The sequence below is a fragment of the Ranitomeya variabilis genome, unplaced genomic scaffold, assembly GCF_051348905.1.
Source record: "Ranitomeya variabilis isolate aRanVar5 unplaced genomic scaffold, aRanVar5.hap1 Scaffold_42, whole genome shotgun sequence".
Taxonomy (NCBI): domain Eukaryota; kingdom Metazoa; phylum Chordata; class Amphibia; order Anura; family Dendrobatidae; genus Ranitomeya; species Ranitomeya variabilis.
In genome coordinates, this window is record NW_027508140.1 from 241,821 (window position 1) to 302,768 (window position 60,948).

A 60,948-nucleotide genomic window follows, 5' to 3' on the forward strand; every position below is an offset into this window, starting at 1 on the left:
ATCTTTGTAACTCCGAACGTCTTAAATTTTTTTTTAAATTCCTGCTATTCTATTTGATTGGGCTAAACCTCTGTGCCTTTAATGTCTCCGCCACCTCCCCCAATACATCCTACATTATTCTTAGCTGTTTTCCTTCATGTAGAATGAACCTACAAGGAAAGAAAGGGTTTATTTTAATTCCGATATTTTGGTCCCATTGACTTGCATTGGTATCGGGTATCGGTATCGGCGATATCCGATATTTTTTGATTATCGGCCGATCCAATCCGATACTGATACTTTCCGATATCGGAAGGTATCGCTCAACACTAATTGCGACGTATTGCCACACGTCGCAACCGTCGTGCGACGGTTGCGTCGTGTTTTGGGGACCGCCGCAACAAAAAAATGTTACATGTAACATTTTTTTGTGCATCTAGTCCGCCATTTCCAACCGCGCATGCGCGGCCGAAACGCCGTGCCCTCCTCCCCGGACCTTGCAATGGGGCAGCGGAAGCGTCGTAAGACTGCTTCCGCTGCCACGTCGGGCATTTTTTTCACAGTATGCGTCGGTACGTCGGGCCGACGCAGTGCGACGACCCTGTACCGACGCTAGTGTGAAAGCAGCCTAATGCAACTGTTGCTGTATTGCAGGGTAGTCTGTAACCATGGAAATGAGAAGTGTATACTGCAATAGAAAGATGAGTCAACCCAACAAAGGAGGCAATGTGGACAATTACAAAATACTAGTAAGTGCCATAGATTTACTTTCTGTACACAGTCAATATCATTTATTAATGTGAAGCAGCCCGTTTAAGAAGCAAAAAAGGGACAAAGGAAGTTTGAGAAAAAAAGGGGAAAATAACAAAAGTTTATATTTTTGGTTTATCGCTTTCCACTCCCGCCATTCTCGCAGCCATAGCTTTATATATTCATATAGTTTTATGACCAGCTTATCTTTTTGCAGGACAATTTGTAAGTTCTAATGGCTGCACTTAATATTAGGTTCAAGTGGAAAGCAGAAAAAAAAGCAAAATGGGGTGCAATTTGAAAAGAAAATTCAATTTTGTCACAGTTTTATGGCTTTTATTTTAATGCCGTTCCCCACGTGCTCTGAGGAACCTGTCAGCAGGATTGTGTTCAGCAAACTACACACAGTGTCAGGTCGGCGCCGTTATACTGATTACAGTGAGACCTGGTGCTGAAATCCGTCTTGTGGTTGTTGTTTAATCTTTATTTTCAGTATTGAGTTAATGATATGCTTGTGCTTCGGGGCGGCCTGTGGGGGTCTTCATGTGATGCTCTGATTAGCTATTCATAATGCAAAATGCTGACAGGTCACTGATCCCTCACTGACCCGCCCCCTAGTTTCCATAATGAATACAATCACATAGTGAATAAAAAAAAGAAACGCTTTTGCAGGCAGATGCCAGCCTTGGCCCCTGCACTGCAGCATAATCGCATGGTTACTGTGCACTTAATCCCTTTTGCAGATTTCCTTGAGCAAAAATAAAATATCAATTTTGTCAGTGGCACTTGGGGCACCTGTGCAATAGCAGCTATCGGTTTGTATAGAGATCCGATAGCTGCAACTGCGCATGCGCCAGCGTCACCATCTTACTAGAGAAGATTTTAAAAATCCTCATCAAATATGGCGCCGCTTGCGCAGTAGCAGCTGTCGGAGATCGCCAAGGGATCAGTGACCTGTCAGCAGTCTGCATTATGAATACCTAATCAGAGCACCACATACATGAACCCCGTGTTAGGGCTGTCCCACACGTCCAGATAATTCCGGTACCGGACAAATCGGTACCGGAGTTATCCGTGTCCGTGTGCCTGGGAACTCACGGAGGCCATACCTGCGGCACACGTGTGCCGCCCGTATGGCGAGTGGGTACCACACGGAGCGTGTGGTACCCACTCTGCATGGTGCTGAAGCTGCGATTCATATCCTCTCTGCAGTAACGTTTGCTGCAGAGAAAATATGAAGAATAGTGTTTAAAATAAAGATTTAGGTGTCCGCCGCCCCCCCACCCCCTGTGCGCCCCCCCCCGCTGGTCAGAAAATACTCACCCGGATCCCCCGTCGGCAGTCGCTCCTTCCTGGTCTGGCCGCGGCTTACTGTATGCGGTCACGTGGGGCCGCTCATTTACACTCATGAATAGGCGGCTCCGCCCCTATTGGAGGTTGAGCCACATATTCATGAGTGTAATCGGCCGCATACAGTAGAGAAGCCGCGGCCAGACCAGGAAGGAGCGACTGCCGACGGGGGATCCGGGTGAGTATTTTCTGACCAGCGGGGGGGGCGCACAGGGGGTGGGGGGGCGGCGGACACATGGATCTTTATTTTAAACACTATCATTCATATTTTCTCTGTAGCAAACGCTGCTACAGGGAACATATGAATGGCGGCTTCAGCACCATGTGGGGGGGACAGCGCTTACTGTAGCGCTGTCTCCGGCACGCCACACGGACCCCAGACGGAGAATGTCCGTGTGAGGTCCGTGTTTTACACGGACCCATTGACTCTATTGGGTCCGTGTAATCCGTGCGCTCCCACGAACACTGACATGTCTCCGTGTTTGGCACACGGAGACACGGTCCGCACACGGTCCGCACAAAATCAATGACATCTGAACAGATGCATTGATTTTTATGGGTCTACGTGTGTCAGTGTCTCCGGTACGGGAGGAAACTGTCACCTCACGTACCGGAGCCACTGACGTGTGAAACCGGCCTTAGGACTCGAGCATATCAGCACCACAAAACTGAGAATAAAGATTAAGAAACAACAAGATAGATTTCATCACCAGGTATCATTGTAATCAGTATGACGCCGCCGACCTGACACTGTGTGTCGGTTACTGTGCACAATCCTGCCGACAGGTTCCCTTTGACGTCCTTCTCCAGGTCAGTATGACTACAGCAGCACAACAATAAGTAGAGCTTTACTTGTGTTTACTAGAAAAAAACTAAACGTGGGAACATTTTTATTCTGCTTGTTTCATTGCCATATTCTAATATATTTTTTTTATATTTCCGGATCTGTGTGAGAGCTCATTTTTTGGTGTCACAGCCTTTACTTTTTAATTATATGATTATATAGTGTGTATCACTTTTTGAATAATTTTGATTCGATATTTTCACAGATGTGACGTCACTAACCAAAAGGAGAATCAGCCATTTAGATTTCTTTTCTATTATGCTGTTTGCCGTATGGAATCCAAAAATATATTGTAATAGTGCAGGCAACTTCAGATGGTAGAACACTTGGTCCTTGAGCATAAGAGCAAAAAGAAAATCTTTTCTTGCAGCTGTGAGGTGACCCTTCGCATTCGTCTATTGGGCTCTAAACACCCCGGTCTGACACTGGGGAGACATGCTGCTGCATCATTGGGAGAGAATGGAAAACCCCTTGTAGCATTAGTGAGATAGAAGTCATGGGACAAGCCAAGTTAGAACAGAAATCAAGAGAAGCACTAACCTGTTCTTGAAAAGAAGTAAAATGATTGTGTTTTCATCAGTACTTCAGAGAAGATGCCGATCATCGCAACTGCTTATGAAATAACAGAAAGGTAGATAGTGAATTCACTTAGCTTGACTACACAATTTTGGAAAAGTGCTTGAGAAATCATGGATGGAGATATAACGGTACTGCAAAAACACTTGGCCAAGTTGAATCAAGGAATAACTTACAGAGAGAAATGATGCTCCGCAGATCTGTGAGATGGCACTGAAGACATGCACATCCCCGGCGAAAAAAAACGGATCCGGCGGAAAAAAACGGATCCGGCGGGAAAAAAACGGATCCAGCACAAAAAAAAACAGTTCAGCAGGAAAAAACGGATCCGTCGGAAAAAACACGGATCTGGCTTGTCAAAAAAACAGATCCGGCGCAAAAAAAACCCCGATTGGCGGGAACAAAACGGATTCAACAAAAAGAAAAAACGGATCGGCGGAAAAAAACGGATCTGGCGGAAAAAAACGGATCTGGCGTAAAAAAAAACGGATTAGGTGGAAAAAACGGATCGGCGAAAAAAAACGGATTAGGTAAAAAAAAACGGATCGGCGAAAAAAAAACGGATCTGGCTTGTAAAAAAACGGATCTGGCGCAAAAAAACCCCGATCGGCGGGAACAAAACGGATTCGGCAAAAAAAAAAACGAATCGGCGTAAAAAAAACCCGGATCCGGCACAAAAAAAACGGATTGGCGGGATAAAAACAAAGTCGGCAAAAAAAACGGATCAGAAAAATAAAATGGATCCGGCGGAAAAAAAACGGATCTGGCTTGTAATAAAATGGATCCGGGGCAAAAAAAACCCGATCGGCGGAAAAACACGGATCCGGCGAAAAAAAAACGGATCTGTGGTAAAAAAAAACGGATCCGGCGCAAAAACAAACCGATTGGCGGAAAAAAACCGGATTCGGCAAAAAAACACAGATCGGCGGAAAAGAACGGGTCCGGCGGAAAAACAAACAGATTGGCGGAAAAAAACGGATTCGGCAAAAAAAAACGGATCTGCGGAAAAAAAACAAATCCGGTGGAAAAAAAACCCGGATCCGGCGGAAAAACGGATCGGCGGAAAAATACGGATCCGGCGAAAAAAAAACGGATCTGGTGTAAAAAAACGGATCCGGCGCAAAAACAAACCGATTGGCGGAAAAAAAACAGATTCGGCAAAAAAACACGGATCGGCGGGAAAAAAACGGATCCAGCGGAAAAACAAACAGATTGGCTGGAAAAAAAATGGATTCGGCAAAAAAAAACCGGATCTGCAGAAAAAAACGAATCCGGCGGAAAAAAAAACGGATCCGGCGGAAAAACAGATTGGCGGAAAAATACGGATCCGGCGGAAAAACGGATCGGCGGAAAAATACAGATCCGGCAAAAAAAAACGGATCTGGCGTAAAAAAACCCGGATCCGGCGCAAAAACAAACCGACTGGCGAAAACGATGGATTCGGCAAAAAAAAAAAACGGATCGGCGGAAAAAAACGGACCCGGTGGAAAAAACGGATCCGGCAGAAAGATAAAACCAATCCGGTGGAAAAAAAAAAGGATCCGGCCGACAAAAAATGGATCCTGCGTCTAGAGACTACAGCCGTCGGCCTTACCATTGCACCACAAGGTCAAGTGATCCCAGGTACTAATTTTTGCTAATTTTACTAATTTTACTAATTTCCTGTATCAGAGTCAAGTATCAGACTCCGGTATCAGAGTATTTCTGAGGTTTGACTTTCATTTGTGACTTTGATATGTGAAAGTCAGGTATCAGAATCAAGTATCAGACTCCGGTGTCAGAGTATTTCTGAGGTTATTTCTGATGTTACTGTGATTTGTGACCATGTTGCAGCGGTATACTGACTTATGTTACTGACTTTATGGCAGGTTCATCCTGCAGACACTAGATGGCGCTGTGGCTCCCGATGACGTCACGGCTCCTTGCAGCCTCTAGTCAGTAATAGCAGCACTAGACAATCGCCGGGCGCGGTGGCGTGCGCCTGTAATCCTAGTTACCAGGGAGGCTGAGTGCTGGAGCGCTTGAGTCCAGGTGTTCTGGGCTGCCCTGTGCTATGCCGATTGGGGTGTCAACATCAGGTCGGTATTTGTGACCCTGGGGGACCTCAGAACTAACCAGTGGTCCTGAAGTGGGAGGAGGCCGGACGCGGCCTAAGAGACCCCATGCCGATCAGCGGTGCGGATCGCCCCGTCCATAGCCCTCGTTGTAGAGTCTACAATGGAGAGCAGGCTGGACAACACAGCGTGACAACCACTTTTTATACACACAGAAAATATTCATTTTAGATCGGGAAATCATTATTAATGTAGAAAAAGATCCAATTTCTTAAAATTGTGATGTTTATTAGAAAATTCAATGCAAACATTCAAGACTGTCTATGTAAATACTATGCATTGAACTTTGTACTTAGTTCTCTAATAAACATCGACATTTTAAGACGCTGAATTGTTTCTACATTTGATCCCTTGGCTTCCGTGCTACAATGCCCCTAGAGTCGGAGCTGTTTTTTCTTTTTTCACCAGATCATTATTAACCCTCAGTCACATCTGCAATAATTATTATTCGGTTGCTGCTTTGAAGGTAAAAATAATGAACTATGCAAAATATGAAAATGTAAATATATATATATATATTCCTCCTGTACTTTCTCACTATCTCCCCAGATTCTGATATTACGTCTCCTTATCTCTCTGTGATGCCGTTACACTGAGCGCTACTGACACCTACTGGCGAAACCAATAAAATGCTTCCATCTGTTGTGCAGTACTAGGTGTTACCAGCAGAGGCCACTCCAGCTCTAAACCTTCAGGACGAAACATGAATCACCTGCAAATATCACATTATAATGAGGTTACGCTGAAGGCCTCATGAGAAAATGACCTATTGTTTATATCAGGTTTTTTTTCTTCAATGTATTTTTTTCCATATAACAATCTGTATTAAAAATATAGTAGTAATATAATATATCAAAAATTATTAACACAAATAAATATATTTAAAAAATTACCAATAATAAGTATAAAATAAACAGACCACAAATCAACCCCCTAAAAACACAAGAAGATCCTAAGGGTGCGTGTCCACGTTCAGGATGGCCGGCGCTTTGGACGGAGCGGAAAACTCGCTCTGCCCTAAGCCCCGCCCCCTTCTGGAGACACGATGATGCCGGATGTGTTCATTGCACACATCCGGCATCATCGCACCCCACACATAGGGCCCTGTGATTTACATTGCAGCGGCGCAGCAAGGTAAACGGACATGCTGCGATCTAAAAAGACGCGGCGCATGTCCGGAATCGCAGGGCCGCCGGGTGCGTATTAGCACGCATAGTGGAGACGGGATTTCATAAAATCCCCTCCACTATGCTGTAACATCTGGACGCGGCAGATTGAATGCTGCGGCTCTGCTCAGCATTCAATCCGCTGCTATTCCGGATGTAAAACGGCCCGTGGACACATACCCTAAGACAAACACACTGACGAGCAAAAGAGTAACAATGTTTTGACCTTTTGACTTTCAGGCTCCATATCTCACCATCCACTACTGCTTCCAACGTGAGACTCCCATCATTTTATAGACAATCATCTTGGCTGTCTTATACACAAATGTATTGTTTATTGTTGATGCGTTTCAGATTCCACCGACTCCTTCCTCAGGATAACCATACAAAAATCAATCAATTGTCCTGCAGACGTTACACAAGTCTGGAAGCTGCAAATAAGGTGAGAGACTTCAACTTCACTATTGTGATGAGAAGCGTTGGCTTGAGTTTGCAAAAACGTATGACAAATGGACAGTATAAGATTGAAGATGGGTGATTTGGAGCGATGAGATGAAAGGCAACAGACTAGTCTCTGATGGGTGCAAATGGGTCTGGAAGAAACAAGGGAAAACGGGGCCAATGGCTGCAATCATTGAAGGAACTGTCAAGTTTTGGTAGAGGAAACCTGATCATATGGGGTTGTTTCAGGGTATGTACACACTTTCCGGATTTTTTGCGTTTTTTCGCTATAAAAACGCATACATATGCATCCCATCATTTAGAATGCATTCCGCAATTTTTGTGCATATGTCACTTTTTTTTCCCGCGAAAAAAATGCATCGCGGTAAAAAACGCAGCATGTTCATTAATTTTGCTGATTTTTTGCGGATTTCCCACCATATTATTGCATTTGGAACCCCCGGAAAAATCTGCAAAAAAATCCACACAAAAAATGCGAGAAAAACATGAAAAAACGCACAGGATTTCTTGCAGAAAATGTCCGGTTTTGGTCAGGAAATTTCTGCAAGAAATCCTGACGTGTGCACATAGCCTCACAGCCAAAGATGTTGGATACTTGACCAGGATCGATGGTGGTCTCACGGCTGAGCTATATGTGTATTTTGATCTGACGTTTAGATCGGACTCGGACATCACTAAGATGACAGTTCTGTTCGATTTTTACACAGACCCATAGACTTGCATTGACAATTTTGTTCTGACGTTTGGATCAGTATGGAACATATCTCCATGATTTTGTATGGACTACAAACAATCCCGGACATGTGAACTGCCCCATTCACTATTTTAGGCACAAGTGTTATCTGTGAAAAGCACGGATAGCACATCCCACCCTATTTCCTTATAGATTGTAGCTTGCGAGCAGGACCCTCACTCCTCCTGTACCTGCGGATCTGTGTCACTTTGTGATATATTTATTGTCTGTTCATGTCCCTGCTTAATTGTAAAGTGGTCAGAAAATGTTGGCGCTATAGAAATAAAAATATCATCATCACTAGTATAAGAAAATATAACGTGTGAATGAGCCGTTGATAATTATCAATTGTAATAATTAATTTAGTTCCAAGTTTATTAAGCTAATTTATAGATGAATGGGAAAGTGTCTAATATTTCTAGGGAAGACCACAAATGTATTACATAGGGCAAAAATGTGACGGGTTTGGCAGAGGTTTTAGGACAGTTAGGCCGGCGTCACACTAGCGAGTTTTACGGACGTATGAGCGCAAGAAAATACGTCCGTAAAATACGCATTACACACGGCCCAATGATTCTCTATGGCCCAGCTCCTATCAGCCGTATTTTACGGATCTGTATTATACGGCCGTAGAAAATCGCAGCATGCTGCGTTTGTCACCGTATTGCGCAAAAAAATCGCCAATGAAAGTCTATGGGGGCGAGAAAAATATGGATTACTCACGAACCAGCAGTGTGACTTGCAAGAAATACGCAGCGGTGTTATAGAGAAAAGCCGGCAATTCAATTGCCGGCTTTTGCTATCTCCTTCCCAAACCCGACAGGATATGAGACATGGTTTACATACAGTAAACCATCTCATATCCCTTTTTTTTTTTGCATATTCCACACTAATAATGTTAGTAGTGTGTATGTGCAAAATTTGGGCCCTCTAGCTATTAAATTAAAGGGTTAAATCACGGAAAAAATTGGCGTGGGCTCCCGCACAATTTTCTCCACCAGAGTGGTAAAGCCAGTGACTGAGGGCAGATATTAATAGCCTGGAGAGGGTCCATGGTTATTGGCCCCGCCCCCGGCTAAAAACATCTGCCCCCAGCCACCCCAGAAAAGGCACATCTGGAAGATGCGCCTATTCTGGCACTTGGCCACTCTCTTCCCACTCCCGTGTAGCGGTGGGATATGGGGTAATGAAGGGTTAATGTCACCTTGCTATTGTAAGGTGACATTAAGCCAGATTAATAACGGAGAGGCGTCAATTATGACACCTATCCATTATTAATCCAATAGTATGAAATGGTTAAGAAAACACACATTATTACAAAGTATTTTAATGAAATAAAGACAGATGTTGTTGTAATATTTTATTAGACTCTTAATCCACCTGAAGACCCTTGTCACCTGAAACAAAGTAAAAAAAAAACAAACAACAATATTCCATACCTTCTGTCGTTCTGTCCCACGTTGCAAATCCATCTGAAAGGGTTAACTAATTTTACAAGCAGAAGCCTGTTAATGCAGCCGCACCTGCCTGTAAAAACCAGGGGAATGAATGGAAAGCAGGGTGACCTGTAGTTACCTTGAGTTGCGGTGATGCGCCCTCTGCTGGATGTCCTCATGAACTGGAGCCTGTGAAAAGTTCCCACGCTCGAGTTCATATGAGGACATCCAGCAGAGGGCTAGGTAGTAGGTAGGGATGTGAACGCTGTGTTCTGGGATGGGTGGGCGCAGAGGAGTCTGCGGGATGTGCCGTGGTGCTGTGCCTGGATTTGCCATTGTGCCGCGTCTGGATGTGCCGTGATGCTTGGATGTGCCGTGATGCTTGGATGTGCTGTGGTGCCGGCATGTGCCGGTGCCTGCGCCGGGATGTGTCGGCGCCGAGATGTGCCGTGGTGCCGGCATCTGCCGGTGCCTGCGCCGGCATGTGTCGGCGCCGGGATGTGCTGTGGGGCTACGCCGGGTGGTGCGGTGGGTCCGCTGGCCGTGCTGGGGTCTGCTGCAGGCGTCATTGCTGTGTGTGTCTCTGTGTGCAGGCGTCGTCCGATGGGACTACAAGTCCTATCGGACGATGCCTGCTACAGTGACAGTGAGTGACACATTAGCCAATGATGGGACAGTAGTAGTCCCATCATCCAGCTAATGTGTTGAATGTAAAAAAAAACAACACACACACACACACACACGTACATACATACAGACATACAGTACATACAACATGCAGACACAGTACATACAGACATACAACATACACCATGTGACATGCAACATGTGGCGACATGAGAGGGAATGCGACATATGACATGCAAAATGTTACATGCAACATGCGACGACATGCAACATGCCACATGCAACATGCAACAACATGTGACGGCATGTGACATGCAACGACATGTGACATGCGTCAACATGCAACATGTGACAACATGCGACATGCGACATGTGACATGAGATGACATGCGAAATGCAACATGTGGCAGCATGCGACATATGACAACATGTGACATGCAACATGCGACGACATGCAGCATTCGACGACATGCAGCATTCGACGACATGCAACATGCGACGACATGCGACGACATGCGACATGCGGCGACATGCAACATTCGACAACATACGACGACATGCAATGACATGCAACATGTGACATGCGACGACATGCAACGACATGCAACATGCGACAACATGCAACATGCGACGGCATGCAACAACATGCAACATGTGACATGCGACGAAATGCGACATACAACATGCGAGGGCATGCGACATGTGACAACATGTGACATGCGACAACATGCAACATGAGACATGTGATATGCGACATGCACCATGCGACAACATGCAACATGCGAGAACATGCAACATGTGACGACATGCAACATGTGACATGAAACATGCAACATGCGACGACATGCAACATACGACATTCAACATGCCACATACAGTACATACATACAGTACATACATACAACATACATACAGACGTACAGTACATAAAACATAGAGTACATACTCACTATCACTTGTCACTTTGTTCCTCGAAGCCAGTGTTACCTGTAAAAAATATTAAAATAATAAACAAACACTATACTCCCTGATCTGCAGAAATCCAATTAAAACGAGTGTCCCTCGCCGATCTCCCGTGGAGAGCAGGAGCATCAGCTGATGCGACCGCTCTCCAGGGGCTCCAGGAATACAATGATGGAAGGTATCCTTCCACAATGTTTTCCCCACAATGTATTCCTACGCCCCTGTGAGAAAATAGTCCCTAGTCTCACTTTTGGCATTGCTGTGTGAGAAAGTTCCCACGCAGCTTTTTGCCATAAAGTGATACCAGTGAACTATAGTAACCTCTCAGTGATGCACTGCAGGAGCCATTGTCTCCTGTCAGTGTGTCACATAGGGTCCTATAGAGCAGTGACATCACCCGATGTCACTGTTCTATAGGGGAGATCGTCATGGGACACTCGTTATTAATTGGACTACGGTGGACAGGTAGTATACGGTTTATTATTTTACATTTTTTGCAGGCGCCGAAGTATGGTAAGTATGCTTAAATGAAGAATATTAACCCCTTTCTGCCAGCTGACGGAATAGTACGTTAGCTGGCAGATCCCCTGCTTTAAGGTGGGCTCCGGCGGTGAGCCCACCTTAAAGCCGCAATATGTCAGCTGTTTTGTACAGCTGACATGTGTGCGCAATGAGCGCGAGCGGAATCGCGATCCGCCCGCCCCCATTAACTAGTTAAATGCCGCCGTCAAGCGCTGACAGCGGCATTTAACTAGCGCTCCCGGCTGCACGGCCGGAAGTGCTCACACCGCTGACCCCCGTCATATGATCAAGGGTCAGCGGTGCATTGCCATAACAACCAGAGGTCTCCTTGAGACCTCTATGGTTGTTGATGGCCGATTGCTTTGAGCGCCACCCTGTGGTCGGCGCTCAAAGTACACCACCATTTCTACTACATAGAGGTGATCTGTACTTCACCTCTATGTAGCAGAGCCGATCGTGTAGTGCATGCTTTTAGCCTCCTATGGAGGCTATTGAAGCATGCCAAAATAAAAAAAAAAAAGTGTTTAAAAATATAAAAAATATATAAAAGTTTAAATCACCCCCCTTTCGCCCCAATCAAAATAAAACAATTAAAAAAAAATCAAACCTACACATATTTGGTATCACCGCGTTCAGAATCGCCCGATCTATCAATAAAAACAAAGGATTAACCTGACCACTAAATGGCGTAGCGAGAAAAAAAATCAAAACGCCAAAATTACGGTTTTTTGGTCGCCGCGACATTGCATTAAAGTGCAATAACGGGCGATCAAAGAACGTATCTACACCAAAATGGTATCATTAAAAATGACAGCTTGGCATGCAAAAAAGAAGCGCTCACCTGACCCCAGATCACGAAAATTGGAGACGCTACGGGTATTGGAAAATCGCACACTTTTTTTTTTTTTTTGCAAACTTTGGAATTTTTATCCACCACTTAGATAAAACATAAACTAGACATGTTAGGTGTCTATGAACTCGTAATGACCTGGAGAATCATAATGGCAGGTTAGTTTTAGCATTTAGTGAACCTAGCAAAAAAGCCAAACGAAAAACAAGTCTGAGATTGCACTTTTTTTTGCAATTTCATCACACTTGGAATTTTTTTCCCATTTTCTGTTACATGGCATGGTAAAACCAATGGTATCGTTCAAAAGTACATCTCGTCCCGCAAAAAATAAGCCCTCATATGGCCATATTGACTGAAAAATAAAAAAGTTATGGTTCTGGGAAGTAGGGGAGCGAAAAACAAAAACGAAAAAACGGAAAAAGCTCTGGGGGTGAAGGGGTTAAAATACTTTTTCCCTAATGTGTGTGTGTTTTATTAATCCTTTAATACTATTGGATTAATAACGGATAGGCGTCTTATTGACGCCTCTCCGTTATTAACCCGGCTTAATGTCACCTTACAATAGCAAGGTGACATTAACCCCTTATTACCCCATATCCCACCGCTACACCGGAGTGGGAAGATAGGGGCTAAGTGCCGGAATTGGTGCATCTTACAGATGCGCCATTTCTGGGGCGGCTGCGGACTGGTATTTGTAGCTGGGGGGAGGGCCAATATCCATGGCCCCTCTCTAGGCTATGAATATCAGCCCGCAGCTGTCTGCGTAGCCTTTCTGGCTATGAAATATAGGGGGACCCCACGTCATTTTTTTGGGGGGTCCCCCTATTTTAATAGCCAGTAAAGGCTACGCAGACAGCTGCGGGCTGATATTCATAGCAGGCTACAAATATTGGCCCTCGGCTGTCGGCTTTCCCCCTCTGGCGCAGAAAATTTCGCGGGAGCCCACGCCATATTTTTTTTTCTTCGTTTTTTTTTAACTGAAACATATTGTTCATTAACCCCTTTCTGCCAGCTGACGGAATAGTACATCAGCTGGCATTATCCCCACGCTTTGAGGTGGGCTTCGGCGGTGAGCAACATGTCAGTTGTTTTCATTACAACAAAAAAAATTGTTTTTTTGGTCGCCGCGACATTGCATCAAAATGCAATAATGGGCAATCAAAAGAACGTATCTGCACAAAAGTGGTATCATTAAAAACGTCAGCTCGGCGAGCAAAAAATTAGCCCTCACCCGACCCAATATCTCAGAAAATATAGACGCTACGGGTATCGTAAAACGGCGCAATTATTTTATTTCTTTTTAGCAAAGTTTTGAATTTTTTTTTACCACTTAGATAAAAAATAATCTACACGTGTTTGGTGTCTATGAACTCGTAATGACCTGGAAAATCATAATGGCAGGTCAATTTTATGCTGTGTGCACACGTTGCAGATTTGGGTGCAGAATTTTCTGCACAAAATCTGCATCTCCTTGCTGAAAACGCAGCTGCGTTTTTTATGCATTTTTTTCACGTTTTTTTCATATTTTTTGCGTGGTTTTCATGCGGGTTTTTTGTGTGGTTTTGATGCAGTTCTTGGTGCGGTTTTTGCGTGGTTTTGATTCAGTTTTTGCTGCAGTATTTGGTGCGGTTTTTTGCGTGGTTTTGATTCAGGTTTTTGATGCTTTTTTATGCAGTTTTTGGTGAAGTTTTGATGCAGTTTTTGATTCAGTTTTGATGCAGTTTTTGGTGCGGTTATGATGCAGTTTTTGGTGCGGTTTTGATGCAGTTTTTGGTGCGGTTTTGATGCTGTTTTTGGTGCGGTTTTGATTCAGTTTTTGGTGCAGTTTTGATGCAGTATTTGGTGTGGTTTTGATGCAGTATTTGGTGCTGTTTTGATGCAGTTTTTGGTGCGGTTATGATGCAGTATTTGGTGCGGTTTTGATGCTGTTGTTGGTGCGGTTTTGATGCTGTTTTTGGTGCCGTTTTGCTGCAGTTTTTGATACAGTTCTTGGTGAGGGTTTGATGCATTTTTGATGCAATATTTGGAGCAGTTTTGATGCAGTTTTTGGTGCGGTTTTTGCGCGGTTTTGATTCAGTTTTTGCTGCAGTATTTGGTGCTTTTTTGCGTGGTTTTGATTCAGGTTTTTGATGCTTTTTTATGCAGTTTTTGGCGAACTTTTGATGCAGTATTTGGTGCGGTTTTGATGCAGTATTTGGTGTGGTTTTGATGCAGTTTTTGGTGCGGTTTTGAAGCAGTTTTTTGTGCGTTTAGGCCATGTGCCCACGCTGCGGATTCCGCTGCGGAATTTTCTGCAGCGGATTTGATAAATCCGCAGTGCAAAACCGCTGTGGTTATTACTGCGGATTTATCGCGGTTTCTATAGCGGTTTCCGCTGCGGATTTACACCTGCAGTTTTCTATTGGAGCAGGTTTAAACCCGCAGCGCAATCCGCACAAAGAAATGACATGCTGCGGAATATAAACCGATGCGTTTCCGCTCGTTTTTTCCGCAGCATGTACACTGCGGAATTCATTTCCCATAGGTTTATATTGTACTGTAAACTCATGGGAAACCGCTGCGGACCCGCAGCTGCGGAAACGCTGCGGTTCCGCAGCAAAATCCGCAGCGTGTGCACATACCCTTATGATGCCATTTTTGGTGCGGTTTTGATGCAGTTTTTGGTGCGGTTTTGATGCGGTTTTGATGCAGTTTTTGGTGCGGTTTTGATGCTGTTGTTGGTGGGGTTTTGATACAGTTTTTGGTGCAGTTTTGATGCTGTTGTTGGTGCGGTTTTGATGCAGTTTTTGCTGCAGTTTTGATGCAGTTTTTTGTGGAGTTTTTTCGCGCTTTTGATGCATTTTTTAATTTTTTTTGGTGCGGTTTTTGCGTGTTTTTTGTGCGTTTTTGTATGCATTTTTGAAAGCTAAATAAAGATGTATTATTGAACAAAAAAAAGATTTGTGATGTCATTATTGTCCAACCTCCTCTTTTACATTTGTCCAACCCACACTCAATTACACACAGATAGATAGACATATAGATGATAGATGAAATGGATAGACAGAGCTACATATAGATAGATCTATAGATGCATACATCTATCTATTCCTATATCTATCTATAGATATATCTGGATAGATATATCTATTGATAGATGTATGGATAGTGTAGGGTGCGTGTCCACTGTCCAGATTACATCCAAATTAGCTGCAAATTGGATGCTGCGTACTTGTAGTCCCATCAGATGATGCCTGCACACACCCCAAAAGACCCCCCGCACAGCCTCGCACACACCCGAACAGTCCCGCACACACCCGAACAGTCCCGCAGACCCCGTCCGCACACACATACACGCACACCATCACCGCCCACACACTTCCCTCCTCCCGAACTGCAGCGTTTCTCGGACCCACATCCGCATCTAAACTGCAGCTCTTTTTTACATCTGCGGTTTTGCTGCAGATGTGCCCGACTCAATGAAAGTCTATGGGTACAGAAACGCTGCAGTTTGGCAAAAAAAGAAGTGATATGCTGCTGAAAAAAAAAAGCTGCGTTTCGGTGTGTCTTTTTCCGCAGCATGTGCACAACAAGTCTGCTGCTCCCATAGACTTACATTGGTTGAGCACTACACTGCGGATTTGATGCAACTCTGGGCAGCAAAAAACCCTGCGGATCTGCAATCAAATCCGCAACGTGTGCACAGCCTTAGCATTTAGTGAACCTAGCAAAAAAGCCAAGCAAAAAACAAGTGTGGGATTGCACTTTTTTTGCAATTTCATCGCACTTTGACTTTTTTTTCACATTTTCTGTTACACGACATGGTAAAACCAATGGTGTCGTTCAAAAGTAGAACTTGTCCCGCAAAAGATAAGCCCTCACATGGCCATATTGATGGAAACATTATGGCTCTGGAAAGAAGGGGAGAGATAAACGAAAAAAGCTCCAGGGGTGAAGGGGGTTTAGAAACATGGATATGGACATATCTATGGAAATAGACATAGATATATAGATATATCTGTATGTATCTATCTATCCATCCTATATCTCTGTATCTATCTATCTATCTATCTATCTATCTATCTATAATAATAATTTTTATTTATATAGCGCCAACATATTCCGCAGCGCTTTACAACTTATAGAGGGGACTTGTACAGACAATAGACATTACAGCATAACAGAAATCACAGTTCAAAACAGATACCAGAAGGAATGAGGGCCCTGCTCGCAAGCTTACAAACTATGAGGAAAAGGGGAGACACGAGAGGTGGATGGTAACAATTGCTTTAGTTGTTCGGACCAGCCATAGTGTAAGGCTCGGGTGTTCATGTAAAGCTGCATGAACCAGTTAACTGCCTAAGTATGTAGCAGTACAGACACAGAGGGCTATTAACTGCATAAAGTGTATGAGAACATGATGAGAGGAACCTGATAATGTTTATTTTTATTTATTTTTTTATTTTTTTATTTTTTTTAGGCCACACAGGGATAGTTAGGTTAATGCGTTGAGGCGGTAGGCCAGTCTGAACAAATGCGTTTTTAGGGCACGCTTAAAACTGTGGGGATTGGGGATTAATCGTATTAACCTGGGTAGTGCATTCCAAAGAATTGGCGCAGCACGTGTAAAGTCTTGGAGACGGGAATGGGAGGTTCTGATTATTGAGGATGCTAACCTGAGGTCATTAGCGGAGCGGAGGGCACGGGTAGGGTGGTAGACTGAGACCAGAGAGGAGATGTAGGGTGGTGCTGAGCCATGGAGTGCTTTGTGGATGAGGGTAGTAGTTTTGTACTGGATTCTGGAGTGGATGGGTAGCCAGTGTAATGACTGGCACAAGGTAGAGGCATCGGTGTAATGGTTGGTGAGGCATATGATCCTGGCAGCAGCATTCAGGACAGATTGGAGCGGGGAGAGTTTGGTAAGAGGGAGGCCGATTAGTAGAGATTTACAATAGTCCAGACGAGAATGAATAAGTGAGACAGTAAGAGTTTTTGCAGAGTCGAAAGTAAAAAAAGGGCGAATTCTAGAAATGTTTTTGAGATGCAGATAGGAAGAGCGAGCCAGTGATCGGATGTGGGGGATGAATGAAAGCTCGGAATCAAGGATGACCCCAAGGCAGCGGGCATGTTGCTTTGGAGTAATGGTGGAACCGCACACGGAGATGGCAATGTCAGGCAAAGGTAGGTTAGTAGAGGGAGAGAACACGAGGAGTTCAGTTTTTGACAGGTTCAGTTTCAGATAGAGGGAGGACATGATGTTAGAGAGAGACATCTGTGTGTAATGGAGTGTGCGTTGGACAAATGTAAAAGAGGAGGTTGGACAGAAATGACATCACAAATCTTTTTGAAGCTAGAGGAGGTTCCTGCTTAGTGGCAGTGCAATGCATCATGGAACTTGTAGTATTAGAGCACAATAACTCAGGAGAAAGGAAGTTGTCGATTAACCCCATGAGAGCTAGATCCAGCACTGAAGATGTGCTGCTACAGCATGATAAAAGGTAATATTGCTAAAATAAAGACAGTGGATGTTTTCAGTAGCACATAATTGCAAGATTTATGAAAAAAAAAAAATTATTGTAGTGGACAACTTATTTAAGTCTGAAGTTCCAGCCTGGACTCACCGGACTCAAGTTAGTCTGCAGTTAGCTATTAGTTATTAGCTATTCGATTTTCATGTATGGCAGTTAGCTATTAGTTATTAGTTAGCTATTCGATTTTCATGTATGGTTAATTATACATAGAGTGGATATTGTTTGGGTAAAATTTTGATCAGGACTTTGAGATGTTTATTTTGACTACTTGTGGTCCTGGGTTATTCACGTAAATCGCTTATGCCGCACATAATCAAACGCACTCAATCGTACGTAAATTCAATTTGAAAACAGGTACCCTTGACCACTAGTATTAAAAATGAACATATCAATGTCCTGAATAATATTTACCAAAAAAATTATCAACTCTGTGTAGTTCAGAAGTTATTCACGTAAATCGCTTATGTCGCGCATAATCAAACACACTCAATCATACGTAAGTTCAATTTGAAAACAGGTACTCTAGACCACTAGTACTCAAAATGACCAGCTCAATGTCCTGAACAATATTTGTCAAAAAAATTATCAACTCTATGTGTAGTTCAGAAGTTATTCACGTAAATCGCTTATTTTTGTATGTTAACAGAACCTTGGAAGAGTTTCACCAGTAACTTGCTAGAACTATCATCAAAATGTACTTCATGGCCAGAATGTTGTCAACTACATCCAGTAAGACATTAATTATTCACAGAATCAGCTTACCTTGAACCACAAGTAGTCAAATGAATCAAGTTCAAGTTCTGCACATAATCTGAAATAAAATATCAGAACTCTGTATAGTTCAGAAGCGAAAAGGAAAAATCACTTATTTCCATGTGGGAAAATAAACATGGTAAAATGTCGTTAATAATGTATTAGGTGTGTTTTCAAAATGTTTTATACCTTGTCAGTAAACAATGCAGTCAGTTTGGGAGTTAGGCCGGAGTCACACACAACATATAAAAATACAGTCCGTTTTTGATGGCCGAGATAAGCAGAAAATTTCCTGAACAGTGATCCGTATTCAATGCGAGGATGCAATTTTTTCTCCTACAATTATCCGTGTGCCATCCGTGTGGCATCCGTATGGCGAAATTTTCTCGACGGCTTGCAAAATGGACATAGAATGGTTCCATGGCCTCAAATATTCCTTATAACATATATACAGTCTATATATACACTGTGTTCCAAATTATTATGCAAATAATATTTCCTCATATTTTCTCTAAATTACCTATCTGAATTGCAGTCATTGTTATTTTCCAGTCATCTACTATTCTAGTATAATTGCAATGTTTTGGAAAAAACTGCCTATGAAAACAGTATCTTTTTAAAAAAAAATAAACACTCAAAATGCATGTTCCAAATTATTATGCACAGCAGAGTTTTCAACCTCTTTTTTTTATTTTGAACAAAAAAAGGTCAATTGTGAAGTTATAAGCATTATCAGCTTATTACAAAATGAAATCAAACAGTTTTCAAGTGAAAACTTTATTCTAGGTGATGTTACATTTGCACATAGGACTCCTTGTTCGAAAAAAGCTTCTGAACTCTCTCGTCCATTGAATTTGTCAGTTTTTGGATGGTTTCTGCTTCATTTGTTTTGCATGTGGACAGAATACCCTCCCAGAGCTGTTGCTTAGATGTGAACTGCCTCCCGCCATCATAGACACTCCTTTTGATGATGCTCCAGAGGTTCTCAATGGGGTTGAGGTCAGGGGAAGATGGTGGCCACACCATAAGTTTGTCCTCTTTTATGCCCATAGCAGCCAGAGATGCAGATGTGTTTTTTGCAGCATGAGATGGTGCATTATCATGCATGAAAATGATCTTGCTGCGGTTCTTCCTCTTGAACCATGGCAGGAAGTGTTGTTTTAGAAAGTCCACATAGATTATGGAGTTCATCTTTACCCCTTCAGGGATCATAAAGGGGCCGACAATCTCTCTCCCCATGATTCCAGCCCAAAACATTACTCCACCTCCTTGTTGGCGCCTTAGCCGTGTTTTCATGGGGTGTCCATCAACCAGCCATCCTCCACTCCATCCATCTGGACCATCGAGCGTTGCGCGGCACTCATCGGTGAACAAAACAGTTTGGAAGTCAGTCTTCGTTTGTTTTAAGTTTCTTTTTATTAGTTTTACACAAATAACAGATAGGTAAATGGTAACATGTGGATTTGAGATACATCAGTATGACATATAACCCAATCTCGGGAAGGCTAGTTCAATAATAACATGTAACATTAGTGATGAACATGTAGATAAACATGTGGATAAACATAAGATTACAGTAAGATGCAATCATTAAGAAAGTTCAGATTTGAAGTCTTGTGACTTCCCGAAGGCTAGATCAGAAACCAAAAACAACTCCACATTAATGCGACATTTAACCAATACACACATACTGTAAATAGAAAGAAAGAAAGAAGAGGAGAAAGGGGGTAGGTGATAGATTCACTAGAAGGGGAGGGTTCGGCTTATCGTAAAATAGGTGCAAGGGATTTAGAGGGGGGACATCGACACGTTCATTTCTGGATTAGGAAGAGATCCAAACCTCTAAAGAGATTTCTAATTGTTAATGAGAGCCAAATACTCATCACTAGATCTGAAAGATTTCCAGGGGACCTATGTTGTGTGGAATTTCTCTTGTGAGAAAAAAGTGAAAGCAGAAATTTCTTCTATATAGTATAACTGGTCCACTTTGTTGACCCAATCCGAAATGCTCGGGCAGTTTTTAGTCAACCAGTGGACTGGGATAAGAAGCTTAGCTGCTGATAGAAGGAAAGCCAACAGGGATTTATTTTTATATTTTGAGTTGTCCCCCTTCCAGTTTAAAAAAATGAGTGTCAGGGAGGGTGGATGTAGTAATTTGCATATTTTAGTTATATGTTTTAATACTTCTTTCCAAAAAGTTTGTAGTATTTCACAAGACCACCACATATGCAGAAAAGTACCAACGTCTTTAGTACATCTCCAACAGGTTGGTGAAGAATTAGGATACCAAAGATGAGATAGAGTTGGGGTAGTGTACCATCTAGTGACTATTTTATACGAATTTTCCTGTACTCTTATACAACTAGATGGGCCATGCGAATTTTTGTAAATTTGATCTACCTCCCAGTCCTGAAATTCAGTATCAAGGTCTTTTTCCCAGTTATGTATGTAAGCTCTGTGATATATGTTATGCAGTAACCCCTGTAACAGGTAGGGGGCGCTGCATGGTCTCCCCGGAATCTGCACGGAGTTGTATTGAGGCCGTGAGAATTGACCTGCAGTGATGTCAGGATCACGTGACCAGTCCATGTGATCCATTACTGTGGGTGTGGTTACAGGTACATAACGTGACCAGAGTGTGGGTCACATGTTCCTGTGTGGTTCCAGTGTTTGGACCTGAAGGGTCCAAGTGCAAAATCCCTGAGGGAGTTCCTGAGGGCTCGGTGTGTTCCTGTGTTGGAAGCCTGGGAGGAGGCTTCCTGGAAAGCACCTGCTGGCGTGGGAGGTCCTAGTAGGAGGACCGGATCCCGGAGCCGTGCACAGTGGAACTGGGGAAGCTGGAGTCCTTCGGTGAGGTCTGGACTGACTAGTGTGTGCCGGCCAGGCAAGTTGGTGATCCCTGTAAGGCAGCTTACCCGGAGGTGTGGACTGGCGAGGAGTCAGCAGGTGGAGCCGGAGCTCCCGTCAGGTATCGTACAGGCCGTAGTGCTTGTGAAGTCTATGAACTATGTGGTCTCCCTTGGGAACTGGTTAAGGGAGGACCAGCGTGTTAGTGTCCGTGAGGCAAAGCCGTACACTGAAGTGTTAGAAGCTGCAAGTAAATATTACCAGTTGGTGCCTGTTGTGTTTCATGTTATGAACTGTGCGTAACCCGGTTTATGAGGCTTAATAAACCGCATGGACTGCTTTGTTTTATAAACCCGTGCCCGTGTGCTTGAATATCGCGGCCAAGTGAGTGTCCCCCAACACTCTCAGTGAGAGAAACCTTACAATTGGTGGATAATTTTGGCAACAATCCCGCTAGCACACGTGGAGTTAATTGCTGTGGCAGAGCCACGAAGGTGACAAGCGTCTAGCGGTAACTCGGCGGGGTTACGAAATTGACAAGCGTCTGCTGTGACTCGGCGGGGTCACAAAGGTGACAAGCGGCAGCGGTGGAGCCGTGCAGAGCCGTGTGGAGAGTAGCCGTGGTTGCAGCGAGAGGTGTTATGACCCCAATGGCGAGGGTCTCAGAGATATCAGCAAGTCTGCGAAGTACAAAAATCCAGCTCATAGGGCAGTGGTAACTGGGTTGACCATATAACTTATATGGTCAACAAAAACCCTATCAAAAATCCACGCTGGAGATTCAAGAACCCCCGAACCGTCTAACGGCCCGGGGGGAGAACACCAGCCACCCTAGAGCTTCCAGCAAGATCAGGATACAGATTATATACAAGCTGGACAAAATGCAAACAAAAACAAATAGCAAAAAGCAAAAAAGCAGACTTAGCTTAATCTTGCAGGAACCAGGATCAGAAGACAAGAGCACTACAGATTAGCTCTGATATCAACGTTGCCAGGCATTGAACTGAAGGTCCAGGGAGCTTATATAGCAACACCCCTACCTAACGACCCAGGTGAGCATACAAGGGATGAATGACATACCCAGAGTCAAATCACTAGTAGCCACTAGAGGGAGCCAAAAGGTAAATTCACAACAGAGAGGTTCCACAGCAGGCGGAGCTGTAGTGGCTTGTGGTTGGCAGCACCTGGAGGTGCCGGTTGTGTGTGACTGCAGCGGGAGCTGTGGCGGTACCAGCAGGAGCTGGTGAAAGTGACATAGAGAAAAAAAAAAAAATTCTTTTTGTGCAGACTCTTAAAAGGCCAGTACAAGCCCAGAGACATTGGGGTGTACTGTGTGAACTGGGGCCTGAGTGCCGTGGGGGAGTCCACGGGGTGTATCCCAGGGAGGGGAGTATCCCTAATAGTGAGCGGTGGCCCAAACGGGGATGGTTGCCCAAAAGGGGGCGGAGACCCAAAAAGGGGCGGTAACCCGAATAGGGGTAATGGCCCAAAAAGGGGTGGAATCCCGAAGGGGGGCTGAATCTCGAACCGGGGTGGTATCAAAAAGCGGAGCACTTGCCCAGAAAGGGGGCGGAGCCAAAAAGGGGCGGCAATCAGTGAGGTGTCACGACTGTGTCCTTTTTGGCTGGATGGAAAGTGTGTGCAAGGGTTGATAGACCCGGGGAGAGAAGCGTCTGTGCTGGGAACCCGTCCAGGAGATTCTGTGTCACCTGGCGACACTGAATATCTCCAGGTAGCCACTATCTACATTGTCGCAGCGGAGGTTGCCACATACCATGAGGTGGTTGTAGACCCGATCTTGCCGTATCCTATGGTAATAGGACAAGATTTGGTAGCACTGTGGGAAAAGGCTGAAGTGTTTGTGGATATAATGTGGATGTCAGTTAGTAATGTTGAGAAGGCAGGCCTGACCAGAGGGAAAGGTGCGACTGTCCAACTAACTGACCTGACGTCACCTGAAGTGTGCCACAATACGACTGATAGTGGTCTGCTGGATAAAACACGTGGAGCTGACACCCAGACAGAGAGTGACTTGCAGGGTCATCAGACTGTGGGGTGTGACACAGATTCTGGGGGTGACTGTGACAAATCATGGCCAGTAACAAGCGCATATGCCCTGGTGACAGGTGGAGGACGGGGACCAGGACCTGTGGTAACGGGTGGAGGACGGGGTCCAGGACCTGTGGTAACAATAATTAATAACAATAATAATAATAATAATAATAATAATAATTAGTAACAATAACAATTCAATACAATTAAATGTCATAAGGACTTCAAAAATGGCGTTATTAGACGTAGGCGCCGCGAGCTAAATTTCCAGCGCTTTGCCTTTTGCTGATTCGTCAGACCGCTCGCGGTCGGTGGCCAGTAGGAATCGCTGGGAGAATTTAGTTGTGATTTTTAAGAGTTTTAGACGTGTGTGAAAGAAATACTGCAAAGTTAGAATGCTTTAATAAATAGAAGTGTTGATACTTTATTATTATAAATGAACAAAATGCAAAGAGAATGAAAAAGAAGGAAATCAAATCAGGATTCGGCATCCTTCGAAATCGCATCAAAGAACGTATTCTTCTGTGTACACTCGCACAAAGTCATGGATGATGTAGGATTATAGCCGGGTGTATAAACCATTATACAAAACGGGGGGGAATGATCATCATTTACATAGGAAGGTTAAAATACAGTCGTTGACTGAAACAGAAACAGCTGTGTAGGAGGCTTAATACTGGGCGAAGAACAGCCGAACTCTATACAAAGGTGAGGTTGTGGAAGACAGTTTCATGTTATAGATCTTTCACCATTAAAGTAGAGAGGAGTGCAGTGGATCCCGGGCGCTGCTGCTACTAAGGTTAATCCTCAGGTATGCTTAAGGGAGGAGTAGGTTCTACGCAAACATTTTTATTTATCCTCTGTTCCGGGATCCACCTCACTGATCTTTCCTTTCCTTGTTGTGTCCTCTTTCCATTTGGTCTGCATACGGCGGATATTGGATAATATCTAACTCTTTACATAGTTGTGCCGCACACAACCTGTTCAGATGAGCGACCAACCCTCTGACTTGCCCTGACTAGTGATGAGCGAATATACTGGTTACTCGAGATTTCTCGAGCACGCTCAGGGGTCCTCTGAGTATTTTTTAGTGCTCGGAGATTTAGTTTTTCGTGCCGCAGCTGAATGATTTACATCTCTTAACCAGCTTGATTACATGTGGGGATTCCCTAGCAACCAGGCAACCCCCACATGTACTTATGCTGGCTAACAGATGTAAATCATTCAGCTGAGGTGAGGAAAACTAAATCTCCGAGCACTAAAAAATACTCGGAGGACCCCCGAGCATGCTCGGGAAATCTCGAGTAACGAGTATATTCGCTCATCACTAGCCCTGACCTGTTGCCCACAGTGTTACACAGGGAGCACCTCTTGTATTTTCTCTCTTCAGGTCTTTCACCATAGGCAGACCGAGCCATGGTCTTCAGCTGAGGACCATAGTTGGATGTGAGACTAGTCTGACTCTTCTTGGTATTTTGCAGCACTGCATCAGGTGATTCGCAGTCGTGGGACCCGTCAATCACCTGCTGTGGCACTTGGACTTTCTGGACTTGGTTTCTCTATTGCTATGGTCCACGGCCGGATCTTTAAAGTATATTATCTCTGAAAAAAATATCACTGGCTGTAATCAGGCAGCCAGGCTCTGATTAATGCTGCCTATTGTTTGGGCAGCATAAATCAAGCGACAGGTTTCTTTTAATGGTAACCCGAAGAAAGCCAGCAAGGATTACTATAAATAAAATGGCTCAGTGCTTTCCTAGCATTCTGTAGGGGTCCCAGTGACTTCACCTCCAGGCAATCGGCATAGGTGACATATCCTAGTTATATACCACCACTGTATAAGGCGGGCTGATTATGATACTAAAGATCACTCTCCTTCTTACTGGGCAGAAGTGTAAGTTTAAGGCTTTAAACATTCCAAAGATATTGCATTATTCCTTCCCATAGCATGCTGGTCTTTGGGGTTCTAGGATCCCTGGCGATCCTGAGGATGGGGCTCTTGATAAAGGGAACGAGGCTTGGCATAGTCCAATCTCGAAATGAGCGGTAGGTGCACATGCTCAACCTCCGCACCATTCATTGTGTATGGGACTGCTGGAAATAGCTGAGTGCTAAGCTTGGTTTATAAGCTCCAGTGTTCTTTTTTGGAGATTTTTTTGGGGTATGAGAAGTTGGGACTCCAGCAGCCAGTAAGTCAACCCTTATCTTTAGAAGAGGGGACGATTTACTAAACTAGAAATCACCCTTTAAACTCACCATGTAATTACATGGATGAAATGGGTCTGACACGTTCTCCACCCGATCATTCAAAGGGAGGGTAGGGTGCGATCTTCTTTGATGTCCTTATGCCTCAATAGGTTTGTTTTTATCACCAGATGCTAAAAAATGCTCTGGACAAATAACTTTAAGCTTCATATTCTAATATACAGGGGTGCATATGCTGGCATAAATGTCTATTCATATTATTATTTTTATACTATGTGGATAGGTAGATGCTGTCCTGCCGGTTGCATGGCCAGAAGGGTCACCAGACCTTACCCAGATTGACTTGATTTTTATTTGGGAAGTTATAAAAAATGAGGTTTGTTTAAGAAAATCATGCACAATTGATAACATTCAACTATTATTTAAACTGTACACCGACTTCTGCACCCCCTGTATACCAATACCATATAATAAGTATGTTAAAATGCTGATTGTATAATCTGTATGTGGAAAGAACACAGCCTTACATATAAGTTGTGGGTCCACTATTATTATTATTCCTTTTTTATCTCTTCCTTTACAGATGGCTTTAATCAAAGTGTCTTATCATATCTTGAAGTAACAAGATCTTCTCCGGAGAGAGGAATATCCACTTTCTAAGAAGATGTTGGAAGAAAAGACATAGAATATTTTTATTTCTCTAAGGTCCTAAGCCTTTCGTACAGTCCAGACATGTTCTGCTGGAGGAGGGCTTTGCCTCTTTCTCTGCGCTTCTTTCAGATGCGTAGTATCAGTTCGGATCCGCTCCTGGATCAGTTGATGACTAGCACAAACCAATTCCAGATTTTTCAACTCGTTGGCATCCATAAGTCTAAGCTTACAGTACATCATGTGGGTTGCGCCATCAATACATTATGGGAGCTTCAGAAGGGGAAGCCGAGTGCAAACGCAAATCATGAAACCGTCCGAAATCACCCGGAATTTATTGCTCTTCGGATCCTGGCAGAAAATAAAATTGACTTTATGAGCGACACCACCCTGGTGAATACGCTGTATGCCGTTATAAGGTACGAGCCACTTGCTCCATTGCTCGGTCCTTATGTTGCATCTCGTTTACCATTGTTGTATTCTGTATTTCAAGGTTTAATGTGGAAGCGCACGACTCTTTGGTGCAGCAGCTGCTAATGGAAGGCTGGAGAAGACTGGAAAAGTAAGGCTGGTGGAATGTTTGATTACCAATCCCAGCAGCCATTTTGCCATTTAGTTGCCCAGCATTAGCTCTTTGGCTCTTGAGGTTCGTCATGCTGTGTGTTGCCCAAAGGTTTTCCGCATTGTATCCCTCTTCTCCCACTAGTATACACGTCATAGCATTTCATTGTAGCATCGTAAACATGAGACAAGATGCACAGCCAGGACAGTGGAGTCCTGCACTTTTGCAACTGCGGACTGGAAAAACGAAACCTAAAAAGTTAGATCAATAAATTACTTTTTTATAAAGAAATCTTTTGGATTTTATCCTATATAACTGTATGGCGCATTGTTTGTTATTTTGTATTTATATGATTGATTGTATGTTTTTACCTGTTTCAGGTTTGAACCGGAGACGTTGTCGAAATTCTCAGTTTGTTTGGAAAAACTAGATCTGGGCAGCAGTCCGTTAATGGGAAAGGTAGCCAATGCCCTGAACACGGGCCTGGAGAACATACAAAATATTAGGTAAGCGGTCACCAGTATCTAAGACTACTGGAAGTGATTTAAAGGGATCCTGTCAGGTCACAGTGGCTCTCTCAGAGCTGAAATAATTGTCTTCACAGTCCTTATGTTTCCAAAGGTAATTTATTCCTATTTACTTATATCTACTACTTCCCTATTGTAGTATAACCTGATATGTTTGGTGATGGGTCGACTCCAAAGGGGAAAACTCCTCCTCAGGATGTGAGTTATCTCTGACCAGAGGTGTTGTTTTCATAGAACTATCCGGATAGTGAATGAGGGCAATACAAATGTGGAGGATATGCATAACTTTATGCTACAGGAAGGGCATGATTTTATTGCTGGATTATGGCAAGTAAATCATCATGTCAGCAGTTTGCGAGTCCTGAGTGACCTGACAGGTTTCCTTTAAGAAGCTAACGAGGAGTGGTCCCCATTGACCCCTTAAAGTGGACGCATCACTGTCAAACATATCAAGTTATTTTACAGCGGAGAGATAGCACATATAACTAAATATACAATAAATTACCTTTGGAAGCAATAGGACTGTTAAACAGTCATTTTAGTTCCGCCAAAGTCGTGGTAAATACAGCTCATGGGAGCAGCCATCTTGGCTCCGTCAGCTCTGCCTCTGGTGTTCTAATAGGACACGCCCCCAAATTCCAGCCTTGTTGTTATTTTTCTACTGAATCTTGCATATGTATATTTGTTTTAATTTCTTTTTCACCCATGGATTTCTATAGGCAGAGACTGGTGCAACTATCCTTCAATGTCATCACCCCACACACTAATAAAAAAAAAAAAATAACAAAAATAAAACATCATTTTTTAAATGTAAGGGTATGTATCCACGTTCAGGAAACGCTGCGTTTTTGACGCAGCGCTGAGCCGCAGCATCAAAAACGCAGCGTCCAGATGTTACAGCATAGTGGAGGGGATTTAATGAAATCCCGTCTCCACTGTGCATTAAAAAACGCATGCGTTTTTCCTGCGAAAACGCACATGCGGAGCGTTTTTTCAGAACGCAGCATGTTGCTACTATGAGCAAAACACGCAGGAACACCGCAGGTGACCTGCCAGTGACCTCAGGTGCATTTTTGGTCAGGATTTTACCTGCATAAAATCCTGACCAAAGCCTGAAGCAAACCTGACCGTGGACACATACCCTAAGACTTCCATTTACTGTCTGATGTTAAAAATATTACTAATAAATGCGTAAGGCAAAATAGTACTTGTCTACAAAAATAAGACCATATTGACCTGTGGTGACACGCGAATGAAAACAATGAAAAAAAAATTCTAGAATGCTGAAAAGGGAAAAAAATTAATGTGCTTAACTGTTTTTTGTTTTTTTTTAAAAAAGCCAAATCTGGAAATGCTGTAAAATAACAAAATAAGTATAACTTCCCTGCTGAAGCCAATGCCGATCCCGCGTTACCTCTCTGCTGATACTTAGAGCAGGGAGATTAGTTTGATTAACTTGCTATTTGGGCTCGTGCATAAGACGAATTTTCTCAGATGAGTGCTATGTGTAGTTTTCACTTGTAGCGCTCGTAACTATGATATTCAATAGGGCTGTGCACATGTCCAAAATTTATTTAATCTTTTTATCGGACTCTGCGGGAAAAAATGTGGGTTATGTCTGATTTTGACCCATCTGAGTGCAGTATGATGGAGGGGCAGAGACTCTGATTCCAGCGATGTGTCACTTACTGGGCTGCTTGCTGTAGTTTTGATAAAGTTCCTGTTTTCTCTGCTGCAGATCTTGCAGTGCTCTAAATACTGAGCTCTGTATAACCCGGCCCACACCTCTGATTGGCTGCTTTCTGCGTAGGGTGTCAGGATAAGCTCACTGATGGACTCTCAGTTAACTCATTTTGCAAGCCACTCTCTATATCACACACTTCATATGTGCTATAGATCACATTCATGATCCTTTTTAATCCTTTTCCAGATACCTGTCCAGTCTTATGATGAAGACATTCCCGGTCACCTCTAAGCGGTTGCAGCACCGACTGATCAGCAAGGCAGAATCCTTAATGGAGGGGGATAACTACATAGATGTGCACAGCGTGCGCCGGGTCGTCCAGTTTCTGTGCCTTATGAAGTATGACTACCAGCCCCTCTTGGATAAATGCAATCAGATTTTTGTGCGGGACAAGAATAAAATGAGCACGGACACCATGTGCATCGTCAGCGGCCTCTACCGGCAAATGGCTTTCAAGCAGTACGAGTTTCAGGTGATGGCAAAATTGTCTCTGCTCGAAATATCAAACCTATGGAATAATGCGGATCATTTCGGAAAAATATTTTGTGCCTTATTTCCGATGGCTTCTCAAGAGATAAGAAATAGGTGAGTGGGCCCCTTAAAGGGATGTGATGTATCGGCCCCTTAAAGGGATACTACGTATCAGCCCTGAACCAACAGAAAAAATCCCATAATGCAATGATAATACTCAAATAGAACTCGTATTCCCTAATTAGAGGAAGCTCCTGATTATTTTGTAGTCTAATCTAGGAATTCAGTACTGGAAACAATTGCCAAATGTTGGATTTGTAAAGGTTTGAGCTCCTTTGTTCCCTCCAGGCTTGAAGACGACCTTGTCATACTGGCAGGTAAGATCCATCACATCAGTCTGGTGTACGTGCTGGAGACCATGGCGGAGGCCGAGTGCAAGAACCCAATCCTCATTCAGAAGTAAGTGGATTCTCTAAGCCGTGAATGGTTTGGAGCTGGATCCTTCCTGTCCAATCTGATATTGTCCATATTATCACGGTCCGGGTACGGGCTGCACCCCAGCGAGGGTCTGCTGACCCAAATATACATGTGTGAGGCCAGGAGATCCTCGGCCAATTCGGTCCATACCTGGATCATAATATATGGATGTCTGAATCCTGCCATATTTCCATTTACTGTTCAGATGGATGCAAGCTGTTGTTCCCTGTAATCAGCCATTTCAGGCTCTTAGTATTCTCCTCCTAGCAAATAAGTACTGAGAGGTTTTATTTTTTTTTTTGCCTGATCCCTTTGATGTACAGACCGATGAGTCCGATGGTGGATTTCTCCACTCCTCAATGCATGAGCCACCCTACTGAGCATTCATGTCCATGGGGGGAATAGAGTGAGAGCGAGCTGATGGCCAGATGAACGCTTGGCCGACCCTCACGGTATATGGGGCCTTTACAAACCTATGAACCATTTTATATGGTGCACATTCTTGAAGCATCTTTACAGTGGAGCAAGGAGCGTCCACCACTTATTAGAGACTCTGTCGGCCGTTTCCTAACTTATTGATGACACTGGCGCAGTGTGTTGTGTCGTTTTTGCCATCAAAGTTACAAAAACCCATATGTACGTCAGTGGGGCTTGTGGTCCGGGTGAAATTTGTTCTGCCACACACGGCACACTGTGTGGGAGCGTCCCTTCTGGATGAGGACGTGGCACGGCTGTGGATGGAGTCTCGTTATGTTGCTTGATGATGTGTGATCTTTTCGTTTTTCTCTCTGTTCAGGATCTGCTCCGCCATCCAGGACAATCTGGATCATTACCATCGCCTGTATCTATGTAAGCTCACAGATGCCGTGGTTTGCCTGCCCTGCCAAAACTATCAACCGTTTGCGGATCTACAAAAACGTCTAACTGCGTAAGTGCAATTTCCATGCATGTGTGGCGAGTAATCGGGTTAAAGGGACATGTGGACGGCCCTATTAGAATGGCGCTGGGTTTACCATGTGGGTAAGACAAGGTCACTAATAAGAATACAAACATACGACTGGTATACCGTGAGGGCCAGGAGCGGACACAGACAGCAGAGGCCCCTGTGCAAGAACAATATATGGACCATCTGCAGCCGGAGAGCTCCTTATAATGCACAATGCCACCTGGTTTGGGGAAAGCAGTGGCCCCCGGACCTCTCGGGCCCCTGTGCGGCTGCACTGGTTGCACCAATGGTATGTCCGCTACTGGTCAAGGTGACATTGGGGAGTCCTCCAGCGTGCATGCGCACAGTGTAACTGCAGAGGCCTGTGCGCGCTCACCGACCGCGCTCACTGACCTCTCTCCTCTGCTGTGGCTGCTCGCTCCACGGAAAGATGCAGAAGTGTGGCGAGCAAGAAGCGTTAAAGAAAGAAGAGGGAGGAAAATCGCATGGCCGCAGCAGAGAGGAGAGAGATCTGTGAGTGCGTGCGCTGGCTCCTGCTGCTACATTGTGTGCTTTCCCCAAGCGAGCGCTGTCAATCAACACAGGAGGCAAAAAAATATCTTGGCCGTGCCAACAACGGACACCCGGATTTTAACATAAATATGCTCAACAATAATAGTTTATTACTACAAACATATGGGTTGTATAAGGACTATTTTATAAGGCTTATTTTAATTAGTAATTTTGGAGTGACACTCATCACAAAGTGTTTTTTTTTTTGTTTGTTTTTAATAAATACGTGACATTTTTGTTCTATGGACCTTTTATTTTATCTTTTGCCTGGGGAAACCACAAAAATAAAGCCCACATTAATGTGTTTTGAGGGTTTTGGTGGCTTCTTTTTGTTCCCTTTGTCACATGTATAAATGATTTGATTCTGAGATGGTGACTTGTTTTTGGTGCCTGAAATGTCCCTTCCCGTAGCTTTATGAAGACGTCTCATGTCCCATCTATGGTGGTTATGATGACCAGGTCACTGTCGCTGCTGACCCTTACTAGAGTGGATGAAGCCGTCCTTAGAAAGATTGACGACGTCATTCCCCAGTGTGACCTCAGCGACCTGAATAGCATCGCGAACAGCGTCATCCGGTGGTTACAGCCCGCCCAGCTGTCCAGGCAGAATAAATCCGGGATGTATGAGAAACTCCTCCATAAAGTGAGCCGATACGGACTGGAGAGAGTGAAGAATATGGACGACATTGATCATCTGTTGAATGAGCTGACGTACGTGATGAACGGGCAGTGGCTGCAGAATATGCTGATAGACGACATCCTGCTCACCTGCCAGCGCCTGCTGCACCAGGTCACCTGGAGGAACGCACCGTTTCTGGCGCTGGTTATTAGTTACTGTAATACTCTGTGTCCTCCGGTTCTGGACAAGATCGCAGAAGTCACCATGGAGAATGTCACAAAGGTAGAAGCCCCGTGGGTTCAGATTGGAAGGCCAGTCACTGGCCCAAACTAAACATCTGGTGGCCAAAGGTCTATTCAGTGCGTGCACCTGACAGCTGTCTAAGGGCGGCTTAAAGAGCACCAGTCCTGTGTGTTACACTATAGTACCCCCATGTAATAATTATTCTGGGGCATCTTTTCATTGTTGTTCCTCTGTTATTCCTCCAGGAAATCCTTAAAGGGATTCTCTCATCATGTATCTTTGGTAGCACCCATCTCCCCTGCCTCCCGATTTTTCGCTTGCAATGGGGTAAGGGGACAGGGGACAGTGGTGCGCTCCTAAGGTCCAGATGGCCTGCAGAGGCAGATGTGCATGCTGCTTGTCTGGGAAACTGGACACTTCTGACAAGCTGCAGGAGTGGCTGGTAACCTAAACAATGAGCAGTAAACTATAGAATTAAAACTCCTTCCATTATTGCAAACGGAGAGGATTTTAAAGTAAGAAGTAAATTGTTTTTACAAGCACTTTTGGCCACTATAGATGAGACAATTCCTTTAAATGAAGGATTTGGTGTTACTGTTCTACCAGTCAATACTTGTACTCTTAGGACACAATCAGATGACCGAATAAATTGGACTGTGATCGGACCACAATTCACAGACTGGCCGGCGGCTCTCCCGACCTGAGCGTGACCGCTTCATGTTTTCCTGTACAGCCATCATGCTCAGGTCGGTAGAGCCGCTGGACAGTCTTTGCATTGTGGTCCAATCACAGTCCAATTTATATGGTCGTCTGACTGCGCCCTTAGGTCTCAGACGTCTGGTTTTTTTCATACATGTTCTCAGTGTTTCTCACAGATCATGTACCTATTATAGTCTATGGGGCTGTTTACATGTATGTTTTGCTTTTTTGCAGTGCCTGCAAAAAACCAAACTGAGATATGGCCACTTTTGATCTGAATCATGGATCAAATTCTCTGATGCAAGTCTATAGAGGGGGGGCTGTATGGGGCGCAGCTAAAAGGAAGCCCCCACATGACTGCGTTGCCATGGGGAGCAGGGTAGTAATTTTCTTTTAAAAAGTTAGAATGGGAGGCTCAGGATTGGTGGATAGCAAATGGGGCGGGGAATTCTATGGGATTGGGAGGGGGGGACCTGGGAAAAGTGCGGGAAAGGGGGTCAGTCAGTTAGAGACAGCCAAAGTGAGTGGACCAGCTGCCGCAGCGTTACTCACCATGGCCGCGGTAGACAGCTTGGTCGCTCGGCTTCGCAGGGAGGCAAGATCCAGGAGGGCCGGATGGCTTGAAGAGCAGCTCACTGGGCTGCTAGGAGGCAGTGACAGCCAGGACAGCGGGAGCCGGGGCCGGAGTTCCAGGAGGTCGAGGCCGCCCGAGAGGCTGTCCCCGGATACCACACCGCACGGCAGGCGCAGGCCGCGGAGCCCCTCACGGGACCCTGCGGGGGCTGGGGGACGCGGCGCAGCCACACCGCCCGCCCCCCCCTCCGGCAGGAATCCACTCGGCGGCCCTGCCGGCGCGAGACGACGAGGCGCTGCGGGAGCTGGGCAGGCGCGGCAGGACGCCGGCGCTTCACCGGATGTTATGGCCGCACTTCCGGTTCGGCCTGGCAGGGAGCGCGGGAGCGCTGCAGCGCCGACATCTGCACTCCAGACCCGCCGGGGAGCTGCTCCAGCGGCGGTGATTCCAGGGACGGTGCGCGGTAGGAGCGCAGCAGCGGCAGCAGCTGACAGGAGCCGGGACCCGGGAAGTACTGCGGCGGGTGCACCTAGACCTCTGCCGCACGGTGCACCTGGCTCTGGGACAGGACGGCGCAGCAGGATGGTGGCCAGGCCAGTGGCATCACCGCGGCAAGGAGCACGTGGTCGAGGCAGCGCAGGAGCGGCGCACAGAGCGGATGGTCCGGCTGCGGCACCCAGGGGACTTATGCAAGCTGCCAGATCCAGGTCCAGCAGGAGGTCGAGGGAGCGGTCGCCTTCGCCAGTCTCGGTCCCCCCTGGTGACGTGGAGGCCAGGGGCGCGGGCCTGGGGCAGAGGAGCAACAGCGACGACTCAGGGAGCGAGCATCGTGACGAAAGCGATCGGCAGGCTTCAGGAGGCACGGCTGGTGGGGACACAGCACCTGCGCAGCCCCGTGAGTATATGTCCAGTCCTTTTCCGGTGGCGGGTGTTTCGGGGTCTGTTGAGCGGAGTGGGGGTGGTGGTGAGGTTCCGGGTATTAGAGAACTTTTGGCGGGTATGTCACAGATCTTGAGAAGATTGGATGGCGGGGTTGCGGATAGTGCCCGAGCGTCGCCCGCTGGGGCTTGGGTGTCGGTTGCCGGTTGTGGAGTTGGGGGTCCGAGCGAGATTGCAAGTTCCGTTAGCGGGCCGCTGTCCTCAGCGGCCGGTGTGTCGGTGTCGGTACAAACCGAAACGGGGAGGGGCGATACCGTCAAGTTAGATGATAGGGCAAAAGGTGAGGTTTTTGTGTGCTTTGAGGGCCCGCTGGGGGCCCATTTGAAGAAGGAGGTGAAGGAAAAGATTTGGAAAGACGAATACGTCGAGATTTTCTCTCTCCTTCCTTTAGAAAAATTTAATTTGGATAAAGGAAAGAAAGATGATAGTAAAAAGGAGGAGGAGGAAAAGAGGCGTTGGCGCCTTATTCCTCAGACATTTGTTAACTGGCAGCAGGCATTTAACATTCTGGCGAGCGTGATAGGGGAGAAAGCCCCAGAGAATTGCTCGGGCCTTTTCTGTTATTTGGAGTCTATTGGTGAAGCGCATCGTACCTATGGGGGCCAGGCTTGGCTGCGATACGATGAACAGTTCAGGCAGCGCAAGGCGATGAGGCCCGAGATAAGATGGGATCAAAAGGACATTGGATTGTGGTTGAAGGTTATGGCACCGGTGCGTTACGGGCAGTCCTTTCAAGGGGGCGGAGGGGGTAGCGGTCAGCAGTCAGGACAAGGTGGAGGAGGTCAGGGGTCACAGGCTAAGGAAAAGACGGGGACATGCTGGCAGTTTAACGACGGCCAGTGTAAGTTTGGCGCAACCTGTAAGTTTAAACATGTGTGCTCCCACTGTAGCGGGGCCTCACATGGGGCCGCTAAATGTTTTAAGAAATCACGGGGCAAGCCATCCGTGGGTGGCGGTCAAGGGGGAGACTCCGGTGAGGCTTCAAAAGATGGCCCCCTATCTAAATAGATACCCGGATTCTCTCAAGGCAGAGGTTATTAGAGAAGGTTTTCTTGAGGGGTTTAAGATCCCTCACCCGACGCATGTTGTCCCTTTTTCTACGAAAAACTTGAGATCGGCTAGTTTGCATTCGGAGATTGTTTCGGCTAAGCTGGCAAAAGAGGTTGAATTGGGAAGAATGGCGGGGCCGTTTAGTTCGCTGCCTATGGCTGACGTAATTGTTTCCCCGCTTGGGGTGGTGCCTAAGAAGGAGCCGAATAAGTTCCGGCTCCACGAAGTAATCCATCTGAAGGGGTTAACTAATATTACAGGCACAGCCCTGCTAAATGCAGCGGTGCTCCGTGCCTGTAATCCCCGGCAAATGAATGAAATGTAGGTCATTGACCTACATTTCCTTCAGTCGCGGTGAGGCGCCCCTGCTGGATGTTCTCATGAACTGCAGCCTGGGAACTTTTTCCCACGCTCCAGGTCAGATGAGGACATCCACCAGGGGGCGCATCACCGCGACTGAAGGAAATGTAGGTCAATGACCTACATTTCATTCATTTGCCGGGGATTACAGGCACGGAGCACAGCTGCATTTAGCAGGGCTCGTGCCTGTAATATTAGTTAACCCCTTCAGATGGATTACTTCGTGGGACGAGACGGTTCACCAGAAGGTATGTATCTTGTGCGTTTATTATTTTTCCAAGCGAGGGTGTTCCTGATGGATTGAGAGAACAATAAATTATTACAACAACCGCTGTGTTTATTGCATTAAAATACTTTTAAATCATGTGTGTGTGTGTTTTTTAACCCTTTCCAACAATTGGATTAATAATGGATAGGTGTCATAATTGACGCCTCTCCATTATTAATCTGGCTTAATGTCCCCTTCCAATAGCAAGGTGGCATTAACCCTTCATTACCCCATATCCCACCGCTACAGGGAGTGGGAAGAGAGTGGCCAAGTGCCAGAATAGGCGCATCTTCCAGATGTGCCTTTTCTGGGGTGGCTGGGGGCAGATGTTTTAGCCACGGGGGGGGGCCAATAACCATGGACCCTCTCCTGGCTATTAATATCTGCCCTAAGTCACTGGCTTTACCATTCTGGCGGAGAAAATTGCGCGGGAGCCCACGCCAATTTTTTCCGCCATTTAACCCTTTATTTCAGCAGCTACAGCGCTGAAATTTTGCACATACACACTACTAACATTAGTAGTGTGGAATATGCAAAAAAAAGGGGGATATGAGATGGTTTACTGTATGTAACCATGTCTCATATCATGTCGGGTTTGTGCAGGAGAAATGAAAAGCCGGCAATTGAATTACCGGCTGTTCACAGATATCGCGCTGAATGAAATCTAAATACAGAATATATATATATGTGTCTCAATGACATATATATATATATACTGTATATATGTTTTCCCGAACATTTGAGCACATAAATCCATTAGATGTCGGTTTTGCAAGCCTGCGCGAAAATCTCGCAGTACGGATGCCATACGGATTACATACGGAGGATGCCATGCGTAAAATACGCTGACACACCCTGACTACGGATCACTATTTTGGGAACATTTCTCTGTATTACGGCCGTAGTACGGACGTATAATACGTGGCGTATTGTCTTACGCCAAGTGTGAGGCCGGCCTTACTGTGATTTCCGCCTCCGCGTTGCAAAAAGTGAAAATATGCAAAAAATTCCACATTATCATTAACAAGCTGCAGATTAGAAAACCTAAACCCCACAACTTTTTTTTATTATTTTTAGTACATTGTGGTTATTGTGCAGATAATCACATCAGAATTTCAGTGATGAATTTCCCATATCATAGACTGTGGTCACACGGGCAAGTGAAGAAAAGAGAAAAAAAAAGAATTGTCCCGTTTTCATCTAAAAAATGTAGCCCTAATGTTATAATTTCCTTATCTTTATGGATTGGGACCTTGTCTAAAATAATTTTAATAAAGTTGCTACGTCATCCCATATTATGATCCTGAGCTGCAGATTATTTCTTTTCCCTGCCGCTGTCCAAACTATCATCAGAATACAGGCCGCCACGTACAGCAGTCATTGCTCTACACCGCTTCCCCTTAAAAAAAACAAACGAAAAAAAACATGTTCTGCACAAGAATTCTACCATTTTCTAATCTATTTCTTCCTTTTTCACAAAGAAAATGAAGGTATTGTAGCTGAGTGACATCGCCGCATTTACGCATTTTAAGCCCTAGGAAACAGACACATTCCATAAGGCTCCGTTCACCTCTGTGTCATCTGATCCCAGCGGCGGCTGTCATTTCCCATTGGTTTCTGACAGCAGTATCTTTTCCATTAAAGACTCCGTAACCAGTAGCCGAGCCGCCGGTGCAGATGTGAACAGATCCGTAAAAATGAATGGAATTTGCCCAGAGGGGTCGGGCTGATTCCTCCTCCTGCTAACATACCTTATTCTTAAAGAGTGACTGGCGATTTTGTAATATATTCTATGAGAGAAATGTGCTACTTCCCCTCCTTTCAATCTCCATTCTCTATATAGACAGATTTTCCCATTACTGTGAGATAGGTTGGTGCTTATAAAATTCTATGGAGAGGAGGTGGAGACGGACACAGACTTTCCGCTGTAAGTTCTTCTGAATCATCAGTTACACTTCTCCATGGAACTTTATGAGCACCAGCTGTCTCCTATCTCAGTAATGGAAGATTTTACTCATGAACTGAGCGTGAAAGATCAGTCCAGGAGGAGAGGAAAAAAAAAGCCGATTTGTCTGATAAGACTTATTTTTATGAGTGCTATTGATTTATGAAATAAAAATGAAAACTCTTTAATACTTCAGCTTCGTCTAATATCAGATCAGGAATGAAAAAAAAAAATGTATAAGATAGTGGTTGTGTTATTTTACCTTCCAGACTCCTTCCCTCCTCATCTCTTGGTTCTGGTGGGCTTCACTCTTGCTGTTGCACAGTATTTCCCAGAAGATCTGATTAAAGCCATTTTCAATATTCGTTTCCTAACTAAACTGGATTCCGAACTGGACAGTAAGTGTCATGTGAGCGAATGCTCCACCTTTATCCATTTAGGTTCTATATTGCTCATGTTGCCCCTAGGACTTAGGCTGGCCGTACATATGGGAGGCTTTGTCTTCTCTGATCTCCCAGCACCATGTATGCTCGTGTCTTCTGAGCGTGCATCTTTATTTTAATGGGGTAAGGGATCACTTTGCAAATATGCCCCATCCTCATTTCCCCAACATCTGTCATCAGGGTCGGCTAATATAAATCGAATATTTCTTTGCAGCTTTACCTGCATTACCCATCCTGGTGCGAGACCCGGCACAGAAAGCCTAATACCCTATAAAATTTAATAAAGCTTTTATTTAACCCTTACACAACTGGGCAATTTTTTTTTGTTTTGTTTTTAATTATTATTTATTTTCTGTTTATTTTTTTTATCATTCTACTTTCAATTTTCAATATTAATTTGTTATTTTTGCACAAGACAAATTGTAATGAATTCAGTTAACCGTATAATGCACACACAAAATTCCAAGAGCAGTGAAATGGTGAAAAAAAGACGCAATTCTGCCATTGTTGTTGTTTGTTTTTTTTTAAACAATAACCCAGCAGTGTGACTCTTCAAGTCGGAACGTTTATAGTTGTCTTGTTTGTTTTAGTTCCTTTTTCTTTTTTTTCACCAATGGTGGGGGTTAGGTTCTTTATATTTCAGTGGCAACAAGAAAATCAGAACTTTTTGTGCATGAACATTTTTAAGTTTGTGACTTTTTCTGAGATCTGGAAGTTTTTTGTTTTGTTTTTCCCATTGTTCCATTATTGGAACCAATGTATTAGGCCTTGTTTTTTTTTATCAAATGTTTGGGAAATGAGGATCTTTGATATCAACCAACCTGATCCTTTACTCCATTGAAATAAAGATGCACGATCAGTTGACAAGGTCATACATGGTTCTGGGAGGTCAAACAAGATTGTCACCATTTTGGGGTACTTAAAACCTTTTATATAGAAGGGTTCACATATGTAAGAAAAAAAAAAAAATATATATATATATATATATATATAAATAAAATGTAATGTAATTTTTATTTTGGGATTTTTTTGTATTTTGAAACTGGATAGTAGTACAAAGTAAAAATCTTAGTCTCCTATGATGCCTAAAACTTTACAGGACTACTAAACTGATGACAATAATAGCCTTTAATAGACCCCCACTGCACTAATTACCCATGGCCACCCCATGGTCTCTTGGGGGGTGGGGTACAGTGGGCAATCGAGGCTAGCGCCAGTCATAGTGTTACAGGCGGGTGCTGGCTGTGTAACGCCGCTGGCACCCGCTATGTACGGCGCAGGCTCAGTATCACATGTTGGGAACGCTTTTGATTTCTGTGTGTTGTAGATTTTCTCTTTCTTCACTAATTATATTATTTTTTAGCTTTTCTGCCTGACAAAAGTGCCAAGATACGAATGCGCCTGATGCAATTAAATCGGGCGGTTTGTCTCGAGTGCCCGGAATACCAAGTCCCATGGTTTCATGAAGAATACTGTCGACAGATGAAGCATAGAGGTGCGGGGCTCGTTTTATTCATTTAGTTGTTAGTTTGTTTTTGTATGCTTAAGAAAAAAAAAAAATAAAATTGAGTGACACATGATAAAAAAAAAAAAATCAGCGCTCAAATTCCAGTGCCGGCTCCCAGCTGAGGCTCTGGTCTCAGTGTTTTAACAGTGATGTTGCGTTGACAGTGCTCAGCACCACTGCAGCCAATCACTGAGCACAGAGGCTCTGCCGCCTACCTCGTTGAGCTTAGGCTGGTTTCACACTTGCGTTTTGATCTGCTGCGTTTTAGCGCTAAAAAACGCATGCGTTTTTTTTTCTGTACTTAACATTAAAAAAATGCATGCGTTTTTTAGCGTGCGTTTTGACGCGTTTTTGGCAACGCATGCGTTTTTTGACGCGTGCGTTCATTTGCAGAAATGCAACCTGCAGTAATTTCTAGCTGCGTTTTTTTCCCGCAAAAAACGCATGCGTTTATTCGCGGCAAAAAAATGCATTGCTGTCTACGCATGCGTTTTTAAGCACATGCGTTTGCTTGCGTTAAAAACGCATGCGTTTTTATAGAAAAACACAAGAAAAAACAAGAAAACCCTAACCCTAAACACAAGAAAAAACAAGAAAACCCTAACCCTAGGGTTACTAGGGATCCTAACCCTTAGGTTAGTAACCCTAGGGATCCTAACCCTAGGGATCCTAACCCTAACCCTAGGGATCCTAACCCTAACCCTTAGGGTTAGGGTTACGATCCTAACCCTTAGGGTTAGGATCCCTAGGGTTAGGGTTAGGGTTAGGATCCCTAGGGTTAGGGTTAGGATCCCTAGGGTTACTAGGGATCCTAACCCTAACCCTAGCTATTTCTGTTTTTAGTGGGTTTTCTAGTTGATTTTGATGATTGGCAGCTGTCACACACTTCTCAGCCTGCGTTTAAAAAACGCAAACGCAGGAAAAAACGCATGTAAATGCCGCAAAACACCACGTTTTTTTTTCTGCATGCAAAAACGCATGCGTCTAAAAAACGTGGTGTTTTGCCGCGTTTACATGCGTTTTTTCACCACACGCGTTTTTTTTAAAAACGCTGCAGATCAAAACGCAAGTGTGAAACCAGCCTTAGTGATTGACTACAGCGGTGATTTGGGCTGTCGGACATAACGTCATCTCTGCAGCCCAAACTGAGACCGGAGCAGCGAGAGGGAACCGGCACTGAAACCGGGGAGGACATGTACCTGCTCTGTTTGTTATTTTAGAGTGTTTGGGGTCCACTTTTCTGAAAGTGAACAATCCCTTTAATATTCTCCACTGCAAAAGTATATTGTGCGATTTATGGATATGCAATAAGGAATAATCCTTAGAATATTAAAAAGTTGTTTTTTGTTTGTTTTCTTTTTTTGCTCAGAAGGTAACAGTAAGAGATCCATATACCATCAAATCCACTTATTTCTCGGAGATCTCTTTGGGGGAGTTAATTATGCCAAGATGTTTGTGACTACTCCATATTATTACACAGTAGGTAAGATTGTGAAATGTAAAAAAATATATATTTTGCTGCACTAAGAAATCACAAACGCCGCTCTGCTCTGGAAAGAAATGTTATAATTTAAAGATATGTCAAAATTCATCAAATATTGTGACTGTTTAATAACTTTTGTGCAAATAAAAGCAACACAGCCACAAGCAAAACACTGACATATGAGGCAATGGGAGATCCTGGGGGGATGTAATTCAGGGTGGGGACAGTTTGAGTTGCATTTTAGTATATGATATCACAGGATGACTTCCACACACATCTACTTCATATTATATCACGTTTCTTAGCGGAGGACCCACTGGTGATCGTTGTCTAAAAGCCCGCAGTTCCTTTATTTGTTTAGTTCTTCATACGGTTGTTGCCATAAAAAAAATTAAAACAAAAGTCTATACAGTCAATCAATATTCTGCACAGAATCGTAATTGAGCAGGGGTCGCCCACTCCTTTTATTCTTTACCGGACTGCTTGAAATGGCTGAGTGCGGTCAGACACCCCCAAGAGATCAGTAACTTGCCTCCTGTTTTATAGAAAGGGGATAACTTTTAAAAACCCTTTTAAGCTGTGTGCACACGTTCCAGATTATTCGCACATTTTTTGCACGTTTTTTCGCAACCAAAACGCTTAAAAAACGCATACATATGCATTCCATCATTTATAATGGTTTCCACAATTTTTGTGCACATGTTGCGTATTTTTCAGCGAAAAACGCATGCGGAAAAATACGCAGCATGTTCATTAATTTTGCGGATTTTAAGCGGATTTCCCACTATATTATTACATTGGGAACCTCCGGAAAAAAAGCGAAAAATCCGCGCAAAATACGCGATAAAAACGCGTGCAGAATTCCTGCGGAAAACCTCAGGATTTTCTCAGGAAATTTCTGCATACTTTCCGGATGTGTGCACATACCCTTAGGGTCCCTTTCCACTTGCGAGATAAAAAACGGTCCGTAATCTGGACCGAAAAAACGGATGGAACGTATGCGATTGTCATGCGAGTGTCATGCGAGTGCCATGCGATTTTTTAATCGCACCATCCGTATGACATCAGTATGACATCCGTATTGCTGTCCGATTTTTACGCACCAGTGTCCTTTGAAAAGCCGGCAATTCAGCGCGGTGTACAGTAAAATCACACTGACAGGTTAGAATAGAGTAGATATATACACATAGAATAGGTATATATACATATATATATGTCAGTGAGACACCTATATATGTATATTTATATTTAATGCAGCGCTAGATAGCATAAAAGCCGCTAATTCAATTGCCGGCTTTTTCCTTCTCCTGCACAAACCCGACAGGATATGAGACATGGTTTACATACAGTAAACCTTCTCATATCCCCATTTTTTTTTGCATATTCCACACTACTAATGTTAGTAGTGTGTATGTGCAAAATTTGGCCGCTGTAGCTGCTGAAATAAAGGGTTAAATGGCGGAAAAAATTGGCGTGGGCTCCCGCGCAATTTTCTCCGCCAGAATGGTAAAGCCAGTGACTGAGGGCAGATATTAATAGCCAGGAGAGGGTCCATGGTTATTGGCCCCCCCCCGTGGCTAAAAACATCTGCCCCCAGCCACCCCAGAAAAGGCACATCTGGAAGATGCGCCTATTCTGGCACTTGGCCACTCTCTTCCCACTCCCTGTAGCGGTGGGATATGGGGTAATGAAGGGTTAATGCCACCTTGCTATTGGAAGGTGACATTAAGCCAGATTAATAATGGAGAGGCGTCAATTATGTCACCTATCCATTATTAATCCAATTGTTGGAAAGGGTTAAAAAACACACACACACACATGATTTAAAAGTATTTTAATGCAATAAACACAGCGGTTGTTGTAATAATTTATTGTTCTCGCAATCCATCAGGAACACCCTCGCTTGGAAAAAATAATAAACGCACAAGATACATACCTTCTGGTGAACCGTCTCCTCCCACGAAGTAATCCATCTGAAGGGGTTAACTAATATTACAGGCAGGAGCCCTGCAAATGCAGCTGTGCTCCGTGCTTGTAATTCCCCAGCGAATGAATGAAATGTAGGTCATTGACCTACATTTCCTTCAGTCGCGGTGAGGCGCCCTCTGCTGGATGTTCTCATGAACTGCAGCCTGGGAACTTTTTCCCACGCTCCAGGTCATATGAGGACATCCACCAGGGGGCGCATCACCGCGACTGAAGGAAATGTAGGTCAATGACCTACATTTCATTCATTCGCTGGGGAATTACAAGCACGGAGCACAGCTGCATTTGCAGGGCTCCTGCCTGTAATATTAGTTAACCCCTTCAGATGGATTACTTCGTGGGAGGAGACGGTTCACCAGAAGGTATGTATCTTGTGCGTTTATTATTTTTTCCAAGCGAGGGTGTTCCTGATGGATTGCGAGAACAATAAATTATTACAACAACCGCTGTGTTTATTGCATTAAAATACTTTTAAATCATGTGTGTGTGTGTGTTTTTTAACCCTTTCCAACAATTGGATTAATAATGGATAGGTGACATAATTGACGCCTCTCCATTATTAATCTGGCTTAATGTCACCTTCCAATAGCAAGGTGGCATTAACCCTTCATTACCCCATATCCCACCGCTACAGGGAGTGGGAAGAGAGTGGCCAAGTGCCAGAATAGGCGCATCTTCCAGATGTGCCTTTTCTGGGGTGGCTGGGGGCAGATGTTTTTAGCCACGGGGGGGCCAATAACCATGGACCCTCTCTAGGCTATTAATATCTGCCCTCAGTCACTGGCTTTACCATTCTGGCGGAGAAAATTGCGCGGGAGCCCACGCCAATTTTTTCCGCAATTTAACCCTTTAATTTAATAGCTAGAGCCCCCAAATTGTGCACACAGACACTTGTTACATTAGTGAAGAGGAATATGTAATAAAAAAAGGGATATGAGATGGTTTACTGTATGTAAACCATGTCTTATATCATGTCGGGTTTGTGCAGGAGAAGGAAAAAGCCGGCAATTGAATTAGAGGCTTTTAAGCTATCTAGCGCTGCATTAAATATAAATATACATATATAGGTGTCTCACTGACATATATATATGTATATATACCTATTCTATGTGTATATATCTACTCTATTCTAACCTGTCAGTGTGATTTTACTGTACACCGCGCTGAATTACCGGCTTTTCAAAGGACACTGGTGCGTAATAATCGGACAGAACTCGCATGGTGCGAGTGCGGTGCGATTTTTTTCTCGCACCCATTGACTTGCATTGGCGAGTCTCGTCCGAGAATCGCAGCAATACGCAGCATGCTGCGATTTTTTTCTCAGCCGATCCAGATTTTTCTCAGTCCGATTTCGGCTGAGAAAAAAATCGCAAATGAAAAGCCACCTATTAAATAACATTGGTCAGAGTGCAATCCGATTTTTTATCGGATTGCACGCATCCGTTTTCCTCGCAAGTGGAAAGGGACCCTTAAAGTGTTTTTCCGGCTTTTGAAAACAAGTGTCCAATTGATTGTAGTTTGTTTTAAAAACAAACAAAGTGAGCCTGGCTCACCCTCCCCAGGTCCAGCATTGAGCCTCTGCCGCTGTTGCCATTATGTTGACCATAAGTGAGCTCAGCGGCTCTGGTCAAGTTGATGACACTAATTGGCTGTTGATGTGACCTGAGCACTGCACACACCAGGAGCTCGCTGAGTGGACCCAGGGAGGGTTTTTGGAAGGTGTTGGACTGTGATTCTCCTAACATTTGATGCTTGCTTTCTATAGACTTCGAGTGCATCCTGAGCAAAAATAAAAAGCCTATCGCCTACATAGAGGAGAACAAGCTGTCCGCCAATGTGGCCGAAGTCCAGTGGGGCCAGGACAGTCAGATGTGTGATAACAAGTCTCTACCTCAAGGAGCCCAGAGGTTGGTGATTCTGTGTGTAGACATGTGGTGCTAGATCACGACGCAGCCTCATTCTCTTAAAAAATAGCCTTCATTTTAAGTTTTCTTACATAAATCCATAGAAGACATGCAAATAAGAAACTTTGTAATATGTCTCCAGCACAAAAAAGAAACACCAAACCGCACTGCCAGCTGATATCAATCCAATACTGCCGTTATCCACCTCACACTCTGAAGGTTAGGGTAGCCATATGTATCTCATATCAACTAAGGGGTGCGGCATCCAGCAAGTGTGCACTTAGTCCAATAGAAAAAAGAAAAGAAAAAGGGAGCGCACTTACCCCTGTTGTAAAAGGTTTCACTTTATTAGAACATCTTTAAAAACAGATTGCTGGGAGGGATGGAAGCAGCTCCGGACAACGGCCGTTTCGTGCGTACAAGCACTTCAACGGGTCCTGGAGACTTGTGGATCTCAAACAGATTAAATAGACCCTGTTAGGTTGCCAGCTCCGCCCACCACCTGTGGCATATGGTTCAGCGGGCGGGCAATCAATCAGAACGACAGCGATACTGTACTTAAAAACAACAATACATATAAATTAAAAACAATATCAAAGCACAAATAACAGAGAAAAAATCAAAGCATCCAATATTTATGAGATTTACAAAAAGACTGACATGTCTACCTTATCGTTTAGACCTATGGGTCCCGCAGCGTCTGTGCGCAGGATCCATCTGGCTTCCCTGCGCAGAAGGAGGCGGTGGAGATCCCCGCCTCCCTCTGGTAGGGACACCCGTTCAAGGCCGGCAAACCGCAGTACATGAGCGTCTCCTGCGTGGTGAGTGCGAACATGGTTTATCAATCTTAGAGCCCCCTTACCTGTTTTAATCGAGTTGAAATGTTCCCTGATCCGAACAAAAAGGGGCCTGATAGTTTTACCAATGTAGAAGTTTCTACAAGAACAGAACAAGACATAGACCACATGAGTGGTCCTACAGGAAATGAAGTCGCGTACGCAATGCTGTATATGCCCGACTCTAACACTGTTCCCGGTGTGGTGAAAAGAACAGAAGTTACAACCCCCACATTTAAAATTCCCTTGTGGGATGCTGTCTGTCAGCCAGTTGTTTTTCTTTGATATAAAGCGATTATGAACAACACTATCTCTGATATTTTTACTCCGACGGGCGGCAAAAAGAGGACCTCGATCTACTACATTTTGCAAGTCTCTGTCCTGTCGCAGGATATGCCAGTTTTTTCTGATAGCGGCTCTAATTTGATTGTCCAGGGGACCATATTTGAAGCTAAAGATAAATCTTTTTTCTTGTTGTTTTTTTTGGGAGAATGTAGATATCTCTGTTTTAACCGCCCTATCCAGAGCACTATTAAGAATAGCAGGGGGATAACCTCGTTTCAAGAATCTGTCTTTTAAATCGGCTGACTGTTTGGCAAATACCTCTGGGTTGCTGTTTATTCTTTTAACCCTAAGGAATTGACTGTATGGGAGGGACCGCTTAATGTATGGCGGGTGGGCACTATTAAAGTGTAATAACGCATTCGATGCCGTGGGTTTTCGGTATACTTCTGTGGCAATAGTATTTTCCATAGTTTGTAATTTAACATCCAGGAACACCAGACTGGAACCTCCGAATTGCGAGGTAAAACACATGTTCATGGTGTTGGACGTCCCCAGGTAGTTCACAAATTTGGTGAACTCATCCTGGTGCCCGTCCCACACCACGAACATGTCATCAACGTATCTAGCATAAAGCTTGATATGCTTGAGGAATGGGTTTTTTTGAGGAATAAATATACTCCTCCTCAAACCTGGCAAGGAAGAGGTTCGCCAGGGTACATGCGACGGGGGTACCCATTGCGGTACCCACCGTCTGCAGGTACCACTGGGTGTCAAATTGGAAAGCATTGTGTTCCAGGATGAAGGAAAGACCTTCACATATGAAGTGTGTAGTGTCAATACTTGTCGGAGTATTATCAAGGATGCGTCTCACCGTGTCCACTCCCAATTTTTGGGGGATCCTCGTATAGAGGCTTTCAATATCTATTGATGCCAAAGCATAGGTGTCTCTCCATTCAAAGTCTTTTACAAGCTTGAGGAATTCTCCCGTATCTTTTATATAAGATGGAATGTCTCTTAATAAGGGACATAGCAGCCAGTCTATATATGAAGATAATGGCTCCGTAAGTGACCCCACCCCCGATACAATTGGACGGCCCGGGGGAGTTTCTGCAGACTTATGAAGTTTCGGTATGTGGTACCAATGGGGTTTTCGGGGAAAACCCGGTAATAGTTTTTCAGCCTGTTTTACGGAAAAGACACCTCTATCTACGTATCTCCTTAATAAGGAACGTAACAGATTCTTGAATTGAGTAGTGGGATCCCCCTTTAGTTTCATATAAGTTTTCTCCTCAGAGAGCTGTCTGAGTGCTTCTGTTTGATAATATTCTCTAGTCATCAGAACTATACTGCCACCTTTGTCCGCACCGCGGACTATTACATCATGCCAACTCTCTATTTCCTTTAGGGCTCGTTTTTCATTAGGCTGTAAATTTTCATTAGGATGTTCATAAATTAAAGCCTCCACATCTTTTAGTACTTGTAATTCAAAAATATCTACCAGATTACCTGGCGATGTGGGAGGCATGTAGGTAGATTTAGTGCCGCCAAGGAAAGGGAGAGTGGCTGACGTATCACTATGTGTGGAAACAGATGAAGCACCTGTGGATTCAAGTAGAATCTGCATTTCCTCCCGTACGTCGCCAAATGGGTCTTCCGTGACAAAAAAGCCAAGGGGGCCCACATGGCAAGGTGCCTCCCCAGGGAAGACGGTGCACGAAGTGGAGGCGGCAGATTTGTTCTTATTTAGAGAAAAAGATTTATGCAAATGAATTTTGCGAGTCGCCTTAAACAAATCAATTTTGAAGTCCACTATATTAAATGGTTCTGGTAAACAAAAATTTAATCCCTTTGAAAGTGCTGATCTATGTGCCTCGCTGAGGATTTGTGGAGTTAAATTAACCACTGTCAGTTCGTTGGTCTCCAAGAGACTTGTCTCCTTTTTTTGATGTTTCTGTCTGCCATTTCTTCTACTCCCTCGGCGCGTCCTGCGTCTAAAGGGGACCCTGCTGTAATCGTCATGTGGCCTGAGGTCATCGAGGTGGACGGGGCAGTGGAGTCTTCCGTAGCGCTGGAATCGGAGTCGGTTGTTAAGTAATCCCTTTTGTTCTTGTTAAAACTTTTATTACGTGGCTGACCTTTATTATGGTTCCACCTCTTAGGGAATTTACGGTGATTTTGTGAAGGGACACCCTTGTTCCAGGTAAAGATTTTTCCTGTTTCGAAGTCAACCTTGTCTCTAATGAACTTGTCTTTTTTTCTTTGTTTTATTTCGTTCTGCAATGCAATCAATTTAGCATCCAATTTTTTATCTGTTGCCAGCCATTGTGTCTCAGACAATCTAGTTCTCAATTCATCTTTTGTTTTGGACAATTCCATTTTGGTTATCTCATAATTTGCGATATTTTGCTTAAGGACCAACTGTAATAAATCTTGGGAGCACTGTAGAAGTATTTTCTCCCATTCTTTGACAAAGATTTCATTATCCTTGAATTGGGCCATTTCTTTTGTGACCCGCAGTCCCCGCGGTACCCGACCGCATTCAACATAGGATTTCAAGGAGTTGTTGGTCCAAAATAAATTCACCTCTCTTTCTGCAGTCAAAAAGAGTTTATGTTCTAAAGTTTTTGTGCTTAGAGAAAAAATGTTGTCATGCAGTTCACATTCTGAAAAGTAGGAATCCACGTTTTCCCTCCCAGCTAAAAGTCCATGTGAAAAAGATACCGCTGCCGTCTCCATATTCAGGAGTCACTGCCGGTGAGTAATCACCGCGGCGTGTGAACTAACCAGGTGTGGAAAGGAATAGATGAACAGCTGAGCGTGCTGGTAATATGGCAAAGAATGTCAGTCTATATGAATCCAGCACAAAAAAGAAACACCAAACCGCACTGCCAGCTGATATCAATCCAATACTGCCGTTATCCACCTCACACTCTGAAGGTTAGGGTAGCCATATGTATCTCATATCAACTAAGGGGTGCGGCATCCAGCAAGTGTGCACTTAGTCCAATAGAAAAAAGAAAAGAAAAAGGGAGCGCACTTACCCCTGTTGTAAAAGGTTTCACTTTATTAGAACATCTTTAAAAACAGATTGCTGGGAGGGATGGAAGCAGCTCCGGACAACGGCCGTTTCGTGCGTACAAGCACTTCAACGGGTCCTGGAGACTTGTGGATCTCAAACAGATTAAATAGACCCTGTTAGGTTGCCAGCTCCGCCCACCACCTGTGGCATATGGTTCAGCGGGCGGGCAATCAATCAGAACGACAGCGATACTGTACTTAAAAACAACAACAGACAGACAGCTGACAGACAGCATCCCACAAGGGAATTTTAAATGTGGGGGTTGTAACTTCTGTTCTTTTCACCACACCGGGAACAGTGTTAGAGTCGGGCATATACAGCATTGCGTACGCGACTTCATTTCCTGTAGGACCACTCATGTGGTCTATGTCTTGTTCTGTTCTTGTAGAAACTTCTACATTGGTAAAACTATCAGGCCCCTTTTTGTTCGGATCAGGGAACATTTCAACTCGATTAAAACAGGTAAGGGGGCTCTAAGATTGATAAACCATGTTCGCACTCACCACGCAGGAGACGCTCATGTACTGCGGTTTGCCGGCCTTGAACGGGTGTCCCTACCAGAGGGAGGCGGGGATCTCCACCGCCTCCTTCTGCGCAGGGAAGCCAGATGGATCCTGCGCACAGACGCTGCGGGACCCATAGGTCTAAACGATAAGGTAGACATGTCAGTCTTTTTGTAAATCTCATAAATATTGGATGCTTTGATTTTTTCTCTGTTATTTGTGCTTTGATATTGTTTTTAATTTATATGTATTGTTGTTTTTAAGTACAGTATCGCTGTCGTTCTGATTGATTGCCCGCCCGCTGAACCATATGCCACAGGTGGTGGGCGGAGCTGGCAACCTAACAGGGTCTATTTAATCTGTTTGAGATCCACAAGTCTCCAGGACCCGTTGAAGTGCTTGTACGCACGAAACGGCCGTTGTCCGGAGCTGCTTCCATCCCTCCCAGCAATCTGTTTTTAAAGATGTTCTAATAAAGTGAAACCTTTTACAACAGGGGTAAGTGCGCTCCCTTTTTCTTTTCTTTTTTCTATTGGACTAAGTGCACACTTGCTGGATGCCGCACCCCTTAGTTGATATGAGATACATATGGCTACCCTAACCTTCAGAGTGTGAGGTGGATAACGGCAGTATTGGATTGATATCAGCTGGCAGTGCGGTTTGGTGTTTCTTTTTTGTGCTGGATTCATATAGACTGACATTCTTTGCCATATTACCAGCACGCTCAGCTGTTCATCTATTCCTTTCCACACCTGGTTAGTTCACACGCCGCGGTGATTACTCACCGGCAGTGACTCCTGAATATGGAGACGGCAGCGGTATCTTTTTCACATGGACTTTTAGCTGGGAGGGAAAACGTGGATTCCTACTTTTCAGAATGTGAACTGCATGACAACATTTTTTCTCTAAGCACAAAAACTTTAGAACATAAACTCTTTTTGACTGCAGAAAGAGAGGTGAATTTATTTTGGACCAACAACTCCTTGAAATCCTATGTTGAATGCGGTCGGGTACCGCGGGGACTGCGGGTCACAAAAGAAATGGCCCAATTCAAGGATAATGAAATCTTTGTCAAAGAATGGGAGAAAATACTTCTACAGTGCTCCCAAGATTTATTACAGTTGGTCCTTAGGCAAAATATCGCAAATTATGAGATAACCAAAATGGAATTGTCCAAAACAAAAGATGAATTGAGAACTAGATTGTCTGAGACACAGTGGCTGGCAACAGATAAAAAATTGGATGCTAAATTGATTGCATTGCAGAACGAAATAAAACAAAGAAAAAAAGACAAGTTCATTAGAGACAAGGTTGACTTCGAAACAGGAAAAATCTTTACCTGGAACAAGGGTGTCCCTTCACAAAATCACCGTAAATTCCCTAAGAGGTGGAACCATAATAAAGGTCAGCCACGTAATAAAAGTTTTAACAAGAACAAAAGGGATTACTTAACAACCGACTCCGATTCCAGCGCTACGGAAGACTCCACTGCCCCGTCCACCTCGATGACCTCAGGCCACATGACGATTACAGCAGGGTCCCCTTTAGACGCAGGACGCGCCGAGGGAGTAGAAGAAATGGCAGACAGAAACATCAAAAAAAGGAGACAAGTCTCTTGGAGACCAACGAACTGACAGTGGTTAATTTAACTCCACAAATCCTCAGCGAGGCACATAGATCAGCACTTTCAAAGGGATTAAATTTTTGTTTACCAGAACCATTTAATATAGTGGACTTCAAAATTGATTTGTTTAAGGCGACTCGCAAAATTCATTTGCATAAATCTTTTTCTCTAAATAAGAACAAATCTGCCGCCTCCACTTCGTGCACCGTCTTCCCTGGGGAGGCACCTTGCCATGTGGGCCCCCTTGGCTTTTTTGTCACGGAAGACCCATTTGGCGACGTACGGGAGGAAATGCAGATTCTACTTGAATCCACAGGTGCTTCATCTGTTTCCACACATAGTGATACGTCAGCCACTCTCCCTTTCCTTGGCGGCACTAAATCTACCTACATGCCTCCCACATCGCCAGGTAATCTGGTAGATATTTTTGAATTACAAGTACTAAAAGATGTGGAGGCTTTAATTTATGAACATCCTAATGAAAATTTACAGCCTAATGAAAAACGAGCCCTAAAGGAAATAGAGAGTTGGCATGATGTAATAGTCCGCGGTGCGGACAAAGGTGGCAGTATAGTTCTGATGACTAGAGAATATTATCAAACAGAAGCACTCAGACAGCTCTCTGAGGAGAAAACTTATATGAAACTAAAGGGGGATCCCACTACTCAATTCAAGAATCTGTTACGTTCCTTATTAAGGAGATACGTAGATAGAGGTGTCTTTTCCGTAAAACAGGCTGAAAAACTATTACCGGGTTTTCCCTGAAAACCCCATTGGTACCACATACCGAAACTTCATAAGTCTGCAGAAACTCCCCCGGGCCGTCCAATTGTATCGGGGGTGGGGTCACTTACGGAGCCATTATCTTCATATATAGGCTGGCTGCTATGTCCCTTATTAAGAGACATTCCATCTTATATAAAAGATACGGGAGAATTCCTCAAGCTTGTAAAAGACTTTGAATGGAGAGACACCTATGCTTTGGCATCAATAGATATTGAAAGCCTCTATACGAGGATCCCCCAAAAATTGGGAGTGGACACGGTGAGACGCATCCTTGATAATACTCCGACAAGTATTGACACTACACACTTCATATGTGAAGGTCTTTCCTTCATCCTGGAACACAATGCTTTCCAATTTGACACCCAGTGGTACCTGCAGACGGTGGGTACCGCAATGGGTACCCCCGTCGCATGTACCCTGGCGAACCTCTTCCTTGCCAGGTTTGAGGAGGAGTATATTTATTCCTCAAAAAACCCATTCCTCAAGCATATCAAGCTTTATGCTAGATACGTTGATGACATGTTCGTGGTGTGGGACGGGCACCAGGATGAGTTCACCAAATTTGTGAACTACCTGGGGACGTCCAACACCATGAACATGTGTTTTACCTCGCAATTCGGAGGTTCCAGTCTGGTGTTCCTGGATGTTAAATTACAAACTATGGAAAATACTATTGCCACAGAAGTATACCGAAAACCCACGGCATCGAATGCGTTATTACACTTTAATAGTGCCCACCCGCCATACATTAAGCGGTCCCTCCCATACAGTCAATTCCTTAGGGTTAAAAGAATAAACAGCAACCCAGAGGTATTTGCCAAACAGTCAGCCGATTTAAAAGACAGATTCTTGAAACGAGGTTATCCCCCTGCTATTCTTAATAGTGCTCTGGATAGGGCGGTTAAAACAGAGATATCTACATTCTCCCAAAAAAAACAACAAGAAAAAAGATTTATCTTTAGCTTCAAATATGGTCCCCTGGACAATCAAATTAGAGCCGCTATCAGAAAAAACTGGCATATCCTGCGACAGGACAGAGACTTGCAAAATGTAGTAGATCGAGGTCCTCTTTTTGCCGCCCGTCGGAGTAAAAATATCAGAGATAGTGTTGTTCATAATCGCTTTATATCAAAGAAAAACAACTGGCTGACAGACAGCATCCCACAAGGGAATTTTAAATGTGGGGGTTGTAACTTCTGTTCTTTTCACCACACCGGGAACAGTGTTAGAGTCGGGCATATACAGCATTGCGTACGCGACTTCATTTCCTGTAGGACCACTCATGTGGTCTATGTCTTGTTCTGTTCTTGTAGAAACTTCTACATTGGTAAAACTATCAGGCCCCTTTTTGTTCGGATCAGGGAACATTTCAACTCGATTAAAACAGGTAAGGGGGCTCTAAGATTGATAAACCATGTTCGCACTCACCACGCAGGAGACGCTCATGTACTGCGGTTTGCCGGCCTTGAACGGGTGTCCCTACCAGAGGGAGGCGGGGATCTCCACCGCCTCCTTCTGCGCAGGGAAGCCAGATGGATCCTGCGCACAGACGCTGCGGGACCCATAGGTCTAAACGATAAGGTAGACATGTCAGTCTTTTTGTAAATCTCATAAATATTGGATGCTTTGATTTTTTCTCTGTTATTTGTGCTTTGATATTGTTTTTAATTTATATGTATTGTTGTTTTTAAGTACAGTATCGCTGTCGTTCTGATTGATTGCCCGCCCGCTGAACCATATGCCACAGGTGGTGGGCGGAGCTGGCAACCTAACAGGGTCTATTTAATCTGTTTGAGATCCACAAGTCTCCAGGACCCGTTGAAGTGCTTGTACGCACGAAACGGCCGTTGTCCGGAGCTGCTTCCATCCCTCCCAGCAATCTGTTTTTAAAGATGTTCTAATAAAGTGAAACCTTTTACAACAGGGGTAAGTGCGCTCCCTTTTTCTTTTCTTTTTTCTATTGGACTTTGTAATATGTCTGATCATAGAAATCTGCTTCTTTCTCCTCCTGAACTGATCGTTCATTCTCAAAATTCTCAACTTCCAAGTAAAATCTGTTTTCCGTGAATACAGATTTTCCCGTTACTGAGATAGGAGATGACAGTTAGTGCTCACAAAGTTCTATGGAGACTGATATAGCAGAATGTCTGTGTTCCGCTAGCTCCTCTCCCCCCCTCCATAGAATTTTAAAAGCACCAACTGTCATCTCCTATCTTAATCGAGGAGGAGAAAAGGGCGGTTTCTCCATTGAGGAACAGAGGAGCTAGAGAGATGAGCAGTAAAATCAGTATAATTTTTTTTTTTTTACAAATGAATGGCTTTTTCCGGTTCAGAAAAATAGCGGTTTGGGCAAATGGATGTTTTTTTGGAAAAATTTGAGTAGAATTCAATTCCTCTTGATTTTGTTTGTTGGACTCTAACATATTATTTCTTTCATCTTTATAGAGTTGCCATTGACTTTCTTAATCCAGTGGCATTTTGCAGAAACTCTTCCAAGATTAAAGGCTTAAATGCAATGAAGAAGAGACATTTGGAGATCCTGGGGTACTATGTAGTTCAGGTTGGTTACAATTCGAGTTGTGTTTTAGGATATTATATCATGATGGGTTCCTCATGTCTGTATAATAGTATCTTCTCCTATGTCAGTCTGTGTGTTTTATATATATATATATATATATATATATATATATATATATATATATATATAGTGCCTTGCGAAAGTATTCAGGCCCCTTTTCAACCTTTTCCCACATATGCTTCAAATCATGTTTGAAGCATGATATGTGGGAAAAGGTTGAAAAGTTCCAGGGGGCCGAATACTTTAGCAAGGCACTATATATATATATATAATTTTCTCTGAGACAATTTCTATAGATGACTTCCCGCAGTTACATGTTAGTTCTCTATTACAGATCCCTAGTTTTGAATGGAATTCAATGGACCTTGGAACAAAGGAAACGTGGATTAACTACCTCCGGAAGAAGATTTTTGCTAGTGAACTGTGAAATGTTTTGTGCCACCCTGTAAATAAAGTATATTTTTTATTCATTCATATATGTGTGTTCTCTTACAAAGGAGCAGTACTTGCACAACATGATTTTTGGCGAAAGGTCAATAAACATAGCTGTATAACGTAAGAAAAACATGGCTGGCATCTGGCACCAAGATATTATCAGCAGATTGGGTTCGTTCTGCTCCGTTCACTGTCGAATTGAGAAGCAAGCGGAGCAGGTGACGTCACATCTGGAGATCGGGGCACGTGTTCCAGCAGGTGGCTAATCTGATGTCAACTACCCCTACCCTTAAAGTTGTGAGGTTCGGGCTCCATGGATCAGACTCGTTTTTTCCTGCACGTCCCAAACACCCAATCTGATTGACATCCGGGAAGTTTGGAGCCCAAGTCATCACTTTGAACTTTTGTCATGTACCTGTCAAGTCCTCCTGGGAGATTTAGGGTTAGAAGATCACTACGTATTGTGAATCGCAGATCTTCCATTTAGCCTGTGTATTTGTGTCCCATGTTAAATTAATTTGGTGCTGAAGAGGTTAACAACTTTTTCTATGTTGGTCAGAAACTTGCAAGCTCCATTTTCAGCTGCTTCTGATCTGGTCATTGCCTCTCCCTGTTAAACCTGGCCAGACCTTCTCTGCATTGCCAGTGAAATCTTTCCTTCCTAGCTCCTTGGAGACTCTGTGCTGAGTTGTAGATCGTTGTTGCTGCTGGAGATTGTTGCATGCTGTTTTTGGGTGTATGCTTTCCTCATTGTCCTATTCCCATTTGGTTGGTACATTCCTATTCTTCCCTATATGCCTCTTTACCTTTGGTGAGTGTTTGTATTTCTGTTGCTTAGGCTAGGTTCCCATTGCGTTAATGGGAGAGCGCTAACGGACAGCGTTGCACGGCGAAATTAACGCCGTGCACCGCGTCCGTTAGCGCTCCCATTGCCGGCAATGTTAAAGCGCATTGCTAGCGGGTGTCATTTTCGGCACGCGCTAGCGATGTGCCGGTCTTTTGTAGCGCGCCTCAGACGCTGCTTGCAGCGTTCGCGGCGCGCCAGAGGTCCGTTCCCCGCTCTCAGAGCGGGGACGTTAACGCGACCCCTAAACGCGGCCCCGAAAAAGACATTGCGTTAGCGCAATCCGCTAGCGCTAAACGGATTGCACTAACGCAATCTGAACCTAGCCTAACTGTTATCCCTGTTTGGTCTTTGTGTCCTGTTTACCTTACATTTCTGTCCCAGAGTGGAGGAGGAGACAGAACAGAGTTTAACAGGAGCATAGTAAGGTTGGAGACTTCTACCTTCAAGAGTACCTCCGGGACAGGGAAAGTTAGGGTCCCAGTTACAGGGACAGTTTTAGGCCCCCCCTTCCTTACTGAAGACGTCACAACGTGACATGAAGTTTTTGCAGCGTGGTACGGGCATTATCCTGCTGAAAGAGGCCACTACTATTAGGAAATTCCATCACTGCAAAGGGGGCTACTTACTTTTGCTGTATAATGTTTAGTTTGATGGTACCTGTCACATCCACATCATATCATTGCTGGGATCTGAGGTTTCCCAGCTGAATGTTGCACATCACTCTGACGGCCTGTCTTCTTACCATAGTGCATCCTGCACCATCCCTAGTAAGTGACGCTTGAGCCCGGCAGTCCACATAAGATATAAGAAAACATGAACCCTCAAACCAGGGCCCCTTCTTCCATTGCCTCATTGTATGGGTCTGATGCTGACATAACATGCCCAGTACTGATGCTTGCAGCAAAGGACGGGTGAGCTCGGGCACCATGACCTGTCTGTAGCCCCATACATACAGCTGTGCTGACTTAATCACAGCCGGAATTTACTTTTTTTTAGCAATTTTATCATTTTTGATCTTCTTGTGCACAACCATACCCCACGCCCCCCAAAAAACAAACCAAAACAAAACACCGACAAGTGTTTTCTTAAAGGTAATCTGTCATCAGAATTTTACTACCAATTTATATCCTCCTGTTTCGGGACGACCATAATGGTAAAATGTTGTGCTAGAGGTGTCACTAGTGAGCCTTTATCAAGTCTGATATTTTTTTTTTTTCCCTGATTTTGGTTAAATTAACCCCTTCACCTCGAAGCCTGTTCTGACCACTGTCATTTTATGAGGTCATAACTCTGAAACGCTTCAACGGATCCTGGTGATTCTGACATTGTTTTCTCGTGACATATTGTATTTTGTGATAGTGGTAAAACTTCTTCGATATGACTTGCATTTAATTGTGAAAAAAACAGAAATTTGTCGAAAATTATGAAAATTTAGCAATTTTCAAATTTTTCATTTTTCTGCCCTCAAATTAGAGAGATATATCACATAATATAGTTAATAAACAACATTTCCCACATGTCTGCTTTACATCAGCACAATTTTGGAAACATAATTTTTTTTTGTTAGGGAGTTATAAGGGTTAAAAGTTGACCAGCGATTTTTCATTTTTGCAACAAAATTTGCAAAACCATTTTTTTTAGGGACCACCTCACACTTGAAGTGACTTTGAGGGGTTTATATGACAGAAAATGCCCAAAAGTGACACCATTCTAAAAACTGCACCCCTCAAGGCACTCAAAACCACATTCAAAAAGTTTATTAACCCTTCAGGTGCTTCACAGGAATTTTTGGAATGTTTAAAAAAAATTGAACATTAAACTTTTTTTTTACAAAATTTTTACTTCAGATCCAATTTGTTTTATCTTACCAAGGGTAACAGGAGAAATTGGACCACAAAAGTCGTTGTACAATTTGTCCTGAGTACGCCGATACCCCACATGTTGGGGTAAACCAATGTTTGGGCACATGGCAGAGCTCGGAAGGGAAGGAGCGCCATTTGACTTTTCAATGCAATATTGGCTGAAATTGAGATCGGAACCCATGTCGCGTTTGGAGAGCCCCTGACGTGCCTAAACAGTAGAAACCCCCCACAAGTGACCCCATTTTGGAAAGAAGACCCCCTAAGGATCTTATCTAGATGTGTGGTGAGCACTTTTAACCCCCAATTGTTTCACTAAAGTTTAGAATGTAGCGCCGTGAAAATTAAAAAATCATTTTTACTTTCCACAAAATGATGTTTTAGCCCGCAATTTTTTTTTCCCCAAGGGTAACAGGAGAAATTGGACCTCAAAAGTTATTGTGCAATTTGTCCTGAGTACGCTGATACCCCATACATGGGGGGAAACCACTGTTTGGGCGCACGGCAGAGCTCGGAAGATAAGGAGCGCCGTTTGAAATGCAGATTTAGATGGATTGGTCTGCAGGCATCATGTTGCATTTGCAGAGTCCCTGATGTACCTAAACAGTAGAACCCCCCCACAAGTGACCCCATATTGGAAACTAGACCCCCCAAGGAACTTATCTAGATGTGTTGTGAGAACTTTGAACCAACAAGTGTTTCACTACAGTTTATAACGCGGAGCCGTGAAAATAAAAAATATTTTTTTTCCACGAAAATGATATTTTAGCCCCCACATTTTTTTTCCCCAAGGGAAACAGGAGAAATTGGACCACAAAAGTTGTTGTCCAATTTGAGCTGAGTACGCTGATACCCCATATATGGGGGGGGACCTGTTATGGTCTGGTGATTAAGGAGCGACATGCGACTAGCTCTGAGCAGGTGGTAACTATACCGACCGCAGTTCCTGATCTTAACACAGACACTAGCAGTAGCCGTGGGATGTTCCTGTCACTCCCTGGACACCTCGTCACAGCCGGAGAACTAGCTACCCCTAAAGGTAGAAGCAGGAAAGCTATCTTGCCTCAGAGAAAATCCCCAAAGGATAAGACAGCCCCCCACAAATAATGACTGTGAGAGGAGAAGGAAATGACATACGTAGTATGAAACAAGATTTAGCAAAGGAGGCCACTACTAGCTAGAAAGAATTAGTACAGGACAGAACACTGTGCGGTCAGTAATTAAAACTAGAAAAAGTCCACCGCAGAGAAATGCAAAAATCTCCACACCTGACTAAAGGTGTGGAGGGCAAACTCTGCTGCCCAGAGCTTCCAGCTTAGCTGACTAGATACATACTGATAAGCTGGACAAATGAGCAAAACATAGAAAGTGCAAAACAACAAAGTCCACAACAAGTGAACTGCAAAAAGACAAGCAAGGACTTAGCTTTGCTGAAATGGTCAGAGTGACAGGGAAATCCTCAGAGAGCCATGACTCCAAGCTCAACAATTGACAACTGGCATTGAATTAGGGAAAAGGCAAGACTAATATAGCAGAGCCAGAAAGACGATCAGTGAAAACAGCTGCTGATGCTAAATCCAAGAAGCAGCCATACCACTCAAAACCACAGGAGGGAGCCCAAGAGCAGAACTCACAAAAATGCTACTTATAACCACCGGAGGGAGCCCAAGAGCGGAATTCACAACAGGGACCACTGTTTGGGCGCACGGCAGAGCTCGAAAGGGAAGGAGCACTGTTTGAAATGTAGACTTAGATGGATTGGTCTGCAGGCGTCATGTTGCATTTGCAGAGTCCCTGATGTACCTAAACAGTAGAAACCCCCCACAAGTGACCCCATATTGGAAACTAGACCCCCCAAGGAACTTATCTAGATGTTTTGTGAGAACTTTGAACCAACAAGTGTTTCACTACAGTTTATAACGCAGAGCCGTGAAAATAAAAAAATTTTTTTTTTTCACGAAAATGATTTTTCACGTTTTTATTTTCCCAAGGGCATCAGGAGAAATTGGACCACAAAAGTTGTTGTCCAACTTGTCCTGAGAACGTTGATACCCCATATGTTCGGGGGGACCACTGTTTGGGCGCACAGGAGAACTCGGAAGGGAAGGAGCACTGTTTTAGTTTTTCAAAGCAGAATTGGCTGGAATTGAGATCGGACTCCATGTCGCGTATGGAAAGCCCCCTGATGTGCCTAAACAGTGGAAACCCCCAATCATAACTGAAACCCTAACCACAGCCCTAACCCTAGCCCTAACCCCGACCTTAACCCCAGCCCTAACCCTAGCCCTAACCCCAACCCTAACCCTAGCCCTAACTCTAGCCCTAACCCTAGCCCTAACCCTAATCCTAATGGGAAAATGGAAATACATACATTTTTTAAAATTTTATTATTTTTCCCTAACTAAGGGGGTGATGAAGGGGGGTTTGATT

General features: G+C 44.1%; 1 protein-coding gene across 1 annotated transcript; it reads left to right on the forward strand.

Annotated features, from left to right (window-relative positions):
• The first annotated feature begins 6,950 nt into the window (after window positions 1–6,950).
• On the forward strand, window positions 6,951–51,025 carry LOC143790627 (FAST kinase domain-containing protein 1, mitochondrial-like). The gene is made up of 15 exons (XM_077279140.1): window positions 6,951–7,221; window positions 18,529–18,611; window positions 26,323–26,806; window positions 26,881–26,949; window positions 27,330–27,455; window positions 29,407–29,805; window positions 30,040–30,150; window positions 30,965–31,096; window positions 32,078–32,567; window positions 33,721–34,696; window positions 38,633–38,761; window positions 40,170–40,301; window positions 41,683–41,796; window positions 45,548–45,689; window positions 50,659–51,025. Exons 3-15 carry the CDS (start codon window positions 26,472–26,474, stop codon window positions 50,849–50,851), a joined length of 3,348 nt encoding a protein of 1,115 aa, XP_077135255.1. The 5' UTR covers window positions 6,951–7,221; window positions 18,529–18,611; window positions 26,323–26,471; the 3' UTR covers window positions 50,852–51,025.
• Window positions 51,026–60,948: the final 9,923 nt, after the last annotated feature.

Excerpts from the sequence above, each read along its gene's own strand:
- LOC143790627 (XM_077279140.1), top strand. The coding sequence starts at position 26,472 with ATGTTCTGCTGGAGGAGGGCTTTGCCTCTTTCTCTGCGCTTCTTTCAG. Across the intron at positions 26,807-26,880 it reads ACGCTGTATGCCGTTATAAG|GTTTAATGTGGAAGCGCACG; the intron begins GTACGAGCCACT and ends CTGTATTTCAAG. Across the intron at positions 31,097-32,077 it reads CTACAAAAACGTCTAACTGC|CTTTATGAAGACGTCTCATG; the intron begins GTAAGTGCAATT and ends CCCTTCCCGTAG.